This window comes from Primulina eburnea, chromosome 9 (assembly GCF_022965805.1).
Source record: "Primulina eburnea isolate SZY01 chromosome 9, ASM2296580v1, whole genome shotgun sequence".
NCBI lineage: Eukaryota > Viridiplantae > Streptophyta > Magnoliopsida > Lamiales > Gesneriaceae > Primulina > Primulina eburnea.
Genome location: NC_133109.1, coordinates 20,260,169 through 20,332,257, shown reverse-complemented (window position 1 = coordinate 20,332,257; position 72,089 = coordinate 20,260,169). Strand labels below are relative to the sequence as shown.

Here is a 72,089-nt window from a genome sequence, read left to right as displayed (position 1 = left end):
GCAGTGTCATAAACTCGCTGGTTAGGCGAGAGCGTACTTCCTCAGTGAAGTACTTGGAGTAAAAGACCTCCTTGAAACCATTCCAAGGCAGCACCTACAAGTTGACTGCCACTGATGCGCTCTCCCACCACAGTCTGGCGTCCCCTGTCAGAACGAACGTGGCACATCTAACCCTGTCCACATCAGTCAGTTCCATAAAGTCGAATATTACCTCTACGGACTTAATCCATCCCACGGCTACCATCGGGTCAGTGGTACCCGAAAACTCCTTAGGACTCATCCTCCTAAACCTTTCGTACACTGCTTCCGGTTGGGGTCTCGCCCCTGCACCAGCTGCTGTAGCTTGGTTCCCCGCAAACTACGCGAAGAACTGCGTCATGCCTGCAAGCATCTGTGCCTGCATGTTTGGCGGTGGAGGTGGAGGTGGAGGTGGAGGAGCGTCCCTTCTCTCCCCTCGAGGCTCTCTGTCCTCATATCTAGTATCACGGTCGATCACACGTATAGGAGGCATATTGTTCCAATAAATTACCCAACACGTAAACCCAATATGCATGAACATATATCAATATTTTATGATGCACATAAATCAAACTTAAAACATGCACATACTGAAATCATAACTTGATGCTTACTACATAACATAATGCAAAACTTTAAACTTACAGACTTGACGGTGTGACTTCGTGAGCTTCTTGCGACTGGCAGTAGGCGTGACCCTTTACAAGAACATCGCTCTGATACCAACTGTAACGAACCGTACTTTTTTACTACTTAAATTTTGGGGAAAAATTAAGAATTTTCTTGAATACGAAAATAAAATCAATACGGTCGTCACTACATCCTCCATTCACCAATAAAACTTTGCTAAAAGAAAGGTTTGTTCAAATTGTCTAGCAACCAAAACATAAAATCAGAGTATTAATATTTTCATGCTTAAAATCTTAAAATAACGTGAGCGGTCCTCGGGTCTAGCCTTCTGCTCAGTCCAAGCCGGCTCCTTGGTCCCCACCCCTTGTCTCGTCATCAACATACTCACCTGCATCGATCAAGTCTAGTGAGTCTAAAGACTCAACACGTATAAGCTGGAATAACGAGTACTACGTAATAAAATCGCATGCACTTTAAAATAGGACATACATAACTTGAAACTTGAACTAGCATAATAAACTTGGACATACGTACGTACATAACTAGACGTTCCATCAACATAAACTTTCATAAACATACTGCATACTTGAACATACATAACTTCATCATTTTGCGTAGAGACATGTTTCAAAGCAAGTGACCCGTAACATAATAAATGCCTGATCAGACAAACCACAGTACTGGGCTGATAGGGACGTATCCACTGCCACATACATGAGATCCCCGTTCATAATTTAACGGGCTGGTTGGTCCACGTTCATAATTTAACGATTTCCAATCTCGATCTAACCCGTTCATAATTTAACGGGCGGATTGGTCCCCGTTCATAATTTAACGCTTTCCAATCCTAAACATAATTTGGTCACAAGACATTTAGCATACCTCAAAAACTTAAAATATTTTCTTGCACGTCATACATACTTACTTGGCGTTGAGGGATTCGTTGGACTTCGATCGGGGCCGTTGATGCACATACTAACATGAATTCGAATGCTTAACTGATATACTTAGACATAATAATCAAGCTTACTCACGAGCTCATTTAATCCCTTAGGACATTCTACAATTCCCATGACTCGACCTTGTACCCCATTGTACTAAACCAAGACATCGAACTTCCAAGCATAGTATAAGATTTCTCCCAAAATTGTGAAGGACACGGACCCCGTGCCTACATCCGTGTAGGGGTCCGCGTAGACTCTGGAAATACACACCGATAATAAGCAAAGGCATGGACCCCGTGTAACGGTCCGTGTAGGGGTCCGTCTAGTCTATGGAAAAAGACACTTCGGGTGGACAAAGGGCACGGACCCCGTGGCAGGGTCCGTGTGGGGGTCCGGCTCGACACTGGAAGTCGAAACCTGCGTGAAAGCTTGACATAATAGTTCATTCTTCTCAATCAACCCGAATGGCTATGAAACGATACTTCGAGACACCTCCTAAGACACCATAACATCGGCCTAAACTCGTACGAACAGCCAAACAACGACGTTCCCCTACGACACATACAATTTGAGAGAACGCGGCAATTGACACCAATTGGTTCCTATGACTTCTTGTGTATTCTATTGCCTATCAACACCGAACGACATGATAAATAACGACCCAACATCATACCGATCATACCTAGATGCAGCAACAATCACCCGTCGATTCCCAACGAAGCCTGCAACAAATAACTTCAAGAACACAATTTTCGTAAAAATTCACAGTTTGAGCAGTCCCACGAAAAATGCCATAACTCACTCAATTTGCATCCAAAAACCTCGAATATTATATCAAATCGAAGGCATCAAAAAGTTCTACAATTTTGTAGTTGAAAGTTTTCTCAAAATCTCGACTGAAAAATCTCAGTTTCAACCAGAACAGTAAAAACGTAAATTTCAGATCTAAAGAGGGTTTCAAAAGCGATTTAAACATGATTGCTCAAACTTCTACACAACATACACATGGTTTTACGCATAAATAACAACGCACACATAATATGACATGATCGATGCATCAAGAACAGAATATACGTGCCTTTTTGATATCAAACTTTACCGAAACAGCGTTACCGAAGCGGAGATAGAAGCGAGGTTGATCCGGGACGACGGTGGCTCGATTATCTTGCAATAAAATTGCCGAAAACTTGCTGGGGAACAAAGGAAAAAGGGGCGGCTGTTTTGATTGGGGAACCCTAGGTTTTTCTCTCTTTTAAAATCTGAAAATAAGGTGTGTAGGGTGTGTTGTGTGTTTTAGTGTGTGTAAAAACATGTAAGTGTGTGTGAGTGTGTGTAACGTATGTGTGGGTTTTTAATTAGGATAAATTAGTGCTAAATTAACTAATTAAAACACTAATTAAAAGATAATACACACTACTTTAATCAAACTCATCATTTAAAATAATTACACACTAATTTTAAAAGTTCTAAACTCTTAAATTACTAAATACATAAATAAGGTTTTAAAATGCTAAAACTAAATAAATTATTTAAAATGCCTCATCCATAACTTAAAATAAAATACCACTTTTTGAAATTGCCGCAAATCGTCGTCGGGTCTTTTCCTCGATCTCGCCTCGAATAATCGCCTGAAATATGAAACTCGAAAAATATTTTAACGTGCATCACTTAAACATAAATAATTTAAAATAATGCATTCAAATAAACCATGCATGGCTTAAAACTCATTTTAAAATTAATTAAATGATTTACTAATTAAATAAATGCATGGGTTATATGTGTACTGAATTTGGGCACTACATGTACAGTCGTGAATTACATGACATATATTTAGTTGATGAATACATTATGTTATTCACTAAATATAGATGGAATTCAGGAGTCGAAGAAGATATAGCTATGCATCTTTTCTTTGCTAAAATGCCAAGTCCCTGGAGAGATATGTTCATAAGGGAATATGTACCATGGCAACCCAGATACATTGACACGAAGATCCTCTTTTCTCAAAGAAAAATTGGCAGAATGGTGTCATGTGGCAACATTACAAAAGAATTACAAACTCTTAAGGGGAATCAATAAAAGAACTCCCTTGTGTTGTAAGGAAAATGATCTTCAACAATTATTGGAAATAAACCACATAAGCATAAGAGAAAAATTATTAGGACTCATCCTTATACTCGAAGTGGAAGAAGTTCATGGAAACCAAGAACAGTATGGTCTAGAAAGAAAAGCCAGATCTTACAAATCTGGATAAAGAAGTGGACCATCAAGAAGTAGGATATCATCCCAAGCATCGAGTACATCTCAAAGCACATGAAGAACACCTAAGAAGAAAACTTTCAGAAGAACTCATACTCGAGCAAATTAAAGTTTCAAAGATTGTAATTGCTGGACATATGGAGCAAGAGGTCTTATTTCGACCAACTGTCCAGAAAAGGAAAAAAGAGGTATTAAACGCTTCGATACAACCCCAGATATTGAAGAAGCAATTTATTACCAAGATCTAATTCAGGTATACCGATTTGAGGATATTGCCTCAGATGAAAGTATATATGAAGAAGAAGAAGTCTTAAGTCAGGAAGAATTTGATGGAACTTAATCGGAATCTGACTGAAGGTGAGGTGTTTCGACACAAAACACATGAAGATTTGTCTGGATTCTTTAGCCAGACAACAATATCTCATAATATGGTTCAAAGAATCATGATATAAAATCCTAGTCTACAGAGATATCAAGGATTCTCTGCAGGACAGGTAAAAAAATTCTTAGGAAGTCTTTGCCTAAAGAATAGAAAGAATCATCTAATCTATAAAGTTTCCAGAAGAGAAATTGCAATTTCTATGGAACTTACAGGAAATAGAATGGAGATGCAATTAATTCCTTGGGAAGAAATTAAGGAGGAATTACAAAAACTCAAGATAGAAGTAGCAAGAACTATGTCTTGGATTCATATCGGAGCAATCCAAATTATGATAAAAGATACTTTCAAAGAAGGAATTGATTCGCCCATTTATATTGCTATATGCGATAAAAGAATGGGGAACCTTCAAGATTCAGTACTGGGAACTATCTCAGGAAATCTCTGCGCAGGAAATATTATAGGAGTAATTTATCCAAGAATTGCCTACAACTTAGCAGATCAAGATTTTAGTCTAGCCTTGACATTACATCAAAATTTCAAGGAAAAAGACTGATGAAAGAAGGTAATAGACCATATTCTATTACCTATCAAATTTCATATTCTCTATCTAATACACATCATTCAGAAATGTTTATTAGAAATGAGTTCATTGAAATACCCGAGATATTTGGAAAAGTTGTCCAGGCGATTTATCCAGAAAGATTTGAGTTTCCTTTAATACAGGAAACAGATATCCAAATATAAGACAAACCGATTCTACAAAAGAATCAAAATCTTAGATTGGAATCAAGGAGACTAACTTTTCAAGGAGATAGAATTACGAGTTACAGGTAGGGAAAAAAGCCTGTCAAAGAAACCCAACAGGAGCCAAAAAGCTTTTCCACCATAGGAAAGCTTAGATGCCCAGAAGGGTGGAAGGAAGTAAAAATAGTATTCGATATTACGAAACAAAGAAATCAATTTACTTGTAATACCATATACTATTTGGAACAATCTATGATAGGAACTTATCAAGGAATGATCAATATCGGAGAATTGGAAGTTCATATCAAAAGAATTCCAGAAAAAGAATCAGATCGGCTGGTTCTTGGACTAGAGTTTCTAGAGGAACATATTGGAAACATCTAGAGTATGGAATGGAATTTATGGTAGATGATAAGATGTGGAAATTTCAATGACCACAAGTTCATTCTCGATATACATTCCGTAGGAATGTTGTACGAACAATATAAGGCAGAATATTTTGCTGCTTATATTGATTCAAGTGCTGGAATCTGTACAGCAAAAAAAAGGAGTTTTTCCAAATAATTTGGAAGAAGAATTTCCAAAGATTGCTAGAAGAGATTTTTCTAGAAGAATCTTAATCCTATGTAAACGGATTAAGATGACAGAAATCGTAATTGCCGGTGCTAGACAAGCACCTTGGTACAAGGTAAAACACTACCAATTTATTTTCATGATACAGGTGCTGACATTTTGCTAGGAAATAATTTCCTACAAATGTTCAAGTCCTATACTCAAGAAAATGAAACTAGACGATTAATGTTCACAATATCCTGTGATCATAAAATCATAGTCCATAGATTAAGACATGCATTTTATAGAAAATTGCCAATCCAATTTCGCAGCAAGCGTGGTGATGAAGGAAAACTTCTGAACCAAAAATGAAGGATTCTAGAAGGTTTGGAGAAACAATGCTCCAATTAAGAACAGATAAAGAACTTCAACCAGAAGATATAGAATGCCTTAAGATAACTCTACAAAAGAATGAAGTAGAGTTTGAATCTAATGTATCATTGGAAGATGTCAAGAAGAGGATCAAAGAAAATTACAGTGAAGATCCCTAGGCATGGTGGGATAAAAATCAACTCAAAGCTTGCCTTAAAATTAAAGATGGAAAGGAGTATGAATTTGTCCGTTGTAAGCTTATCCCAATGAATATCATTGATCAAAGGGATATGCAGATTATAATCAAGAAACATTTGGACCTTGGTTTAATCAAAGCAGGAATTTCACCATACAGTAGCCCAGGATTCCTGGTAAGAAATCATGGTGAAATAAAAAATAACAACCCGAGACTAGTTATTAATTATCAAGAGATTAATAAGATTCTGGAGTTTGATTGGTATTTTATGCCTAGCAGAGAACATCTAATCAGTTTCATACGCAATGCAAAGATATTCTCAAAGTTCGATTGTAAGTCTGGTTTTTATCAGATTCGAATGGAGGAAGAAAGCAAGAAATTCACAGCTTTCTCCACACCACAAGGACACTATATCTGGGAGATATTACCAATAGGATTGGCTAATTCACCACAGATATTTCAAAGAAAAATGGATAATCTATTTAAAGATTATTTCAAATTAATGTTTGTCTATATTGATGATGTTTTAATTGCATCTAAAAATATGGAAGAACATATTAAGAATTTAGAGATTTTCTCTGATGTTTGTTAAAAAAGAATGACTGGTTCTATCAGAAAAGAAAGCAGTCATTGCCACAAGAAAGATAGAATTCCTCGGAATAGAAATCTATGAGTCTGGAATAATTTTGAAAGATCATATAGTAGAAAAGGTGAAAATTTTCCAAACGAGTTAAAAGAAAAGAAACGACTTCAGAGTTTTCTAGGAGTTGTTAATTTCGCTGATGTTTATAAAAAAACTTAGCAAAACACATGAAGGTGTTTAGTCCATTATTAAAGAAAGATGCAATATTTATATGGACAAAAGAACACACAGAAGGACTTGTCCAGTTAAAGGAGATTTGTAAAAATCTTCCGAAAATGTCTATTCCTCAAGATGAAGATGATCTGGTATTATATACAGATGCAAGTGATCATTGGTGGGCTGCAGTTATTACTAAGCTCAAACCCAACGGAGAACAACCATGCAGATATTGTAGTGGTTTATTCTCAGATGCAGAAGACATAAGATGACTTCTCAACGAGAAGGAATATTATGCAGTAAAAAGGGCTTTTGAAAAATGGCCATTATTTTTACTTGCAAAGAAATTTACTTTGAAGCTTGATAATATACAGGCGAAAGCTTTTCTGAAAAATAAGATTGAATCCAAACCAGAAAAGGCTAGACTTTTTAAAGTTGGCAAGCTTTATGTCAAAATTATATTTTTTAGATTATTATTATTATTAAATCTCATGAAAACATTCTTGCAGATTTTATAACATGAGATGGACATGATTGATATCGATGCTATTATCAAGATGCAGAAGCATTTGAGGGAACACCTTGAAATGCTTCAAACCGAGTTTAACAGGTTAGCACTGAACGCAGAAATTGCGGGAAGGACTTCAACAAGCGGATAAGAGAATTGTCTCTGATCGAATCACATGATGTTTACAGGCATACACTCAGCTATGGTCTGTAACGCAAAGGACTATCCTCCAAGGCATCGAGAAGCCATTGGTTTCCTGAATGGAGAGTTTTCGAGTACAAGACTCTATACCTGGAGCAGGGGATTCAAGTACCCCTAGCACAAGAGTTAAGCCGGGATCATCTTCTGATGAGTCGGCCAAAACAAAAATTGAAACTCTAGATTCTGATCTCGAGTCTTCAATTCAATCCTTTACCTCGGGACTGAAGAGAGAGAGAGATCAACCTTAGACCCAATACTGACAAGGACAAATCTAAGGTTGGTACTAATGAAGCTGCAATTTCCCCATTTCAACTTTACCAACAGATTTGGGAGAAATTAAACAAAAGAACTGGCATCAACCCATCTAGCGTCCGAGTTGATGTGGCTAGAAAATATCCTAGGGTATGGATGAAATCTAATTCATATCCTAAGGAAGTGAAAGCATGGTATGAATTTAAGGCTCTTGCCTCAGTTTATACTACTTCACCCAGCTTCCTGGAAATTTCAGTGCTACCAAAGTGGATACAGGAAGCGGTGCATGAAACCTTGACAAAAAATGATTATTTGTCCAGAGGAGATATTCTGGAGTTGTATTTTTTCAGTGCAGCACCAGAACCAGCAGGGAAAGGTTCACACGAAGCTTTTCATTTCATCAAGCTAAGGAGGCCAGATATGAATGCCCAAAAATTCATCAAGGATCCTCCTCCAAATGGAACACCCCTGGTTTCATCATTTAATGAGTATGACATCTCTACCAGAAGAGCATGGGGAGTTTGGGTCTGTCTAACAGATATGGACAAAGTCAAGTATCCATTTAAATTTTATCAAAATTCTGTAAATGAATCCTTCCTGTTAAATACAATTACAGGAAAAACAACAAGTTTTGTAGAAGAAATATTTAAAAAGAAAAAAAAATCTTCTGTGGAACAGCAAGTTGCCGACAAGTAAAGAGACTCGCCGAAAATTCTGCAATATGGCACGTGTGGGAAGATGGTCGGTAAACATCTGCCCAGAATGTCAAAACCAGAAAGAAACAGAGTTTGGTAAAGGATTCAAGCCGAGATATGATCGAAAATACTTTACTGACACCAGTACAAGTGGAGAATGACCACAAGCACGTTTTCCTCGGGGACACAGAAAGCCTCCCGACAAAGCTAAAGTGGACATGTGACCATCCCACTAACCAAAGAAAGGACCACCATGTGAGTGGAATGCAAGGACCACTAATAATCGGTGGTAAAGGACAAAAGAACATTGGGATCCTATCTTTAAAGATAAAAAAATCCGATAAACAGACAAGAAACTTTAACCCAAAAACATCTATAAAAAGAAGATGAAACGGGTAAAAGAAACATAAAAGAAAAATTCGAAACCTAAAGAAAATGTATTTCACATATCTGAAGGTTTCTAAAAGACGAATCAAGAGAATGAGAAATCAGCTGGAAAATACTAAAGATCTCTACAAACTGTTAAAAGAAGAATAAAACGAGATCTCAGCTGATATAATACAGACGCATATCCACTAGTTATGCCAAGAGATAAAATCAGAAGAGCAAGTCATTGCTAGATTAATGATCTAGAAAGAGACAAATCAAGAATAATGGAGGGACCATTCAACAACTACAGAAAGTGGTCCATATGCAATCTGTAAAGGTTCATCAAGATTTGAAATCCGAATTTCAAATCCAAGAGAGCCTTCTATTAATACGGCAGGAAAAAGGAAGTTGGGATCATCGAACATTTAAAATTTTATCTTTTATTGTACACCCTAAGGTAGGAAACAAATTAGGGTTGTGCCAAGTGTTGCTGAAGGAATCTGTGTTGGTAACCATCTGTTGCAACTGTGTGGCTAGACTGTGAGGAGCAGTCTGTGAAATACGGTGGATACAACCCGGTGGCACTCCGGTCAAAGAGGTAAAAGATTTAATTTATTATACGGAAGCATGATAGGCCTTTTATTAAAAAATTCGATCATTTGAACATGGTATATAGGCTGGAAACATTGCATAGCTATATGTCTTGAGGCTATATGTAGTGTCCAAATTCCGTACACGTAAAACCGATGTACTTATTTAATTGTAAAATCATTATTTAATTTTAAAATGATTTTTAGTGATGCATGATTTATGAATTTGCCTTATTTTAAATTATTTATGCTTATGTGATGCACGTTAAAATATTTCACGAGTTTCATGTTTCAGGCGATTATTCGATGCGGGATTGAGGAAAAGAAACCGATGACGATTTTGTCAATTGTTAAATGTGGTATTTTATTTTTAAGTTAAAGTTGGGGCATATTAATTAATTTAATAAGTTTCAGCATTTTAAAGCTTAAATTATTTATTTAGGAATTTTAGAATTTTAAAACTTTAAAGTTTAGCAAATGTGCATTTTATTTTAAATTAGAGGATTTTAGTAAAGTGAGTATTAGTTTACCACTTTGACTAGCTTGTTAATTGGTTGGACATTTTAAATAGCTTGATTAATTATTTAATCAAGCAATTTTCCCCTAATTACTCACTCACACACGTTACACACACTCCCACACAAAACCGATTAACACACACACACATATTCCAATTTAGTTTTTTTTTTCATTTTTGAGAGCAAAAACTTAAGGTTCTTGAGAGATAGAGCAGCCGCCCCTTTCCCTTCTTTCCTTTTTTCCAGAAAGTTTTTGGTGATTTTTATTGAAAGAAAATCGCCCCACGATCGTCCCGGATCAAGCCTCGCACCATCTCCGCTTTGGTATCACCATATCGTGAGTTTTTTCACATCAAAGGCACGTATATTCTGTTTTTCCTGCGTCGATCTAGTCGTATTATGCGTTGTGATGTTTTTTATGCGTAAAATCCTTGTATGATATGCAAGTTTGAGCGGAAAATTGGTTGGATCAGTTTTGAAATAATTTTTAGATCTGAAATTTCGTTTTTCACTTTATTTTGAATTACTGCGATTTTTCGGTCGATATGTTGGGAAAACCTTCGACATTTGAATCGTAGAACTTTTTGATACCTTCGATTTGACATAAAATTCGAATTATTTGGATAAAAATTGAGTGAGTTAGGATCATTTTTGTGGGACTGCTCAAAGTGCGTTTTTCTAAAAAGTGTTATTGACGTATTCTTGAAGTTTTATTGTTGCAGTCTTCGTTGGGGATCGATGAGTGATTTCTGCTGCGTTTAAGTATTATTAGTATGACATTGGGATAAAGTTTGGTGCTTAGTCTTGTTTCGGTAGGCACTTGGTTGCATTAGAAGTATTAGGAAACATTTTGGTGTCGAATTGTCGTGTTCACAGTTTGAGTGCATTGTTTGGCTTGCATCGTGTATTGGGGAAATTTGTGGGAGTTTGAATCACTACCATAGTGTCCTAGGATGGTTTTCGAGGTGTTGGTTCAATTCGATAAGGTATGGGTTAGAGTTTGCATCAAATTAGTGTATTTGGGGTCGAGTTTGCGCAGGGTTAGCGCCGCAGCTCTCAATGGGCAGCGCCGCAGCACTGCCATGCCCATCGCCTAGGCGCTTGAACGTGACTTTTTAAAATCATTATTTGGGTTCATGTCTCCTATGTTTTGGGAACTGTTCACACATCATATTAGGAATTGTTCCGGGGGTCGATGTCATAGTTTAGTACATTGATTAAACGAGGTCAAGTCCCGAGTGACTGTCATAAGAAATTGTCATTCGGGTGGTGAGCACAACGAATACGTCTAGGCTATGAAATATGAAGTGCATGAATCATGTTAGTATGTGCAGCAGTTGTCTCAAGCGAGATCCAACGAATCCCTCAACACCAAGTAAATATGTTTGACGTTCAAGAGAAAACACTTTTAAGTTTTTGAGGTATGTTAAATGTCTTGTGACCAAATTATGTATGGGATTGGAAAGCGGTAAAGCATGACCAGGGACCAATCTACCCCGTTAAAGCATGAACGGGTTTAGATCAGGATTGGAAAGCGGTAAATCATGACCAGGAACCAATCCACCCGTTAAAGCATGAACGAGGATATCATGTATGTGGCAGTGAATCTTCCCTGTCAACCAAGTACTGTGGTTTAGTCTGATCAGACGTATTTATGTATGGGTCACTTGCTTTGAAACATATATCTACGCAAAATGATGAAGTTTATGTATATACATGTAATATCCAAGCCTGGTGAACGGTACAGTTTAAGATTTCTTATGTTTATTGTTTATAGTATTGTTGGTTATAGATAAGGTGTAGTTTATTGTAGCGTCGTTGCGATTTAATTGATGGTAATTTTTATGTTGAGCCTATTGGTATGAGGCCAATTGGATTGGTTAGATAAGACATAGAGGTGCAACTTTCATGTTGAGAGTGTTGCAAAAATATGAGGAGAAGCGACGTTGCGATTCGATTTTAGTTGCAAAATATTTGTTGGCTTCAGGGGACAGTGCACCCTCACTGGAAGAGACACCGCACCCGCGGTGGTTGGGCAGAGGCGACACCGCACCCGCGGTAGGAAATGCAGCGCACCTGCGGTCTTTGTTCTCGGATTTTGGATGTGATTCAGTACGCGTAGTGCACCCACGGTGCAAAGGTTAGCGCACCTGCGGTGCATGAACAGTGAAGTCGTGTTTTAAAGTTTTAAGTGATATAATACAAGGGTTTGGCTCATTTCTCTCATTCTTTCCTCATTTCTCGATTCTTCAGCTCAAGGGAGACTAGGGTTCTTATTTTCTTTCCTTTGATTCATTGATTCAAGCGTCTTGTGGGATTATTGAAGAGAGAACAAGATCGTTTTGGGTTTAAGGAGCTAAGGTAAGCTTGTGGTGTTAGTTATTTTTTGATTTTGGTGTTGGAGAAATTATGGAATGTTTGATTGTGTTGGCTTTATGGGTTTTATGGTATGGTTATTGGATTATTGAGTTATTGATGGTGCAATACATGGTTTATTGTTGTAGGTTTTGTACCAAGAGATTAGAACCAAGCTTTCTATTGGTTGTAAGTGGAATTCATTCCTTGTGCTCACATGAAAAGTATATGTATTATATTTAAATGGTTTTACTATGTTATTCCCTTCCATTTGATTCATGTTATGTATGGATATACTTTGTTGTATATTAGAGGCTTATATAAGTCTCAATTGTATAAAAGGGAATGCAAGAGAAAAGAGTATTCAAAGTGTTTGTTTAAATGTCCAAGAGAGAGTTCAAATGATTTATTGGATTGATAAATAGATAGTCAGAGATTGCATGCAATTAGTTGATCAACGACCATAGGCTTATATCCCAACAGAGTAATTGATTTATATCGATGGGATATAAGTACTGATGCAGCTAAAATAAATGAGTCGCGTAGAATGCACAAGCGAGATCTGACTGGTTAGTAAACTTGTCCACTTGGCCCGTAAAATAGCTCGCCTGGCTGGTAAACGGATCCACGTAGACAATACACTGTTAATTGCTGGGTGTCACCTGCGTCACGAACACTCGTCAGGAAGCGCCAGGAGGATTCCCGGCATAGGCACTCCGACGCTCAAGTCAGTAAATAATTCAGAGAAAACTCAGAGAACTCAAGAGCTTCAGAGGAAAAATAAGAGCATACCTTGAATAACGAGAGACATCCTCTATTTATAGGAATTTCGAGAGTCCCTAGTGGGCTTGGGCCTTAACAAGCAATTTGGGCTCTAACATTGAATAATTGGACTATCACCAAAAATTAAATATGATATTACCCATCATAAGCCCCCCACTCTCGGACACTTTTGACTAGTTGAAGCGATCGAGAGTAAATTGTGTGCACGAAAATTGGTTTTGAATTTTGCTCTTCGCTCTGTTTTTCTATTTTTTGTATTTCAATAGCATTTTAATTCCCTTGTATATTCTTTACTAGCATTATTCGCAAGAAATATGCACGCTTATCTTCTTCTGTCGTCGCAAGAAATCTCCTTGCAACTAAAAATCTCTCGATTTGAGAAAATCAAGCAGATTTCACGAGATTTCCTCCCCACAATCGTTATCATGTGGCTATATATATATGTATACTGTTAGCTTACAGAAAAAAAAGAAAGAGGAAAGTTGAAAAGGGGTAGCAAACGTACAATTGACTTGACATGAGTAAGCATTTGCACTACTTTTCACTCTATCACTATTGATATCTCTAGTACTTGCTTCCTTTTTTTTTTGTTTTAATTATTATTGTTGTACGAGACTAATAAATGTTACTGTTCTTCATTAATGCTTATGTTTGAATATGATTTGAGTGATTACTCACACCACAATAAGGCACATGCGTTCGCATGCGTCCCAACCCAAGAGCGTGCTGCCCACTGGAGTTCCAGGAGAACCAATGGTGTTTCGCCGTGATGGAAAGAAAACATTTCCCGTTCCAGATGTGTATACCATCAGTGATTTCCGATCGCATCCAAGCTAACAACACCGATCTAGGAACGGGAAGGGAGCGCGGAGTGGTTGTACTTACTGGCATGAACTCGATTCTGTTTCGCACTTCTACAATGTGAGGTGAAGAACTGTTATCCAGTGCCGAGTCGGGGGAGATCGAATATCACGCGGCGGTGGATAAGGCGTCACAACCACCACGTTAGTCTGGAGTTAATGGGCGAAGCGGATATGAACTCGATTCTGAGACGCTGTGCGATATGCTGGCAATTGATCCGGAAAAAAATCCCATGACGGTGGACATAAGTGAGGCGCAGCAGAACCAAGCTTAATGCTGGCTATACCCACACGGCAATGGAGGAGATCCAACAAAAAGAGGAAAACGCTGGTCCGCCCGAGAGGCTAGCCGCGAAGAACCGACCATCGCTGGCGCCGCGAACATGGGGTGACAAAGGGAGCCCGAAAACCTCCACCAAAATCATGGGCGTCCACTTCAATTTTTACCGGGGTCTAGAAATATCCAAGGATGAATTCTGAAATCTGATATGTTGCTGTACGACGGTTGCTGTGATGTTTGATTGATAAATAATCACACATGTGCTCACCGCGGGAAACAAATTTCCAAATTACGAATATAAATGCATATATATAAATTTACAATCATATTTTGGATTTGAGTGCTGGGAATCGGTGTAACGGAGTTTTGATAAACTATTTTACGAAAATATTTCAGCAGGTTCTGTCCCTCGTGGAAAAGAATACTCTCTGTTGATGGCTAACCGTATGCGTAGCCAAATGTCCATAAGCGGCTCTAGCGAGAACGACGATTCTGAGTATTACCTGTCAGAGTCGGATAATTCCCTACCCCCTGGTGGGTCGTGCGGCGGGATTGACCCTGAGACCCGACCCTTGGCCTCACTTGGGCTTTCCAAAATATATAAACCTTTAAAGAGTCCTTTGTTGGAGGATGATCCCGAACCGAGTGAACTTTTGGGTGGTGATTTTGGCGATGCTCTGACTAGTCAAGATGTTGAGAGTTTGCGTGAAGTGCTTAGGATATCCTCGGAGTGTGACCTTAAGGCTCCGGGGCCTCAACATAATTGTCACAGCCCACCACCGGGTTATTTCACCCTTTTTCTTGAATACTTTTCCAACAGTTTGTTGTTTCCTCCACAAACACTATTAGTGAAATTGGTCGATAGTCTCGGTATTAGCTTTAGTCAACTATCCCCGAATGCCCTCACAATCTTTACGGCCTTTTGCCACAAGGTAAAGGAGATTCAAATGCCTCCAAGTGTTGAATTGTTCAACTCACTCTTCTTGGGACGCAGGAGTAAACTGGATTCATTTGTTTACTTTCAACCTCGACCTAAATGTAAATTTCTGTCCCGAATTCCTTCTCCAAGGAGTTTTTGGAAATCCCACTTTTTTTATGTTGAGGACTGCGGGTGGGGAATACCTGTGGTTTGAAGCTCGGGACTGCGGAAGATTGCCATGACAGAAACTCATCATGCGCTCCAACTCCAATGTCGAGACTTAGGTCTTTTTGAAGAGTTTTTTAATATTGGGAGTTTAAATATGGCTGGTACACACACACACACACACACACACACACATATATATATATATATATATATATTTACATACATACAGATTTAATTATCTAATTATTCCTTGTTTGTTGCTTCTTCTTAGCCCCTTTTTGTTTTTTTTTTTTTGCATTATAATTTGTTGTTTTAGATCGTGTTACTTGACATTTTTGACCAACTGTCTAATTTCAGGTAATAAGTTCGACTTGGCATCGATCCGGGCTCGCAAGGCCACTGTAGGGAGGCGTTCCCCGACTGTTGGGAATAGCCGAGCACCTGAAAATCATGCGGCTCTAGAATCTCGTGATACCATCCGACGAGGGTTCCTTCGAAGCCGCTCCGAGCATTCTCGAGGGCCGGAGTCTAATACGCCAAAGAAAATTAACTTTGCGCCATCAAACAGAGCTTTGGAGGCTCCGCCTTCGAATGGAAGTAGAGAGGATAAAAAACGAGGTCAAGAGGTGGCGCAAAAGAAGAATGCTGACGAGATACCAAAAAATATCAAGAGGGTCCGTGGGGACGATCAGGGGACGCCTTCCCAGATTTCGCGTGCTAAGCACATCTTTGTAGATGGGGTCAATCACAAGGAGAAAGCTGACTCTTTCTGGGATTTAGGAGACCCAGAGATTGGGTGGAAGAAGGGACGGAGCATTGTGGGGGACCATGACATGGTCCGTTTGGTGTCGTTGCCTACAGATTCATTTGCGCACTCTCTTGCGTGGAACTCGTGTCAGGTAGTGTGTTGATTATGTTAGCATCTTGCTGATTTTTTCGGCGTGCTAATTGTTTAATCTACTTGTTGCAGGGTTTGTCATTAGCATGTGCTGTGCGAGTTCTGGAGGAAAAATTGCGGAACGAACAAGAGAAGTGGCGAGAAGAGGTTTCTCGGGTGAAGGAGGAGAATTGCCGTCTTTTCGAGGAGAAGAATGAAATCAGTGCGGAACTTCTTCAAGTGCAGAGAAAACTTGCTGACAAAGTAAGAGATCTTGCAATCCTTGAAGAGAAACATTCTACAGAGTTGAAGACTAGTGGCCAGTTTCTTAAGTCTGAGGCAGGCAAGACTTTTCTGAAAAATGTTGAGGAAAAAAGTGTTCGGACTTTCAAAGCGTCTGATGCCTTTCGCGATGACGTTCTTGATCAGGCCATGGCAATTCATGATGATGTGGTGTTGGACTGCCGAGATCATTTGAGGAAGACTGGACGTGTGCCAGAAGAGGTAGTGATGATGATTGAGCCTAGCGTCTTGGAGATAGGTAGAATCTCCATTGATGATATCCCGTTGGGCGATGCCGAGATGATCGAGGCATTGGATCTTCAGGCTGCTGAAGAAGAAACATAGTATTATGCCGCACTTATCGTCATTCTTTATATTTGAGTTTCATTCGTTACTATTGTAGTTACTCTATTTGTTTTTGTTTTTGGTACTTCCATATGTACTGGATAGTTGTTTGGGAATTAACGCTCTTCATTCTATATATTTGCTGGATTTGCTTACGCGGGAGCTTTGTATGTTATGTTAACGCAATGCTTATTTTATATTTGGGAGGGGATCAATCTCCCAATATGTTGTCTCAAGGGGAAGTCCTAAACCCCCATTAAGGGTGGTGAGGTATCCCGGGACTTATGTCGTCGTTGACCTCTTATAGTGTCGTCATGCCGGCTATCCCGCGAGGTTGGCCAGACCTCCTCTTTTTTTTTTGAGAAACCTTTGACGACTACATGGGTATATATGTGACGATCTAAGCATTAGCGCTTGGAGTGTTACAAACAACTAGTAATTGCTACTGAAGGAGAGAAAATTGACAGCTTTATTGAAACTCGCAATGGTGGAATTACATGGAGAAAAATGCAAAAACTTAAACAACAAGATATAAACTTTTATTCTTTTATTCAGCTGCGTCCCTCTATGGGTAAAACTTCCTCAAATTTGCTACATTCCATGGTCGAGGTAGTACTCTCCCTATCTTGGTGTTGGAGGCGATAAGTTCCTATCTTGATGATCTCCACTACTTTGTAAGGTCCTTCCCATTTAGGGTCAAGTTTGCCGACGGGACGCAAGACATCCACTTTCCTCATGACAAGATCGCCTACCTCTTCTCGGGATTTGCTTCTATCCCTCGTTGTGAAACCATGAATCCAAGGAACTTGCCACCCCGTACACCGAAAGAACATTTTTCCAGATTCAGCTTCATGTGATACTTCCGTAGCACTTCAAAACATTCTTCCAGGTCATCCACATGCTTGACTGCCTGAACACTTTTTACAAGCATGTCGTCTATATATACCTCCATGTTTCTCCCAATCATGTTTGCAAACATCTTGTTCACTAACCGTTGATATGTTGCTCTAGCGTTCTTAAGTCCGAAGGGCATCACCTCATAGCAATAGATCCCTCGATCGGTGATGAAACTTGCTTTTTCTTGATCCTCGGGTGCAATCTTATCTGATTGTACCCTTGGTGGGCATCAAGAAAACTGAGTAGTTCGCATCCTGCAGTCGAGTCAACCAACAAATCGATTCGAGGTAATGGGAAAAGATCTTTAGGGCATGCCTTGTTTAAATCAGTGAAATCTATGCAAAGACGCCATTTTCCACCGTTTTTTGGGACCAGAACAACATTTGCCAACCACTCCGGGTATGACACAGGTCTGACGTAGTTGGCTCTTATGAGTTTTTCAACTTCTTCGGCTATACGTTTATTTTTCTCCAGGCCAAAAGACCTCTTTTTTTGCTTAATTGGTTTCATCTGTGGATTCACATTAAGATGATGGAGCGCGTACTCAGGGGGTATCCCAGGTAATGGCCCGTCACCCCAGGCGAATGCATCGGCGTTGCGTTGCAAAAAAGCTATTAAAGTGCTCTCCACCGCTTCTGACAGATCGGATCCGATCTTGAGGGTTCTGTTTAGGTCACCTGGTACTATTTCAATGCGTTTGAGAGCCTCCGCTGCGGTCATTCTTTCTCTGTCCTCTGACTCTTCCTCTACGAGGTGTACTCCATTGTCACTTGAATCTTGCTCAAGCTTTTGTTTCTTCCCTTTTATGGAATCTATCCCGGGGCCTTGCCTCCTCCGAGTTTCCACCGCGTCTTGCAAAATAGAAGCATGACATTCTCTAGCAAGCCTGCTATCTCCAACTGCTTCTCCTGCTCCGTCAGAAGTCGGGAACTTCAATTTCATGTGATAAGTGGACGCAATGGCGCGAAACAAGTTTAGGCTTGGGCGGCCTAGTATTACGTTGTAAGCCGAGGGAGCTTTACTAGAAACTTTACCATTTTCATGCTCCGCCTTGGATAATACCCCAATGAAATGGGTAAAGTAACTTCTCCCATTGCTTCAACTACTTCTCCTGCAAAACCGACGAGAGGTGTTTTCACTGGCGCTAGTTGAACATTACTTAGACCCAGCTTCTGGAATGCCTCATGAAAAATGATGTATGCCGAGCTTCCTGAGTCTACCAATATTCTCTTTACCCAAAAATTAGAAATCGTAGCCGAAATTATTAAGGCATCGTTGTGTTCTCCCCGAGGGGATTCCAAATCCTCACCCCCAAAATCATGTCAACATCTGTCATCGATACCTCGTTTATCGGCTGAATCGCGGCTAAGTGGGAGGAAGTGTGATCTGTTCTGGCGGCGCGCGCGAGATTTTTTCTTGCACGGTTTGAATCTCCGCAAGCGGGCCCTCCAGTTATAACAGATATGATGCCCCCAGTGGGCAGGTTCTCATCTCTATGCTTGGCTTTCTCGCTCATCTCACCTTGTTCCTGTCTTTGCCCACGTGGACGATCGTCGCCTATTGTCTCGCTGCTGACCACGACGCCTATCCACGTAGTCATTTAAATATCCTCGCTTGATCAACTTTTCTATCTCAGCCCAAAGGCTGAAACAATCTTCGGTGGAGTGACCTTTATCTTTGTGGAAACGACAATACTTTTCAGATCTCTGACGCTTAGGATTTTCCTTCATTGGACGCGGGGGTTGCAACAAACCCTGTTGCTCCGCCACTGCCAGTATCTCTGACAAACGTGCCTTCAAAGGAGTATACTGGAGCCGCGGGCTTTGAGCTGCTCGCTTCTCTTCTCTTCTTACCCCTTCCGGTCTCTCTTCTTCCCTTCTTCTTTTCCCCAAGTACCTCGGTTCGATAGCCTCCTCTATTCGTATATACTTTTCGGCTCTCTCCAACAATTCCTCCAATGAGTTAGGGGGTTTCCCAGCTATCGATTCCTTGAATTTCCTGTGGCGGAGGTTCTGCTGCATTATTCCGGCTAACAGGTCATGGTTAACATGGGGAACTTCATGCACAGCCTGCGTAAATCTTTGTATGTATTCACGCAGGCCCTCACCGTCTTTCTGAATTACAGTAAACAAGTAAGCTGCAGTTTTTGGGTATTTCTTATTGATAGAGAATTGGTGGAGGAAACGCTGAGTTAGATTCTCCAAGCTACCAACGGTCCCTGGGAGAAGCTTGTTGAACCAAGCAAGCGCTCGGCCTGCTAGCGTAGTTCGGAAGATTTTGCAGTAAGCGGCATCACTGATATCGTAGAGATCATCTTTCGCATAAAATCTGTCGAGATGCTCTTGTGGGTCACCCGTTCCCTCATACTCTGGCAAATTGGGGATTTTCATTCCTGCTGGCAATGACTCAGCCAATATGGCGGTGGTAAAAGGGCTGCGCCGAGCAGGTAAAATGGCCAGGCGGCTATCTTGTCCGCTCAAAGTGCGCGATCCCTGTGCGTAAGTTGGGAGTGTGATACTTTCTCTATGTGTACGGGGATGATGCGTTCGACCATCTGATTCAGCTTCTTTGCGCGCCTCATCCTTGCTCCCTACCGTATTGCCAGGGTCCTGAGAAGACGAATTGTCTCCAGGAGTTGTCTCACTGGCACCAGTATGTTGGCGGTGCGCTAGTGCCTGGGCAACTGCTTCGGCCGCGGCGCGAGCGGCCGTTTCTTTAACCAAGGCCTCCAACGCTTCGCGGGTGATGAGCATTTCTTGCTGCGGAGGTGGCTGCGGTGGGCGTCCCTCCCTATTAGCCTCGCGTGAAGAATGTGAACGAGTGTGCATCCTCGAGTGACGAAGTAACCTTCCCACAGACGGCAGCCAAGCTGATGCAGCTAAAATAAATGAGTCGCGTAGACTGCACAAGCGAGATCTGACTGGTTAGTAAACTTGTCCACTTGGCCCGTAAAAGAGCTCGCCTGGCTGGTAAACGGATCCACGTAGACAATACACGGTTAATTGCTGGGTGTCACCTGCGTCACGAACACTCGTCAGGAAGCGCTGGGAGGATTCCTGGCGTAGGCACTCCGACGCTCAAGTCAGTAAATAATTCAGAGAAAACTCAGAGAACTCAAGAGCTTCAGAGGAAAAATAAGAGCATACCTTGAATAACGAGAGACATCCTCTATTTATAGGAATTTCGAGAGTCCCTAGTGGGCTTGGGCCTTAACAAGCAATTTGGGCTCTAACATTGAATAATTGGACTATCACCAAAAATTAAATAGGATATTACCCGTCAAGTACATAGACAGAGATACTATTTAGATATCAATCCAACAGAGAAAAGAGAAATATCATTGTTATTGTTATGATATATTATGTTATTCTTGTTTCAAGAGGTAGATGGTATTTAATGATTTCAAAGCCATGTTTTTCAGAGTATGATATGTACAGATTGTTATGTAAGAGTTCCACTTGCTGAGTTTTATACTCATTTCAGTTATTTCATGTGATGCAGATAAGAGTGACGGGCCAGGACGTTGATTGGAGCCGAGGTCATATGTACAAGAGATGGAAGGAAGAAGTTATTTTGTTAGCCCTTTTGGACATGATCAAATGATATTTTGTATTTTGATACCACACTTATTTGATCATCTATATACTTTTGATTATATATTGAAATGTATTTTAATTCCTTCTTTCCTGTAAGAAAATTTTAAATTTCGCTGTTATTTTACGAAATCGGTCAAGGGCGTTACATTTAGTGGTATCAGAGCAACGTTCTTTGGACCAATGCATATGACTTCGTCTACTTTCAACGGTCCGGGTATGTCTTCTTCTACTTCTATTTATTGTTATTGGTTGATATATGTATTATGTGAGCACATTGTAGGATTTAATGCCTCCTAAGAGGAAAGCTTCGGAGGGTGAGGATAGTTCTTCATCGAGAGTTGTCGACGAGTTTGACAAGTTACTGAAAGAGCAAGCCAAGGTCCACAGTGAGTAGATCCAACAGTTGCTCATGTTGCAAGGTTCAGGCCAAGGTAGAGGCCAAGGGAGAGGCCAAGTGGCTCAAGCAGTTGAGACTGATGGGATCTTTACTGCTTTTATGAGAATGGATACGCCTGAGTTTGCAAGAAGCACTGATCCATTGGTGGCTGTAGAGTGGATCAAAGCATTTGAGGCGATATTTGATCATCTCGACTATGAAGACAAAGACAGAGTTGATTGTGCAGTATTCATGTTAGTCAAAGCTGCACGTATTTGGTGGAATGCTACCAAGGTTAGTGTTGATGTTCCGGCATTGAAGTGGCAAGATTTCGCGGATCTTTTCTACGACAAGTATTTCCCAGATGCACTTCGAGCTCGGAAGGTGACTGAATTTTTAGAGCTTCTTCAAGGAGGTATGAATGTTGACGAGTACATTTTGAAGTTCGAGGAGGCCTATCTTTTTGCCCCTTATATTTCCTCCGATGACAAAGACAAGGTGCTCATTTCATTAGAGGACTTCGATCCGAGATCAGGAGAGACATCAATATGTCTAAGGCAATGACATTCAAAGAGATTGTGGCTAAAGCACTGTTAGCCGAGCAAGATGAGAAGGATATTGCTAGAGAGAGGTAGGAGAGGTAGCAGGCTATTGCTCTAAGAGGCCAAAGTTCGAGCCAAAGAGGTAAAGGAAATTTCAAGGGGAAAGGCAAGTTAGAGCCGAGTTCTAAAGCACCGACAGTTCCATCTGATCCAAAGAAGCCGTTGTGTTCCAAGTGCAGTAGGCATCATAGGGGAGAGTGCAGATTTGGCACTCACACTTGCTACCGATGTGGTACTGCAGGCCATATTGCCGAGGAATGTCCGAGAGGATCGAGTAAAGAGAAGGTGCAGGGTCGCATCTTCACCATGACGAAGGAAGGTATAAACCATGATTCTTCTGTGATCTCTAGCACTATTTTAATTTCAGGCAGAGTAGTTATGATATTGATTGATACAGATGCTACTCATTATTTTATGTCTGAACTATTTTTGAGATCTTTGGGTTTAGTTTCTTCTGTTCTTCCCATCCAGTTTAATGTTGTATTACCTTCTGGGGATGTGTTGTGCCCGACGTCTATTGTGTATGTGTGTTCTGTTCAAATTGATGAGCGAGTGGTTTATGTCGATTTGATTGTTATTCCGATGGTTGCGTTTGATAGTATACTTGGCATGGATTGGCTATCAACTTACCGTGCAGTGATTGATTGTGTTGCTAAAACGGTGAAATTTTCAGATGATGGAAATAAGGAGGGTATGCTCGCCAGTGCAGGTACTTCGTTGGTCCTTCCTTCTATTTCATGTCTTGAGGCTAAGAAGTTGTTGTTTAGAGGTTGTGATGGGTTTTTGGCTTCGATTGTTGATATGGATAGAATTGTGAAGTTGAATATTGATGATATTAATGTTGTGAGAGAGTTCCCTGATGTATTTGAGGATGATGTGCCGGGTTTACTGCCGGACAGAGATGTAGAGTTTGTGATTGATCTAGCTCCGGGTACGGTTCCTATTTCCAAGGCTCCGTACAGAATGGCCCCTACAGAGATGAAAGAGTTGAAGACGCAGTTGCAGGATTTATTAGATAAAGGCTTTATTCGACCGAGTTCTTCGCTTTGGGGAGCTCCAGTTCTTTTTGTTAAAAAGAAAGACGGGTCTTTGCCGCTTTGTATTGATTACATAGAGATCAACAAGATGACTATCAAGAATAAATATCTGTTGCCACGGGTAGATGATCTTTTTTACCAACTGCAAGGGGATACAGTGTTTTCGAAGATTGATCTGCGATCTGGCTATTATCAGTTGAAAGTTATGGAGTCTGATGTCCCTAAGACGGCGTTTCGGACCAGGTATGGTCATTATGAATTTCTTGTTATGTCGTTCGGTCTGACTAATGCCCCTTCAGTCTTCATGGATCTTATGAACCGGGTGCTCAAGCCGTATTTGGATAGCTTTGTCATTGTTTTCATCGATGATATATTGATTTATTCCAAGACCAGAGAGCTTCATGCAGAGCACCTCAGAGTTGTTCTTCAGTTGTTGAGAGAGAAGAGGTTGTATGCTAAGTTGAAGAAATGTGAGTTTAGGTTGGAGCAGATTTCTTTCCTAGGCCATGTTGTCTCGAAGGATGGTATAGCTGTTGATCCAGTGAAAATAGAGGCGATACAGAAGTGCCCTATCCCTACCACTGTATCAGAGGTATGCAGTTTTCTTGGTTTGGCGGGTTATTATCGTCGCTTTATTTCAAATTTTTCCAAGATTGCCCTGCCGTTAACCAATCTGACGATGAAGACTGTGAAGTTCGAGTGATCTAATGAATGCCAAAGTGGATTCCAAGAGTTGAAAGATAGGTTGACGACAGCTCCGGTGCTTGCATTGCCCAGTGGTTCAGAGGACTTTGTTGTTTATACCGATGCGTCGAAGAAGGGCCTTGGTGCAGTGCTGATGCAACGTGGAAAGGTTATAGCCTATTCTTCTCGTCAATTGAAAGACTACGAGAAAAATTATCCTACGCATGATCTGGAACTGGCAGCTGTGGTTTTCGCCCTGATAATCTGGAGACACTACTTATACGGCGAAAAGTGTGAAATTTTCACGGACCACAAGAGTTTAAAGTATTTGTTTTCCCAGTAAGAACTCAATATGCGTCAGAGACGGTGGTTAGAGCTTATCAAAGATTATGATGTGATGATTAGTTATCACCCTGGGAAATAGAATGTAGGCATTGAGCCGTACGTCAAGTTCTTCTTTAAGTTCTATGATCCAGAAAGTGTTGTTGTTAGACTTGCAGCGAGAGGAGATAGCTTTGGTAGTTCCGGGAACCATCGCACACTTTTCAGCGTTGATCATTCTGGATACATTGTCGGACAGGATCCGTAGAGAGCATGCCATTGATGCTCAGTAGACAGAGATGAGAGCTAGAGCAGAAGAGAGAGGTAACTCAGAGTTTGGGGTAAATAAAGATGGTTTGATGACATTCAGAGGCCGTATATGCATTCCTACTGGTGATGATATTCGTCGAGACGTTTTGACAGAGGCACATACCGCGCCATACTCGATACATCCAGGTAGTACTAAGATGTATCAGGATCTTCGGAGACTCTATTGGTGGCCAGGTATGAAGAAGGATATTGCCATGTTTATTTCTCAGTGCCTAACTTGTCAGTAGGTCGAACACCAGAGACCTGCTGGGACATAGCAATCATTGCCGATTCCTCATGGAAATGGGAGCATATTACAATGGATTTCGTGGTTGGTCTTCCCAGAACACAGAAGGTTATCTCAATTTGGGTTATTGTTGATCGGTTGACCAAGTCAGCGCATTTTCTCCTAGTCAAGACAACGTATTCCATGAACCTGTATGCCAAAGAGTACATAGCAGAGATTGTTAGACTTCATGGTGTTCCTGTGTCGATCGTGTCTGATCGTGACCCTAGATTTACTTCAGAGTTTTGGAAGAGTTTACACAAAGCCTTGGGTACACGGTTAGCATTCAGTACAACATATCATCCTCAGAGCGACGGTCAATCAGAGAGAGCTATTCAGATTTTGGAGGATATGCTTAGAGCTTGTACTATTGACTATCTTGGTAGCTGGGATTCCAAATTGTCTCTTGTTGAGTTCACGTACAATAATAGCTACCAAGCGACGATTGGCATGGCACCATATGAAGCACTTTATGGCAGAAAATGTAGATCTCCCTTGTATTGGGACGAGATTGATGAGAGGAAGATGTTGGGTCCAGAGTTGGTCCAACAGACAGCTGATGTTGTTGCTGTTATTCAAGAAAGGGATGAAGACAGCAGTCAAGACAGAAGAGTTATGCTGATGTTAGAAGAAGGCCGTTGCAGTTTGAGGTTGGCGATCACGTGTTCTTGAAGATTGCACCTCTTAAAGGTGTGATGCGGTTTGGCAAAAAGGGAAAGCTGAGTCCAAGATTTATTGGCCCATTTGAGATTTTGGACAGAGTTGGTGATCGAGCTTACAGGTTAGCCCTACCGCCAGATCTTGATGGAGTTCATAATGTTTTTCATGTCTCCATGCTCAGGAAGTATATTGCGAATCCTTCCCATGTTCTTCGTCATGAGCCATTGGATTTGACGCTGAATTTGACGTACCAAGAGATTCCAGTCCAGATTCTGGATCGCAAAGTTAAAATGTGGAGAAACAAAGATATCGACATTGTTAAAGTCCTTTGGAGGAATCAATTGGTTGAAGAAGCCACGTGGGAACCAGAGGGTGAGATGAAAGGAAAGTATCCTGAGTTTTTTTCGCAGTGACGTCAATTTTGAGGACGAAATTCCTTTAAGGGGGGGAAATTGTAATATCCAAGCCTAGTGAACGGTACAGTTTAAGATGTCTTATGTTTATGGTTTATAGTATTGTTGGTTATAGATGAGGTGTAGTTTATTGTAGCCTCGTTGCGATTTAATTCATGGTAATTTGTATGTTGAGCCTATTGGTATGAGGCCAATTGGATTGGTTAGATAAGACATAGAGGTGCAACTTTCATGTTGAGAGTTGTTGCAAACATATGAGGAGAAGCGACGTTGTGATTCGATTTTAGTTGCAAAATATTTGTTGGCTTCAGGGGACAGTGCACCCGCACTGGAAGAGACACCGCACCCGCGGTGGTTGGGCAGAGGCGACACCGCACCCGCGGTAGGAAATGCAGCACACCCACGGTCCTTGTTCTCGGATTTTGGATGTGATTCAGTACGCGTAGCGCACCCCCGGTTCAAAGATTAGCGCACCTGCGGTGCGTGAACAGTGCAGTCGTGTTTTGGAGTTTTAAGTGATATAATACAAGGGTTTGGCTCATTTCTCTCATTCTTTCCTCATTTCTAGATTCTTCAGCTCAAGGGAGACTAAGGTTCTTATTTTCTTTCCTTTGATTCATTGATTCAAGCTTCTTGTGGGATTATTGAAGAGAGAACAAGATCGTTTTGGGTTTAAGGAGCTAAGGTAAGCTTGTGGTGTTAGTTATTTTTGGATTTTGGTGTGGGAGAAATTATGGAATGTTTGATTGTGTTGGTTTTATGGGTTTTATGGTATGGTTATTGGATTATTGAGTTATTGATGGTGCAATACATGGTTTATTGTTGTAGGTTTTGTACCAAGAGATTAGAACCAAGCTTTCTATTGGTTGTAAGTGGAATTCATTTCTTGTGCTCACATGAAAAGTATATATTTGTATTTCAATAGGTTTACTATGCTATTCCCTTCCATTTGATTCATGTTATGTATGGATATACTTTGTTGTATATTAGAGGCTTTTATAAGTCTCAATTGTATAAAAAGAATGCAAGAGAAAAGAGTATTCAAAGTGTTTGTTTAAATGTCCAAGAGAGAGTTTAAATGATTTATTGGATTGATAAATAGATAGTCAGATATTGCATGCAATTAGTTGATCAACGACCATAGGCTTATATCCCAACAGAGTAATCGATTTATATCGATGAGATATAAGTACAGAGACAGAGATACTATTTAGATATCAATCCAACAGAGAAAAGATAAATACCATCGTTATTGTTATGTTATACTATGTTATTTATGTTTCAAGAGTTGGATGGTATTTAATGATTTCAAAGCCATGTTTTTCAGAGTATGATATGTACAGATTGTTATGTAAGAGTTCCACTTGCTGAGTTTTATACTCATTTCAGTTATTTAATGTGATGCAGATAAGAGTGACGGGCCAAGACGTTGATTGGAGCCGAGGTCATATATACAAGAGATGGAAAGAAGAAATTATTTTGTTAGCCCTTTTGGACATGATCAAGTTGTTTTGACAAAAAGTAGAGTTTGAAAAAAATGAGTGATTACAAATTTCATCTTCTGAAAATAGGTTTTGTTTTGACAAAATTAGTCTTGGTGTACACGTGTCATGTCGCTTCGTGTTAAAAAAAACCTAAAATTGAAAACTAGAATTTAAGCTAAAAAACAACAAAATAGCTGATAGACAAATACAAGGACAAGAAGCGCAATAATTTTGAAAATATATAGTATATATGTTATAAATTAAAGTACTCGCAATTTTTATTTATTTTTTTGAAATATTGAAGTATTTCACTTTTGGATGTGGATTAGATGAGAGGGCAGTTATTAATGAAGCGTTCTCCACCATCTTAATACCAAAATTTACAAGAACTATCGCCCACATAAAGTATACATGAAACCCGTACACTTGAGAAGGATCACCCTGGTACAGTATATACTAAATGACACGTGGCAAAATGTGGTGGCTGTTGTCTTGTTGACAATGAATCATCTCTGTAATGTGTTGTAGGCATCAAAAAAAAAAAACTCAGACTGCCTCAATAATTTAAATGGCTTTTTACCTCGTCGAGTGTGATACACAAGTATGCAAAATGAGCATCCAAGGCACCACCAATTCGAAATTTACCAATTCGAAATTAGTTGTTGGTGCATACTTGTAAAATTCTTTCCATAATGTGTCGATGAACACTTGAGCAGTGACAGTCTAATCCTATGTTCACTAATCCATATATATTTGGAGAAAAATGTCACAAAAATGAGGAATTTTAAGTTATACCAATAAAAATTGCCAACATTTCTCTCTTCGAAAAACAATGAAACCTTCAAAATACCGCTGATATATATTTCAAGCAGATTTCAACTTAGAGGATGAAGACGCCAGATGAGAAAGTGTTTTGTGCCCCACAAACATCAAGAACATCCCCAGAATTCCAAGTGCCTTCAGGGTTGTGAATAGATCCAACTGCAAAAAAATTGTGAATTCATTATCAAGTTAAAAATGCTTGATAGATAGATTGATTGATTGAAAAAAGAAAAAACAGGCTGAACAAATTATTGCAAGTTAAAATGGTTATTGTATAAAATACCAAAACATGCGGCCAAAAATACATAAAAGAGGAAAATAATAGAGGCAAAACCTTGAACCAGAAGAATGCATAGAGTGATAGAACAGCTGCAATGCCCAAATGGAAGAAAATAGCAAATGTTGCAGGAATAGTTGACCTGGGGAAATTCTTCATGTTGGCACGCAGGTAGAAGAGCTGCGGAGATGTAAACGCAAGAATATTAGTCACAAAACAATGGAACACAAAAAATAGTAAGAACTAAAAAATGCAAATAGGAAGTGGAAATATAAAATTGGAAGTTACCCCAGCCAAGAAACCCAAAAATGGCAAGAGAACAAGACCCAAGAAAACAAGAGAAAGCTCTCTAGGAGGACGCTTCTCTGGAGCCCTAAAAATGTGAGTTATTTCAGCCTTGGGCCTGAATTTAGAGTATGGGTCAACAGACTGCGGAGGAGGGCGAGCTGCCTTTTCAGATGCATCTGGAAGATCTAATTCAATAATGCCCAGAGGTTGCAAGAATGAGTTCTCCTGAAATAGATAAGAAAAGGAACTTAGCTCGACCATGTAATGGCATATATAAGAACTATGGGTTGGAGGGAATATCAGTGGTGCAAAACTTTCACTTCACGCAACATTTACCATGACAGAGTCACCAACTGTAATTTGAATGTCATATTTTCCAGACAAATAGTAAAACTTCTCGACCAGTCCCAAAAAATCCTTCAAGAAAGAAAACAAAGATATGGACAAGTAAGCCATTTGTAAAAATGGTTAGAAATTTAATGTGCAAGCATTAATTCATGGTTCCTCAAAAGTCAATTTGAAGCTTCTGTGACTTATTTCACTCTAAATTGCATCTAAATTTTTTGAAGCCCACATGTAAATGGTGTCACATTACTAGAGAAGGTTAGGATGTACTTACTAAAACAATCTCGAACTTTTTCCCGGAGTTGCTCACCACGAAGATATGCTCAACTCCACTCTCATGTCTTAGTGAGAGGAATGCCTGCTTAAAACATGATAATCAAAACATAAAAAACTAAAAACAGTTTAAGGAACTATAGATTAGAACACCAACCTGGTGAGGCTTGAAAGCATGTCCAGAAGGAGACGTCAAAGTAAAAGACAACCGCAGTTTCTGGAGATGGTTTGCATATAAAGAAATAGAACTCCCTCCGGATAAATCAACCCTGAATCACAAAATATACAACAAACTAAGCTGCTCTTAACTGCTTGCATAATGAACATCCTGATTCGAGTAGTCATTTATTTGGGACCTCCCAAGGAGCAGGAATTCCGAAATTTGAATTATTATTATTAAAACTTCGAAAACTGTAAGCCAAGAACCATGATATAAAATAAATATAAGATTGACCAAATTCAAGAATTGTGATGAAGGAAAAGAAGATAACTGCCAAGAGAAGACCTGTGTGAGCGTTATGTACAATTGAAAAATAAGAAAACATGGTACAACATTGACCACCAGAAGAACAAAGTATGCAGAACAGAAGAGAGAGAACCACAAAACAAGAAGTATACAGCAGAAGAAATAATCAGCCAAATCAGAAAAAAGGATATAACAAAATGAATGGTTTCAAAGGATGTACTTTTTGTGCATTTCAACACTCCCAAGATCACTGTCAAGCACCGCAATCTCTTCATTCTCAACTTGAACTACTCCAGTTAAATGTATAGGAACTTTCGTTCGCCCACCAGTTACATATGTTTTCTTATATTCTGGATCATCAAGTACAATCTACTAATTGAAAACAAAGAAGATCAGCGAAAAGAGGATTACTTTAAAGAATAAAGAGAATATCAAGAGGATGAGCAACATGGTAAAAAAGTAAGTACCTCAAAAGAAAAAACATAGTTCCCGATATCGATATTTGCTGGCAATGTTTCCAACACATGCATTCCACTGTCAGGGTCAAACTTGAGCTTCTGCATCATGGGAATCCAAGTGCTTCAATTTTTCAGGTGCATCGGTCAATTGGAATTTGTAGTTTTTCAAATGTCGTCAAAACAATACTGTGACTGAATAAGCAATACTAAGTAAAAGGAGAACCTGATGAACGACAGAAGCATCTTTTGAACCTGAAACAAAAATTTGCCTGAGATAGACCATCAGTGGTGGAGCAACAGATCCCAAAACAGTGTTGACCCGCACCTACAAAACATGAAGTGTCAAAGTAACAGAATAGACTTGCATAGAACAAATTTCTGAGGTAGTCCAAAGGCAATTTAAGTCGAAGACTTTCAGCAAACATTTTATGAGTAATTATTCTGTTGAGTAATAGACTATGGTCATATGATTGGAAGGAACAAAATTTTGCTTTGAAGTTTTACACAAGTGCCAATTTTTACATAAGCATTACACAAGTGCCAATTTTACATATTTTTACATTCACAAATGAAGTAAAATAAACAACTCATAAGGAGAAATTTTATCAAACTGCAAAGAACCTCAAAAAATTATTAAAAAATAAATCAAAAGAGCAGAGGAGATATTAGAAATATACACCTTAAGCTGTTCTGCCCTTGTTACTGAAAGCACACTTGAGGGAAGTGATAAAATCAAAGGAATAGATCCCCTGAAGAAAAGTGATAAATTTATGATGGTCAATGGTTAACTTTTGTGTTGATATACAAGTGGCTTCCTAGCAAATCCAAACCAATTATATAATATGTGATGATATCCGAATACATCAATCAATAGAAAAGAACTGTGTAATATAAATCAGGATCTAACTTGAAATTTCCAAATCAAAACGAGAATAGCATGAATGCATGATATAGGGGCATTATATGGATACTGTTATGGACCCAAACACATTGGGCCCAGATACATTGGGCCCAGTGACTACTGGAGTAGCAAAACCAATAGCTGAAGGGATAAACAAAGCCAAGCCCAGGATTGTAAATGTTTACGTAAGAAGAGGGAAGGGAGAAGCACGTGTGGAAGAAGTATAAATAAAAGGGGGGAGGTAGGCTAGAGAATCATTCCGTTATATAGAGTGTTGAGTCACTAACTAATTGTTAGTGTGAGAGAAAGTGTCTGTAACCTCTTGTCAGTTAATTTCCCGGTGCAATACAAATTCTATTTTCTGTTCAAGTGATCGGGATTGTTACCTGAGTTCCTAACATTTGGTCCGACCTGCCGGATCCGAGAGAACGACGGGAAGCAATGGCCAGCACACGATCAGAAGCTAAGATGGAAAGCATGGAGAAGGCGTTGATGGGGGTGCAAGACAACATGTCGCAAGTGCAAGGAAGGCTGGATAAGATAGACCAGGCGGTGGAAGGCTTGCTAAGTTTGAAAGGAATAATGGAGCAAATGATCAAGTTACGAGCGGGAGCTACGGTACGGAGCAATGAAGGGGGAGGACAGTTAGGGGAGGGAAGCGCAGTGCACGGTATGGAGGAGAGGGTAGCGCACCAGGGGGAAGAAGCAACAGAGGAGGTGAGAATGGCACTGAAAAAAATTGAACTACCTATGTTTGAAGGGGAAGATCCGTTGGGATGGCTAGGAAAGATGGAGCAATATTTCGAAGTCCATGAATCTCCAACCGAATGCAGGCTCAAGTTAGCTTACATCTGTATGCAAGGTACTACGGTCCACTGGTTCCGATGGATGAAAGTAAGGATCCCAAACTTAAGTTGGGATAGGTTAGCGGAAGAATTGATCAAACGATACAGTGGTTTCGATGCCAATCCGTTTGAGCTCATAGCTTCGCTGAATCAAGAACAGCTATCGGTGGACGCTTATATAGAGCGTTTTGAAATGTTGATTGCGCAGCTGGGCGAGGTACAAGAGGACCAGGGGCTAGGTTATTTTATGAGTGGGTTGAGGGAGGAGATACGACGGAGAATGATTGTTCATGCGCCCAGAACGGTGGATCACGCGATGATGTTAGCGAGAGGCCTGGAGCGAGAATTGTATGGGACGGCGGTGGATCGGGGAAGAAGTAAAGTCGGGCTGGGCTTGGGGTATACACATAAGCCGGTATCTAACATGGGCTGGGCCACTCAGGCTCCTGCCCATGAAAGAGATCGGAGCAAGAGTTACCCACAACCCAATAACAATACGCGGACATGGAGTCCAGGAGAGCAAAGAACACGAAATCCAATTACACCGCAATCGTATAGCGGTGGGCCTCGGAATCATTCAGGCGGTGGTCGTGGAGGGATGTCGAGACCACCTGATCAAAAAATTCGGGACGACAGAGTAGTATCCCATCAAGAGTTTTTACACAGACGTGAGAAGGGACTGTGCTTTAAGTGTGGCGATCCCTATCACCCAATGCACCGATGCGCCAATAAAAGCTTGAGAGTGACGATTCTAGCAGAAGAGGAAGGGGAGGAGAGCGAATGGGAGCAAGTCGAGTTAGAGGAAAAAAATGAGGAGGCAAGACGGGAAGCAGAGGAGACAGGGGAAAATAACGTGGAATTCAACACCCTGGAATTACCACTGTACTCGGTCAACGGCATAAACCACCCACAAACCTTAAAAATGAGAGCGAAGGTAGCTGGGAAAGAAGTAGTGGCGATGGTGGACAGTGGTGCGAGCCACAATTTCGTTTCAAAAGAAGTAATAACCGAATTAGGACTCGAAGTTGACAGTAGCGTGTTCTTCGGGGTGTGTCTTGGAGATGGATGTCGGGTGTCATCACAAGGGGTGTGTCGAAGGTTGAAGGTGGATCTGGGGCAATGCCAAATACAGATTGAAGGGTATCTGTTTGAGTTAGGAGGTATTGATCTTATCTTGGGAGTCGATTGGCTTCGTACCTTGGGAGATGTTCTGCTGAATTGGAATAGGATGGAGATGCGATTCAGTTGGTGTGAGCAGACTGTTATCTTAAAAGGGGATCCCTCCCTTAGCAGATCACTGGTATCTTTTAAAAGCATAGCCAAAGTAAGTGAGGTGGAATTTTATGGGGCCGTATTATTAAAGTGGAAGGGAGGAGAGGAGTGGGGAGCAGAAGATGGGGGGGGGAGGAGAAGCAATGAACAACATGTTGGCAAAATATGAAAAAGTATTCCGGGAACCTTGCGGTTTACCTCCTAATCGGAGCCAAAATCATGTTATAAGTATAAAAGAGGGTTGTGGACCGATATCCGTAAGGCCTTATCGATATGCTCACAGGCAGAAAGATGAAATTGAAAAGATGGTGAGTGAAATGCTCATCTCGGGGGTTATACAAACCAGCAATAGCCCCTATTCAAGTCCAGTAATACTGGTTAAAAAAAAAGATGGGAGTTGGCGATTTTGTGTGGACTACCGGGCTTTAAACGATATTACAATTGCTGACAAGTACCCTATTCCTGTGGTGGAAGAATTGTTTGATGAGCTGCATGGAGCTACTCATTTCTCCAAGCTGGACCTCAAATCTGGGTACCACCAGATTCGAGTTCGAGCTGCCGATGTCCATAAAACAGCGTTTCGAACGCACGAGGGCCACTACGAGTTCCTGGTTATGCCCTTTGGGCTTAAAAATGCACCAGCAACCTTTCAAGCTACCATGAATGAGGTATTCCGCCCTTATTTGCGTAAATTTGTATTAGTTTTCTTTGATGATGTTTTAATTTACAGTAAGAGTTGGAAGGATCATGTTAAACATGTAGAAGTGGTGCTGACATTATTACAGCAACACAAATTCGTCTTGAATCAAAAAAAATGTCAGTTTGGGCTAGAACAGGTTGAGTACTTGGGACATATCATCACTGCACAAGGCGTAGCAATGGACAGAAACAAAATTGAAAGTGTGGTGCATTGGCCACAACCACAGAACACGAAGGGAGTAAGGGCATTTCTGGGGTTGACGGGATATTACCGAAAGTTTATTAAAGACTATGGTAAGATCGCGAGACCCCTCACTGAGCAACTGAAAAAGAATCAATTTGGGTGGGAGGAGAAAGCCCAAGGAGCTTTCGAAAGACTTAAGCAAGCTATGGTTACTGCTCCTGTGCTGAGAATGCCAGACTTTTCTAAAGAATTTGTGATAGAATGCGACGCTTCTGGAATGGGCATTGGGGCAGTGTTGAACCAAGAGGGTCAACCAATTGCTTTTTACAGTAAGGCGTTGGCAGATAGGGCACTATCTAAATCAACATATGAGAGGGAATTAATGGCATTAGTTCTAGCAGTCCAACATTGGCGACACTATCTACTGGGACGCAAGTTTGTCGTGATAACCGATCATAAGCCCTTGAAAAATCTGTTGCAACAACGAATAACTACACCGGACCAGCAATATTGGTTGGCTAAGTTGATGGGGTATGAGTTCGAAATAAAACACCGAGCAGGGGCAGAAAATGGGGCAGCTGATGCACTGTCCAGAAGGGAGAGCACGGGAGAAATGAAGGCTTTCACAAAAACAGAATGGGTGGGGGTGGAAGCACTCCAAGAGGCAGTAAGAAATGACCCCGAGCTTAAAAACATCATTGAAAAGGTGAGGAGGGACCCAGAAGGCAGCAAGCATTATTCTCTCATTAATGGAAGCTTGCTCTTTAAAGGCAGAATAGTCGTGCCTTCGAAATCATCATGGGTCTCCACATTGCTGATTGAATTTCATGATACCCCTTTCGGGGGACACTCCGGAGCTTTACGAATGTATAAGAGAATTGCAAGCAATTTCTTTTGGCCAAAGATGAAGAAGGATATCTACAAATTTGTGTCAGAATGTGGAGTCTGTCAAAGACAAAAATATGAAGCAATGACACCTGCAGGGTTGCTGCAACCATTACCGATTCCAGAAGCTATATGGGAAGAGTTGGCAATGGATTTCATTACAGGGCTGCCAAAATCACATGGGCATGAAGTGATATTAGTGGTGATTGACCGATTATCCAAGTATGGACACTTCTTACTACTGAAAAGGCCATACACGGCCAAGTTAGTAGCAGAAACTTTCACAAAGAATGTGGTCAAATTACATGGCATCCCTAAGACGATTGTCAGCGACAGAGATGCGGTGTTTATGAGCTTATTCTGGTCGGAGCTATTTCGGTTACAAGGGACCCAACTCAAGATGAGCACGGCCTATCACCCGGAGACAGATGGACAAAGTGAAGCCTTGAATAAATGTGTGGAAACATATCTGCGATGTTTCTGCTCCGAACAACCCAAGAGTTGGTCACAATGGCTACATTGGGCTGAATATTGGTACAACACCTCTTACCAAACGGCTGCTGGAATGACCCCTTTTGAGGTGGTGTATGGAAGAAAACCCCTTACTGTAACTAAATTTCTACCAGGAGAAACAAAGGTGTCTGCTGTATCACAGGCTTTGGTGGACAGGGATGAGCTCTTAAGGCAGCTCAAATATAATTTGGAACGAGCCCAACAGAGAATGACCAAATTTGCCAACAAGAAACGTAGAGAAGTTCAATTCCAAGAAGGCGATGTGGTGTATTTGAAGCTACGACCACACCGCCAAAATTCGGTATCTACAAGGGTGTTTCAGAAACTGGCAGCAAGATACTATGGTCCGTATCAAGTGTTGAAGAGGGTGGGACAAGTGGCTTATCGCTTAAAGTTACCCGAAGGGTCTAAGATACATCCTGTTTTTCATGTGTCATGCTTAAAAAAGGCTGTGGGTAAAGGTCCAAATGATGTTAAATTGCCCAGTGAAGTGGACGCGGACTTATTTATATCCTTCGAACCTCAAGGGATTTTGAATGAAAGAAATAAGCGAGTACAAGGGAAGATAGCCCAACAATTGCTGGTCCAGTGGAAGGGAAGACCGATAGAGGAAGCTACATGGGAAGACAAGGAAAGCTTTTCAACACAGTTCCCTGATTTTCGCCTTGAGGACAAGGCGAATTTTGATGAGGCAAGGCATGTTATGGACCCAAACACATTGGGCCCAGATACATTGGGCCCAGTGACTACTGGAGTAGCAAAACCAATAGCTGAAGGGATAAACAAAGCCAAGCCCAGGATTGTAAATGTTTACGTAAGAAGAGGGAAGGGAGAAGCACGTGTGGAAGAAGTATAAATAAAAGGGGGGAGGTAGGCTAGAGAATCATTCCGTTATATAGAGTGTTGAGTCACTAACTAATTGTTAGTGTGAGAGAAAGTGTCTGTAACCTCTTGTCAGTTAATTTCCCGGTGCAATACAAATTCTATTTTCTGTTCAAGTGATCGGGATTGTTACCTGAGTTCCTAACAGATACATATAAGAATTAATACAGCACAATAGTCACTACAAAGAAGCTGAAAATTACTTGCCTAATTTTTTCCAAACAAGCCAAGGCATCAATTTGGTGATACAATTCTTTCGCACTGCCAGGAACACCAATGCCAAGGAAAAATTTTGCCAAACCCAAAATTTTCTCCCCTGGAAGCTGCAATCATCACACCACTGATTTTATATGGTTACCACCTTATTAATAAAATAAAGAATAGCGGATAAAAAACATGAAATTAATAAAGCAGTATCATAGCTCCTGAACAGCACACATTTAAACTTTCAGAGGTGGCTCCAGCAAGAGCTGAGGCCCCATGGACCACAGAAGAGGAGGCTGAAAGAGGGCCCTGATCTCCATGTGAGCCAAGAAGCTTGTCATCAAAGTAACAAGCCCCATCATCTAAAAAGAGTAAATTTACTCAGAAGTCAGTGACAAAAATAGCATGATTGAATCACTGGCTAAGCATTCAGAAATAACCTGAGAAAAATGGCCACGTTGCTCATTATTTGTTGGTTTCTAAAAACAAATCGGGTAAAAAAAATAGTTTTTTCAGTCAAGAACCTACCATTCTTATCCATATTAAAGTCAATCATATGTAACCAAACACAAATTATAATTATCATCCGTATCTTATTAATTTACAAAAAACTGTTCAAATCATTTGCTGGTCTCGATAACATCCGATGAACAACGCAGTTCAGAACATAACATCTCAGAATGTCAAGAAACCTTAATACTCCTAATTCAAAAAACAACAAAAATAAAGGAGCATTAACAGATTGAAGCTTGAAAGAAAGATGCAGTGAGAGAAACCATTTTTATATCATACTTGATACACTCTTGATCTCAGCCTCTCAGTCTTGCGATATGCATCATGGGATGATGATCAAACATCAAGTAATTACTAATGCCATTAAGTTTTACTGTTCAAAAATGCATGTACATCGATCTCACATTACTACGATGAAGCTTAGATTAAGAACTACTCTCATACAAGCATAGGTAACAAAGAAAACATCGTGTTATTTGGTCCACAGAGAGAGAGAATCTAAATGCATTTCAGCCATGAATGAGAATCAAACTCAAAATTTTTATGTAGCACAATTTGCCTATTGTCACACAATCTCATCATCTCATGGCCCATGTAGAGAAGAAGACAGCTATCCCAAGTCAAATTTCAGCCAATGTCGTAAGACAGTGGTTTCTTCTTTGTCATCACAGTTGGTTTGAAAGAATCTCACAAACTCGTCATCTATGCATGCCAAAGATTAGTTCAAATGCTAACGCTAAACATGATAAAATTTAAGGATATTTACCAGTAAAATTACAAGTGAATGTAGGTAAAGAAACAGTAATTAATCACAACAGCAACACATACCGTATCTTTCGATGCTATCAAAAAGCTTCACTATATCATTTTTCAAATTAGCAACCTGGAAACAAAGCAGGCATAGATCAGGATGCCAGAAACAACTAAATGTACTCCCCTTCAAAAGTTTTTGGATAGAGGAACCTATAAGGAACAATGAATGAGAAGAGACTCACGATAAAGTGTATAGTATTAAGTCACGATGGTTGGCTTAGCCCAAATACATGGTGCTTTAGGCAATGAAATAGTCCACGGACACAGTTTCAGATATAATTGCATAAAATATAAAATTAAAAGTATGAGCCAGAAGCATTTGAGTGAACATGAATAATAGATCACCCAAATATTAATCAGTGACAGGAAAAAATCCAATGGGTGGAAAAGAAAAGGCCTGATGAATTAAGAACCTTTGATATTAATTCATATTGATTACATAGGTAACTTTAATATTGCTTAAATTTTTTGAACAATATGTGCAGTACCCAAAAGCCAGTACACGGAGACTGCATGCATAATTTAATGAGTTTAATTTAAATGATTATTAAATGGATTGAATGGCGCATTCAGCATTTTTAATTTAGTTTAAATATTTATATGTTTATTTTCCCTTGATTTAATTGTATTTCTCGAGTTTAAGATTTTCAGACGAATATTCGATATTTGACCCGAGATAGGAGATCAGAGACGATTAAGGTGCAAAAATTAAATGTTGTATTTTTATTTTAAGCCAAGAAATTATTTATTTTAAATGATTTATGAATTTTTGCATTTTAAAGTCAAATTTAAATTATTAGATGAATTAAAATATTTTTAAGCATGATATTAGCAAATTTCCATAAATAGGATATTTTATTCTTTGGCATGATGTTTAATATTTTATTAAATTATTTTAAGACTTAATAAATTATTTAGTTAGTATTTAATTAATTGGCAAAGTTTTTAAAAAAAAAATTAAAAAAATAAAACAGACGCACACACACTCGCGAGATGGGTCTGGTCTTGGTCGTTTATGGGCTAGTCGGATAGGAAAGTCGCTTGAGACAAAAGAGACAGCACGCGAGCTTCGGGTGTCACAGCCGGTTGCTCCACGACGTCCACGTGCGACCTGATTTGGTAAGGACCATATCCGTGGCTTGGTTAGGGTATAAAGTCATGGTCTAGGATTTGGTTAAGGGCTGGTTCGAGCCGTGGTAAGTTTGGAGCCATATAAAACCCGAAGGTGTCAAAAAGGGGCCGAATAGAACCCAGAGTTGCTTGTCTTGTTTCGGGATGGTTTGGGGCTGTTCTAGAGGTGATTCTAAAGGTTGCTGATCAAGGTTGAGTCGAGTCCCGAGTCGTGGAGGCAAGTCGCAAATCGTTTTATTTATTTCGGAAGTCATGCGGGTAAGATGTAAGTTTATGAGATGTTTTGAATTGTAAATTAAAAGTAGTGGCAGCGGGTCTGGGGGTCGATCCAAACGAGGTCCACGACGTTAGTAAATAAATATAACGTGCAAAAATATTATTTTTTGGGTACGTAAGTTGTCTTGTTGCCAAATTATGCATCTACGGATATGGAAACCGGAGAACGTGTCCGGGTACCTTTCCAACTTACCTTATTATTATCTTATTATTGGTAGTGTATATCCAGTCCAATGGCTGTGGTGATCCTTGCTGGCTAAGCATTGTGGTGTTAGTTTGATCACACGAATTATGTTATGGTATCACAGTTCAATGAGCAAAACTCTACGCAAAATGTTTAAGTTTATGTTATGTCAAGTGAAACATGTTCTATGAAAATATTTATGCAGAAAAGTCACGTCATATTCATTTATGCCTATGTAATTTACGTATCAAATATGTTTAAATTGCATGAATTTTTATTATTTAACATTCGTTATTCACGGTTTATGCATGCTGAGTCTTTAGTCTCACTAGACTTGATTGAGGCAGATTACGTTGTTGAGGAGACTGGAGGTGATGACCAGTGAGCAGGCTAGGACCATAGGCAGTGCACGCCCCGATTGCCTTGCAGTTTATGAGCTTTATGCATGTTAAAACTGATTTATACTTTATTTATTTTATTGCATTCTGGTTGGGAAACAAATTATTTCTTTGTGTGTTTTTAATATTTTATGGATATCGACGTGGATCATTTTTATGACTCAAAATATTCAGAATTTGAGTTATTTATATTTTTTAAAGTTTCGAATTTTAGATTTATTTGTTTGGAATTTTCGAAAATGATGTGTAGGTTTTTATTGAAATTTCTTTGGGTGTTTTTAAATATTTTATGGATGTCGACGTGGATAATTTTTATGCCTAAAAATATTCAGAGTTTGAATTATATATATTTTTTTAAAGTTTTGAATTTTAGATTTATTTGTTTGAAATTTTCGACAATGATGTGTAGGTTTTTATTGAATTTAAAATTTAAGAGTTATGAATTTAATTAGATAGAAAAATTTAATTTTCCGTATATTTTAAGTAGTAAGCGAGGGTCGTTACAATATGTTTTAAGACAAATGAGACAGACAAACATAAGGCTCACCAGAGAACGATCAATCTCAGAAGATGCTAAAGAAATAACTCCAGCCAGGGTTTCAAGTGCTATCCCTAAATAAGGAAACGGGATAGAAAGACAATGAGAAGATGGTAAAACAACAGAAAGTAGAGACGATTCAAAGCTGTAAACCCAAAACGATGAACAAGGTGGTAACAAAATTATGATTAGCAAACAGAGGAAATTTACGATCAATGATGGTCATAAAAAGAAAACCCCAATATTATGTTATAGTGCCAGTAAAGACCGAAATTCTGTTATGTAAGTAATTACCAGCAGCCTCAGTGCTAGATTCAGGATTGTTGGAACTATATCTCCATCTTCCATCACTCTGGCTGAGATCCTGCCAAGAATCCAATATCGTTTAGGCCTTGAGACAATATAACATATAGACACTTCTGTAAGGGAAACCATATCAAACTGAATGGTGAACTACAAATCCACTATTCACCTTCAAAGAACGGAAAATTTTATCAGCATCTCTAAGATGAACATCGCTGTTGAAAGTTTGATCCTGCATATCAATAGCAAACATGCAAAGATTGTTAGAGTAGATGCCCTGCAAGCCAACGGTTGGCTAGGGAATTTATTGACTCAAGTGAAATAAACAATCTTTATTTTAATATAATTTAACCTTTTATGGTCTTGTTATACTTTATCTGTATACCCATGCAAACAGCATAAATAAAGTCCTTGATTATGCTTTAATACAAATGAATCGTAATTCGATGTTGAAACTCATTTGTAAACACTGCATATTCTAAATTCGTTCCTAGTCGATTCAGCCGCCTAAAACAGGGATAAAGGCCGCTTGAGCTCGAGACTAGCATCTGTGATGTTGTGTACTGCGTTTCTTGGTAAGGGCATAGTGATGTCCAAACATGCAGATGGGTAGTCATATGATGATTATACCGAACAACCCTCCCTCGGAGTTTCCAAGTGGTTATCATTCATCGAGAGGATAAGTCCGTGATTATGATTGTACACCATTAGTCCTTACGACCCGGGACAACACTGAGGCTCTATATGCTAGGGCTGTGCTTTGACTCGTTTACCGGCTCCAGGAGAGTCATCAGGTGGCGAGGTTGGGTACAGTTGCGACACATATAGGAGCCAGTGCATTGTAGTCGGGGATTCACCGCTCACCTACGGGTGTGGATATCCTGTGTGATCTGATGAAATAATAGTGCACGGAATCTCTGGCCAGAGTATGAGATGTACGTTAGAGAAGGAGTTCTCAAATAGTACACGCGATGCCACTATTATAGTTATCACATAGTTATCGAATTAATATGCAACCCTCGATGAACCAATGGTTGCAGATTCGATCGGGATATATGATATTAAGGGACCGTACTGTACGCTAATCATAATCGACTGGTTCTTGCAGGCACTATCAGTGATACCTAGGGGATCATGGGGCGATGCTACTAGACGCTCTTACCATGATCCGATGGGTGCAATCAGAAATGAGTTCTGACATTCTTGATCACGGTGTTGATGAAAAGAATGGGGCTAACTAGGGTAAGCCCGAATAAAGGATTATGTCCTGAATCACAAAGAGTTGTGAACCCACGGCTAGCTGTATCCCTGAACCATTGAGGGTCACACAAGTACTGGATTGTTTGTTCCCGTTGAGATAATAAATTCAAAAGTTGAATTTATATTATATAGTAAATTCAAGGAGTTGAATTTATGATAATTAAATTTTGAGGGAATAAATTCAAGGAGTTGAATTTATAAAATTTGAGAATTTAATTTATTAAACTCAAATGTTGGGTTTATTAAATATTAAATTTTGGAGGTGATGAAAATTCAAGGAGTTGAATTTATAATTTAAATAATAAATTCAAATGTTGAATTTATAAATATATTTAATTTATTAAGCTCAAATGTTGAGTTAATTAATTAATAAATTAAATATGGTGGGCAATATGTTTAATGGACTTGTAGGGGTACAAGTCCAACATAATAAATAATTAAAGTTTTGATGAGCTTTGATTAAATTAATTAAACTAGTTGGACTAGCCCAATTAATTAAATCAAGCCCATTAATGTTAATTATGTAATTAAGATATTATTTAATTATAAATAATACATGGAAAAGCCTAAACCTAGCCCACCACTATGAAAACTTACGTGAGCCTCCAAAAGAAAGGTTTTTTCTCGGCCACTTGGTTTTGAGAAAGAAAAATTGTGCCGTCTCTAAATTAATTTCTCTCCTACGCAAAAATCTTCCATATTTTCTAGTGCAAATTGGAAGAGGAACACACTATTCAGTCGTGGACCTAATTAGAGCGAAAGAAAGGAGTCTCTTGAAGAAAGTTCGTAGGGATTCATCAAGAGCCAGATCTGTTATACCGGATCGGTTGGTGTCCAGTGATTAATTCACCAAAGATATAACTTTTCTAAACATCCTATGTTTATTTATGATAAAATCATACGAGCGTCCAAATATATTTTGATTGTCAAAATAAAATAAAATTTTAAAACTTCCGCTGCGTTTGAGCATGTAGAAAACCGAGATCCAACAGTGGTATCAGAGCCAGGTTTTCTAAATCGTATGGTTTTGATATATTGAATAATTTATTTCTAACCACACAAGAAAATTTTTCAGAAAATTTAGCACCACGAAAATTTATTTTTCCAGATTTTCGAAAAAAAAAAAAAATTAATCTGCCCGGAACTGTTCCGGGCAGTCCGTGCGCGCAGGGCCGCGCACGGCAGCGCGCAGCGTGCGCGCAGGCGTGGGACGCCTGCGCGCACAGCGCTAGCGCAGGCGCCGGATGCCTGCACGCTCCGCGCTAGCGCAGGCGTCGCGTGGCGTCGGCGCGCCTGTGCGCGTTCTGCGCGCACAGGGCCGCTGCCGCTGCCCGAAACGTTCGGGCAGCGGGCGGGCAGTGGGCGGGCGGCTGCCCGGGAGCGTCTCGGGAAGCGCGCTGAATAATGGGCTTGAATTGTTTGGGCCTGGGGTGCGATTTTCTGATTTTTCAAATTTTTGGGTAAAATTGATATTTTTGAAAATTGGTTCAATTTTTATTTTGGAAAATTGTTTTTTAGAAAATTAATAATTTTCTTGTGAAATAAATAATTAGAATATGATTTTAATTATTTATGGTAAAATTGAGTTTTTTACAAGAAATCAATTATGATTGATTTAATTGGAAATTAAATAAAGGGGTTTATTTAATTTATTAAATTCTTTAATAATTGTGGTGGTTTGTGATAAATTATTAGATATATGATTTATCAATTAATTAAATTGTTTAATTAAATTGATGTTAATATTTGATATTAAATGCATGAAGGATGATCGAGAGCCTTGACCAATGTGTTAGGTGTATGTTAGGATATTTTACTGTTTTTTTATTCATTTTTATAATATTTGATATTATTAAAGTGGGCCTGGTTTATGGCCCGTTCCCACCCCCATGAGATATATCCCTTATGTGCCATGGCTATTCAAATGTAATAATTAGAAATAGTGGGAGATCAAGACTGGAAGATGGTGGGCCCGATGATCAAGACGAAGACATGTAAAATATTGGAAGCTTTTGTAATAAGTTGCATTTGCATCCCTGCATTCACCTAGGTTTGGACCTGGATCCATGTATGGCTCACATGGATCTAATAGTGTTGGCGATCGATCATCCTTATTTATTGTTGAATGTCATATTATGATATATGCGATATATAGTAGTATGCATGTATGTATATTATTAGATAATATAGTTGCATGAATCCGGCAAACATACAAACTCGTGGCACGCGATTTTTAAATTAAAATGATGAGACAATTTTAAAATTAAAATCTCTCATTTTGAATATGATTCAAAATTTATATCAAACCGAAAAAGTAAAAATTAAAAGAGTTTAATTTTTTCTTGCCTTCCATCAACCGTGGTTGCATGTTGATCGCTACCCGTGGACAGTGTCTGGCTCATATTATTGGGGAGGCCTGTACGCCGGAAAGCTGTGACTTCCACCGGACATATGATGTGAATTGAGTGGAACTCTCATGACTTCGGCTCATATTATTGGGGGAACTCATGGCGACCGTCTACTACAATTCAATATTGATGGGTCGGTTTTGACACGCGAAAATAAACGGCGTCATATTATTGGGTCCTTATTAAACGTGAGGCAAAACACGCGGAGGTTGCATAGGGATGCAATTGGATTCTATCTTTTAGAAATTATAATTGGCTGATATTATTCGGGATTATTATTGGCTAATTGGACTCTTCGTGCCCACTAAGGAAATACGATTTCCCTTTTTCATCAGAGGGTGGTGGAAATGTCAAAATAGTGGGAAGGAGATTTATAAAATAAAATCCATATTTTATAGCTTAAAATTATTTTAAAATAATCAGCAACAATTATTCTGTTTCCATATCAGTACATTTTCGATTTCGTCACGTAAGACATTTCTATTATTAACAAGCTAACCGAATCTAATTTTCAAGACTGGTTGGGAAAATCGTTCTGAATTCGGAGAAAATGGCATACGCACTAATGTCAGTCCTGCTGAACTGACAAAGCATGCAAGATGGTAGAACCATAGTATACAAGCTAAAGTGTAACATGCTCGCTTCTTTGTCAAATGAACTGTAGAGACAGTTTGAGGAAGTGTTGAATGCTGCTGACATTCGAATGCACGTGCAAGAGTTGCATGGCGCATGAAACTATGCACACCACTTTCAAGGAGCTCATGACTACACGCATGCAAGACAGGGCTTTGGCCCATGAGCATGGTGTACGTATGACTGGGCTTATTAAGAATGTGATGGGCCTGGAATATGTGATTCCTAACGAGTTACTAGGTAAATGAATTTGTTGTCTTTCTCTTCCTCATTTGACGGGGTTATGGTGAACTTCAATTGAATAAGATAGATGATAGTCTTGAAGAGCTAGTCAATACGGTTATAACTTATGAGATCACCATAAAACAGGGAATTGTTGTTTTTCTAATGGGCCTCTCGTCAGACGAAAAATAGCCCACAAGGTAAGGGAAAGAAATGTTCCACCCCTCACAAGAAAAACAATCCCAATAAGAGGCAAACTCTGAAAGATACTTAAAAGGACTACAAAGCCCGATAAATTAGAACATATTTATTTCACTGCAAGAAGTTCGGACATAAGAAATTTATGTGCCAGAAATGTTCTGGAAATGATAAGTGAATGTCCAAGAAAACATGATTTCAACAAAAACCAAAAGAAAGTTAGATGATCCAAATCCCACACAAATATGGCACGCTAGACTAGGTCATATTTCCCAAAGAAGGATGCACAAGCTAGTGGGAGAAAGCATGTTTGACTTGTCAGACATAAATTCTCTACCTGCTTGTATGTCCTGTCTAAAAGGAAAATTGACCAATACTCCATTCAATGGAAACGTGGAACGTGCGCATGGTCTATTGGATTTGATCCACACAGACAATTTTGGCCCGCTAAGTGTTAGCACAAAATATGGGCAATCCTACTTCATTACCTTTACTGATGATCATTCGAGGTATGGGTATGTTTATGAAACTCAAATCTGAAGCATTTGAAAAGTTCAAAGAATTCAGATCTGAAGTAGAAAACCAGCTAGAAAGAAGTATTAAGGCATTTCGATCTGATCGAAGTGGAGAATACTTGAGTGCTGAATTTTTGGGTTATCTAAAAGAGAATGTGATTCTCACAGTGCACTCCACCAGCAACACCACAATTGAATGGTGTTTCTGAACGTCATAAGCAAACCTTGTTTGACATAGTTCGATCAATGATGAGATTCGCTGAATTGCCTACATCGTTTTAGGGCTTTGCGCTTGAAACTGCGGCAATGTTGTTGAATAATGCCTATACTAGATCAGTGGATAAAACACCATATGAGATATGGATGGGAAAAACTCCCAAATATTCTTACGAGAGAATATGAGGATGTCCTGCTTACGTGAAGCAGACAGTGGGAGACAAATTGGATAGTAGATCCACTTTGTGCTACTTTGTAGGATATCCAAAGAATTCTATTGGATATTATTTCTATCATCCCAGTGAAGCAAAAGTGTTTGTTTCAAGAAATGTCACCTTTTTGGAAAGGGAATTTCTATTAGATAGAAAAGGCAAGATGATAGAACTTGAAGAAATTCAAGATACTCCCTCAGAAGTTGAACCCATTTCCCAAGAACCAGTAGTTGAAGTACAAGCTCCTAGAAGGTCTGATAGGGTTATTAGACCGCCTGCAAGATATACGCTTCTTCATGAACAAAGTCACGATGAGCATTGTGTTGGATGTGATCCAATGAATTTCAAAGAAGCAATATCTGATACTGATTCAACCAAATGGCTTGAAGTCATGCAGTCAGAAATGGACTCTATGTATTCAAACCAAGTCTGGACATTGGTGGATCAACCTGAGGGAATCGTTCCCATAGGGTGCAAATGGATCTACAAAAGAAAGCTTGGAACGAATGGGAAGGTAGTGACCTTCAAAGCAAGGCTGGTTGAAAAAGATTATACTCAAAGGCAAGGAGTTGACTATGAGAAAACTTTTTCACTAGTTGCTATGTTTAAGTTCATTAGAATACTACTAGCCATACCAGCATAGTATGACTATGAGATATGGCAAATGGATGTAAAGACTGCATTCCTCAATGGAGACATCAAAGAAGAAATTTATATGTCTCAACCTGAGGGATACACATCAGTAGGAAGTGAGCATAAGGTATGCAAACTTCAGAGATCAATATATGGTCTCAAGCATGAATCAAGGAGTTGGAACCTCGGATTTGATAGCACTATCAAAGAGTTTGGTTTTGCTAAGAATCCAGAGGAACCATGTGTGTACAAGAAAGTTAGTGGGAGTGTAGTGACATTCCTAGTATTTTATGTTGATGATATCCTGCTCATTAGGAATGATGTAGGATTACTGCAATCAACTAAAGTATGGTTAGCAAGTAAATTCTCCATGAAAGACATGGGTGAACCATCCTATGTATTGAGAATACAAATCTATAGAGATAGATCAAAAGGATGTTGGAGCTCACCCAAGCGATTTATATCGATATCATTCTAAATAGATTCTCTATGGAAGAGTCCAAGAGAGGATACTTACCAATGTGTCATGGTACTACTCTATCTAAAGCTATGTGTCCCAAAACTGATGAAGAGATAGAGATGATGACACGTATTCTATATGCGTCAGCTATTGGTAGTATCATGCATGGTATGATATCGACACGTCCTGATGTTGCTTACGCTTTGAGTGTTACAAGCAGATATCAGGCGAACCCTTGTCCAATAAATTGGAAGGCTGTGAAAGATATTCTTAAGTACTTGAGAAGGACTGAGAACTTGTTCATGGTCTAAAGGGGTGGAGAATTAAAATTGGAAGGCTACACTGATTCTAGCTTCCAATGTGACGTAGATGATTCGAAATCGACCTCTGGTTTTGTATTCATGCTATATGGTGCGGCTGTCTCTTGGAAAGGTTCCAAGCAAGACATCGTTGCGGGATCCACCACTGAAGCTGAATACATTGTTGCATCTGATGCAGCCAAAAAGGTAGTTTGGATGAGGAATTTTGTCCAAGAGTTGGGCGTTATTCCTAATAGAGTTGATTCAGTCCCATCGTACTGTGACAACACTGGTGCCATTGCGCAAGCAAAGGAACCAAGGTCTCATCAGCGATCCAAATATGTACTGAGGAAGTTCCACATCATACGGGAGATAGTGGGAAGAGGAGACATATCAGTTGAAAGAGTCCCCTCTGCAGATAATGTTGTTGATCCACTTACATAGCCCTTGCCAGGACCATTGTTTGAAAAGCATCGCGAAGCAATGGGATTAAGGGTAGTTGGCTCTAGGGCAAGTGGGAGATTGTTAGAGTAGATGTCCTGCAAGCCAACGGTTGGCTAGGGAATTTATTGACTCAAGTGAAATAAACAATCTTTATTTTAATATAATTTAACCTTTTATGGTCTTGTTATACTTTATCTGTATACCCATGCAAACAGCATAGATAAAGTCCTTGATTATGCTTTAATACAAATGAATCGTAATTCGATGTTGAAACTAATTTGTAAACACTGCATATTCTAAATTCGTTCCTAGTCGATTCAGCCGCCTAAAACAGGGATAAAGGCCGCTTGAACTCGAGACTAGCATATGTGATGTTGTGTACTGCGTTTCTTGGTAAGGGCATAGTGATGTCCAAACATGCAGATGGGTAGTCATATGATGATTATACCGAACAACCCTCTCTCGGACTTTCCAAGTGGTTATCATTCATCGAGAGGATAAGTCCGTGATTATGATTGTACACCATTAGTCCTTACGACCCGGGACAACACTGAGGCTCTATATGCTAGGGCTGTGCTTTGACTCGTTTACCGGCTCCAGGAGAGTCATCAGGTGGCGAGGTTGGGTACAGTTGCGACACATATAGGAGCCAGTGCATTGTAGTCGGGGATTCACCGCTCACCTACGGGTGTGGATATCCTGTGCAGTGTTCTAAATGGCGGTCGAGGCGGCCGCCTAGGCGGTAGGCGGCCTTCGACCGCACCGCCTATGCATGAGGCGGGTGTCAAGGCGGGTAGAGGGGTGTCAAGGCGGGTAGAGGGGTGTCGAGGCGGGTCGAGGCGGCGAGTAGGCAAGTCGAGGCGGTCGAGGCGACGAACAGGCGGTCGAGGCGGGCGAGGCGGCGAGCAGGCGGGCGAGGCAGTAGTCAACAATTTTAAAGACCTAGTCAACAATTTTTAAAACTTAGTCAACAATTTTAAAAACAAGTCAAAGTCAACTAATTTTAAATATTAAAACCATAACACACCTCTCTTTCTTTATTTTATTTTATGTTTTCACTTCAACTCTCAACTCTCAACACCACATCACTTGTTCTAATGATGGATAATTGATTGAAACTTTGAAAATTTAAACTTAGTTTTTTGGTAAAAGAAATTATATTACTTCGTTGGCATAATAACATTAATATCATGATGAATCTTTATTAATTACACATTATCTAGATACTATATTTTGTGTTTAAACATTATTTAATTGCACATTTTACATAAAAATGATTATATTGCATGATTATCTATAAAAAATTACTTAAAAAAATTGAACCGCCTAGGCACCGCCTAGGCGGCCGAGGCGGTAGGCGGTCACCGACCGCCCCGCCACCGCCTCCCGCCATTTACAACCTTGATCCTGTGTGATCTGATGAAATAATAGTGCACGGAATCTCTGGCCAGAGTATGAGATGTAAGTTAGAGAAGGAGTTCTCAAATAGTAAACGCGATGCCACTATTATAGTTATCACATAGTTATCGAATTAATATGCAACCCTCGATGAACCAATGGTTGCAGATTCGATCGGGATATATGAGATGAAGGGACCGTACTGTACGCTAATCATAATCGACTGGTTCTTGCAGGCACTATCAGTGATACCTAGGGGATCATGGGGCGATGCTACTAGACGCTCTTACCATGATCCGATGGGTGCTATCAGAAATGAGTTCTGACATTCTTGATCAAGGTGTTGATGAAAAGAATTGGGCTAACTAGGGTAAGCCCGAATAAAGGATTATGTCCTGAATCACAAAGAGTTGTGAACCCACGGCTAGCTGTATCCCTGAACCATTGAGGGTCACACAAGTACTGGATTGTTTGTTCCCGTTGAGATAATAAATTCAAAAGTTGAATTTATATTATATAGTAAATTCAAGGAGTTGAATTTATGATAATTAAATTTTGAGGGAATAAATTCAAGGAGTTGAATTTATAAAATTTGAGAATTTAATTTATTAAACTCAAATGTTGGGTTTATTAAATATTAAATTTTGGAGGTGATGAAAATTCAAGGAGTTGAATTTATAATTTAAATAATAAATTCAAATGTTGAATTTAAAATATATTTAATTTATTAAGCTCAAATGTTGAGTTAATTAATTAATAAATTAAATATGGTGGGCAATATGTTTAATGGACTTGTAGGGGTACAAGTCCAACATAATAAATAATTAAAGTTTTGATGAGCTTTGATTAAATTAATTAAACTAGTTGGACTAGCCCAATTAATTAAATCAAGCCCATTAATGTTAATTATGTAATTAAGATATTATTTAATTATAAATAATACATGGAAAAGCCTAAACCTAGCCCACCACTATGAAAACTTACGTGAGCCTCCAAAAGAAAGGTTTTTTCTCGGCCACTTGGTTTTGAGAAAGAAAAATAGTGCCGTCTCTCAATTAATTTCTCTCCTACGCAAAAATCTTCCATATTTTCTAGTGCAAATTGGAAGACGAACACACTATTCAGTCGTGGACCTAATTAGAGCGAAAGAAAGGAGTCTCTTGAAGAAAGTTCGTAGGGATTCATCAAGAGCCAGATCTGTTATACCGGATCGGTTGATGTCCAGTGATTAATTCACCAAAGGTATAACTTTTCTAAACATCCTATGTTTATTTATGATAAAATCATACGAGCGTCCAAATATATTTTGATTGTCAAAATAAAATAAAATTTTAAAACTTCCGCTGCGTTTGGGCGTGTAGAAAACCGAGATCCAACAAAGATGAACCTCAGCGCAGATCAGGGATACAAAGAATCTTAAACACTGGTAGAAAAGATTGACGGAGAACCAAATTAATCTCTATCATACCCCTGAGAAGCACAGCAGATTAGTTAAAATAAATTGACAACATGTGGAGAAATTATAATAATAGATTTATGGTACAAGTATGTTTCTGGTTTTCTTTCTCCTTAATGAATCAACAATTATCATTAAAGTGGTAATATGATTGTAATACAGAAGGCTTAAATTATTCAGACTTCATAAACGATATTCATTACCTTTACAAGCAGTAAACTTCCTATGGAGTAGTAGAAATCAATAAGTGATCTGGCACCATTTAAATTATCCTTAAATCTATATGAAATTTCCTGCAAAAATAGTAAAAGACACGTGTTAGACATTAGATGAGTACCACATCTCAACAAAAACAAAATGATAGGACAAGATTTACAATACCGCAAACGTCTCGTCATTGAGCTCACATTTCAATATGCCATTAACTCTTAAGGCATTGAACAGATCCTCTGAAGCTGAAGAAGTTGAACGAAGGGTTTCAGCTACAGATGCACAAGCAGAAGCCCTTACATCAGCCTTCTTATCAATTCCAAGAACCTCAAATGTTCTTAATGCCTCATACATCACTTTCAGGCTAACAAATGTGTAAGTGAGATTAGCATCTATCAAACAGCAGTTCATGACTAGCCTTACAAAAGAATCTTAAAAGCTATGAAAAATTCTCTCAAGAAAAATGATAAAGAAGGGAGAAAACACTACAAACAATTAAATAGCATTAAAGGATACTAGATACCAAGCATAATTTCAGAAAGTTGATTTTTTTTTCAACTTGATGGGTGACATTTTTCTGCGCTACCCCCACGTAAAACCCTATATCAGTTTATCGGAAACCAAAATAAACATTCACAAACCCCATTATTTGTTCAGATCAAGAAAAAATAATCCCGCAAAAGCTCAAGAAAACGATTGAAATTGCAAAAGCTCATAAAAAAATACAATACGCCCTATAAAAATTAAAAAATCAAAAAAGATATGTTTTTTAAACTACCTTCCAAAAGATCCGTCGGATGGGTACAACAGCTCCAGTGCAGCAGATCGATGGGAATCGGACACCGAGTTGAACACTGCCGATTCACACATGGAAATCAATAACAACAATGCTAAAACCAGAAACCCTAAATTTCCTGCCATTTTTAAGGCCGAGTTTTGTTAATTGCGGAGAGAATTTTCGAGCCTCTGCTCAGTGACTGAAATCCAAGGAGGTTTATGGTCAATGGAACTATGGAAGGAGATTTATCCGAATTTCCAAATATGACCCAGGCAATAGACCAACCCGGCCCAATTACAATTGGGCTCTAGATATTCGCAGCCCCTACTGGGCTGGCCCATGATAATAATTACTAGAAATATATTTCTAACGTATTAATCGTTTCAAATTTTTCGTTATACTAAAATTTGGCTAAAAAATTACTTGAGATACTCTTGCCACCAATATTCTTTCTAATCAAAAGCTAAGTTTGTTATATTTTTTGAATTTCCTAAAACACACTCTATCATTAGACAAAAATTTGTGTGAGACGGTATCACGGATCGTATTTGTGAGACGGATTTCTTATTTGGGTCATCCATGAAAAAGTATTACTTTTTATGCTAAGAGTACTACTTTTTATTGTGAATATAGGTAGGATTGACCCGTCTCACAGATTAAGATCCGTGAGACGGTGTCACATGAAACTCACTCCTATCATTATTAAGTATTCTCTTCCCAAGCACAACACTCACACTTATCCTCTCAATATTAGGGGTGATCAAATTTTGTTATCAACCGCCTGAATTGAATTATACAGTTGTTTCTTCATTTTTCAAAAAACTACGATTAAAAATAATAATCATAAATACTACGTTATATTTTGTCAAGAATCGCTCCGAACCGTCACGTCTAAACCGATTGATATAGTATTTGATGTAAACAACATACTCATAGAGAATTGTTCACTTTCTCACAACTCTCATTGAAAATTCTCAATCCTACAAAAGAAATCTGATCATCTTCTTAAAAATTCTTCAAATTATTTTTAAGCGAGAGAAATCATGAAAAACGAAGCAACACCTAGCGTCAAAGAAATAATTTTGGAATGTTTAATGATATATATATATATATATATCATATATATTTATATATATTGAATCATGTAAGCTTTTGTTTATTAAGTTTATTACTTGAATAGTAATTATAGTGATGTTTTAAAATCAGATTTGAATATTTGATTTTCATTTTTGCTCATTCACCAAATAACCTAAATCGTTCAAAAGTGTAAATCTAATTTCTATATGTACACCAACTATTTTTTAAAAGTCTAATCGACCACATATGGCATTTCGGTTTAATTTTTTAAAGAAAAACTCAAAGTCATACCTCATACTTAAAATAAATGAACTAAACTAAATTGATACTGACTCAAGCTAAAATTATTAAGTTACAATAACAAATAAACTAAACAAACAAGACTAGCGTTGAAAAAGAATCACTTGTGCTGATCAACTTCCTCGACATCAGAAGAGTCAGATAAAACTTTTATAGATAAATGAAGCTGACCAACTCAGTTGTTCTGCTATGCATCTTACAACTGCACGCCTGGAATCAAGATGTCAACATTTAATATGTGAGAAGAAAAGATTAGTTGTTTTTTTGATTTGACGACACTCTCTTAAGACAATAAAAGTTATCTCTGAGTGGTCTGCAAAGACGAAATAAAGATATATTGGTTATCATTTTCACCTATTTTTCAAAGAACTTTAATTAACTATTGCTATATTTGGAAACACGATAAGGACATGTGGTGTTTTCTTCTAGATTGCCGGCTACCAGTACATCTATGGGTATGGTATATATTTTTATGAAACGTTTCTAACTCGTTGTTTCTTTAAAATATACTAGAATTTCTTTTATAGCTCTCGGCCGAACCTATATATATATATATATATATGTATATATATATATATATATACATATATATATATATGCTTTTGCACCATTAAAATAACTCACCATCTATTTTACCCAAAACTAAGTAAACTAGCATTTTTCAAAAATAGCATAAACATCATAACTCCTCTCAAAAACCACTCTGACTCCAAAAGTAATAACAATATTTAAAGTACAATAAAATGAATAACTGTGCGGAAAAACTAGCAAAGTCCTCGGGTTAGTGCACCATCCGTCCAGCCAGTTTAGTCATCCAACTATCTTGTCTCAACAGTAAAATCCTCACTCACATCATTCACACATAGTAAGTCTATTGACTCAGCAAGTCTTAACCATACTGACAAGTAATACGTATACATCACAAGCAACGGTGAAAATACTTTTAATAAAAATAGCTTTTTCATGACATGCATAAACTTAAACCGTTTCTTTCATCATATACTTTTCATTTCATCATATACATGTTAGAGTAGGTGCCCGGCAAGCCAACTTGTGGCTCCGGTTTTATTGACTTTGATGTAAAACAATCTTTATTTTAATAATATTTTATGATTTTATTTGATTATGGCATTATATTTTATCTGTATACACATGCAAGCTGCATAGATAAAGTCCTTGAATATAAAATAGGTACCATGAGGTTTGCGTCCCAACGTAAGATCATGAAACTTATTAGGAAATGTACCATATATTCTATACAGGTTTCTAGTCGATTCAGCCGCCTAAAACAAAGATAAAAGTCGCTCGAGCTCGAGACTAGCATATGTGGAGTAAACACCATGTTTCATTAGTAAGGACATAGAGATGTTCAGTCACACATATGTGATCATATGATGATGCACTGAACAACCCTCCATCGGACTGTCCAAGTTCTCAATTATCGAGTGAAATAGTCTGAAGTTATGGTTGTACACCATTAGTCCTTTGACCCGGGAAAATGTAAAGACTATACGTACTAGCATGCACTTTGATCCGTTTACCGACTCCATCGAGGGTCATCAGGTGGCGAGGTTGGGTGTAGTTTCGAAATACGTAGGAGCAAATATATTGTAGTCGGGAATTCACCATTTACCTATGGGTAAAGATATCCTGTTGTCTGATGAGTCAATAGTGGAAGGAATCTCTGGGCGGAGTAAGACATGTGCAGTTTTGAAAGGTTTTTCCTCAGTTGCACATACCATGACTGTAATGCCCGAGAATTATATCATGTTAATCAGTAATTGTTGACTTATGATTGGACATGATTATAGACAGAAAGAATCAGACCGGGAAAGACGAGAAAGTACACGAAATATGTGCGAGGACAGTACCCCTCGTGCATATGCGCGACACTGATGTGCGCATATGTTAGACAGGCAGAGGACCTCGCGCATATGCGCGGTACAGGGCGCGCATATGCTCGAGAAGGTGTGTTAACAAATGCTAAGTCTAGAGAACCTCGCGCATATGCGCGGAAGAAGTACGCGCATATGCGCGAGCTGCCGAGAAGGAATATGCGGAGACCAGTAGGTCTCGCGCATATGCACCAATGATAGTCGCGCATATGCGCGAGACGTGCTGAACGAAAAATAAGCCATGTGTCTTTGCCATGCATTTATAAGTGTACACCTCTTCAATTCCTTACCATTTTTCAGTTGAAGGACGAGACTCCATGAAGAAAACCTCCTCAAGCTTCAAGATATATTAGAAATTTGGTTGTACAACATCTATCCATCCGAATTGTGATCCAAGCTTAGATTCTTGCTCCTTGCATCATAAGCTTCTAAAGGATGTAAGTTTTATTGTGTGTTCACTTGGTTTGAAAATATCATATTGGGAAATTAGATTTTGAGCTATATGATGTGTTCATGATATGAAGAAATAAGTAGAATCGAAACCGGATCGAAGAAATGTTATCATATGCAATTGTTACGAATTTTCACCATATATGTTAATGGGATTATACAGATTTTGTAACTGGTGTATGATATTTGTTGATGATGATGAGTTGTGACATTGAATCGATTGATGATTGAGTTTCCGAGATATCAAGACTACGTCGTTATGCCGTCGAAATGTATCGAGATCTAGTATTGAACTTTACACACCTTACGTTGAGTTGAAGGTTGATATAGTGCATCTTATACATGTATTTCAGATTCGTATTGAAGGTTTCGAAGATTGATATTGAGTTCATCCAACCGAACACCGAGAAAAGAAAGGTATAAATCAATGTTGAACCGGGAGTTACGACTCAAGTCAGATTGGACTGGAGTTTCCCTAAACCACATACTAGACTGTTTATGTTTTGATATGTTTATACTTTGTCTATTGAGTTATAGAAATGCACTTGAGATAGAAGAGTCATTGGCAGAGTGCCAAGTTACTAGATGTTCGGTGGTATCGAGGTACGTGGGAGAAGATCGACTCCTATTGTAGATGTTCGATACAGAGAGGGCCGAAGTCTGGGAATAAGACGTAGCGCCACCCCGAATGGGAGAGTAGGTGGGAGATTTTTACGTCTTATTCACACCGGGATCCCTAGACTTAGACACAAGTCGAGTCAAAGAGTTTTATCTATATTCACTAATGTGTCATAAATTACGATTCATGTTATTTGATACATGGTTTATGCTTTTGTATATGATCTTATGCATTGCACATATACATGTTTTATACTGAGATTTATTCTCACCGGAGTTTCCGTGTAGTATCCCGATGCCTAATTTGAGTTAATTATTGGATTAATTATATTTCGGTGGGATCGGAAGGACCGAACAGGGTTCGGATCGTCCGATCAGGGTTCGGATCGTCCGAGACAGGTGGCTGGACACGTGGAAGACATGCAGGGTTCGGATCGTCCGATCAGGGTTCGGATCGTCCGAGACAGGTGGCTGGACACGTGGAGGACATGCAGGGTTCGGATCGTCCGATCAGGGTTCGGAAGGTCCGAAGTGTACCGGATCGGATCTTCCGAAGTGGATCGGATCTACCGATCGTTGTCTATAAATAGAGGCGCGAGGCTTCACTTTTTACTCGCCAATTCCGAGTGTTCCAGAGCGTTTTAGTCGTTTCTGATGGGTTTCTAATCTTTTCCCGAGGTTCAGGCACTAGCGGGGAGCTACTGGTTTTGTAGCGGAGCTGTGCTCTAGTTGGGAGCTAGCGGCATCAGTGGGCTGACTACGGACGCAGGCTTGATTCTAGGGCTGATTGCTAGGATCTACTGGTTTGAGGTACGAAAGTACTATCCGAGATAGCAGGATTGAGTATACTTTACTATGTGTTGCATGTTTATATGTTGCATTATTATCTGTCATATGATGCATGGTTTATTATGCGGCATTTGCATAATCATGTTGGGCCTGATTATCTTTGAGATAGCCTGTTGAGAGGGTGCTCAGCCCTCGTTTGTTGTGGATGGTTGGACCCCGTTGGCCGACGGTGGTCAGGTCACCGGTATATCCACAGGTTTATTTTGGTATGGGAGCCACCTCCTGGTGCGACGGCGCAGAGTGCTACATACCTTGACGTCATTTACCTGAGCAGTATTTCGTTATACCCAGATCCTGGTATCCAGTACATTTTGCATACATGCATGTCATAGTCTTGTATACTCATGCTTTCGGTGCTGAGCGTTTTATGCTCACGTCCTCGGTTTATCTCTGTTTTGGACACCCTATTCGATGGGGCAGGTCTCAGGTTGGACGGTCCAGGAGGGAGTGGACAGGGAGCTGGCAGAGGTTGACTTGTAGTTGTTGGTATTTGTTCTTGGAATTTAGTTCGATCTGGTTGTTTAAGTATTTTGTACTTACTGATTCGATTGGGTTGTATTACTGTTTTTCCGCTGTTTACCTGATTCAGTTTTAAATGTTAAATTTTGCATGCTTAAGATCTGATTAGTAGGTGATTCTGGAACGGGTCACTACATTTATGGTATCAGAGCATGCATTAAGATTTTGGGATTTGGAACTGTTCTTTTGGGTTTAATCTCTGGTAACTTTTGTAGCTAGAGATGTCTGGTTTTGACGACGATGCTAGTAGTCATGGCAGTATTGGACGCTGGGGAGACCGCGACGATCGGGAGCGTCGCCGAGAGCATCGAGAACGTCGTCAACACCGTCGTGATGAGCCACGGAGTTTTAGTATGCATCGGTTCTTGCAAATGGGGCCGAAACCTCTTTCGGGCGGTGAGACTCCGGATGTTGCGGAGAACTGGCTTGAGAGGATGGAGAGCTGCTTCAAGACTTTTCAGTGCTCGGCGGAGCAGCAGATTGATACCCTTGATTTCATGCTGGAGGGTGGTGCGCGTAAGTGGTGGAGGTCTACCTCTGCACCGATAGTTCAGCGACAGGGTCGAGTTCTTTGGGCCGATTTCCGAGCCGCTTTCATGCTGCTTTACTTTCCGCCAGCTCTTCTGCAGACCAAGGCGATTGAGTTGATCAATCTGAAGCAGGGAAGTTTGTCTGTTGATGAGTATCAGCAGAAGTTCTTTGAGTTGCTTCCGTATGTTCCACATGTCAGTGACAATGCTAGGGCCAAGTATAACCATTTTCTTCAGGGCCTCAATCAGGAGATTTATGATCGGGTTGTTGTCTGTGATGATCCGACATCGTATGAGGGCCTTGTGAACCGTTGTCGCCAGGCTGAGGGCAGTTTGCTGAGAGGTCGAGCCATGCAGTCTGCTCGTCCTAATAGTTCTTTGGGTCCCCGCGCCCAAGCATTTAAGAAGGCTGGATCTACTTCTTCTTCCTCTGGATCTGGAGGAGTTCACCATTTTGGGAAGAAGAAGGGCCCGTGTCAGCATTGCGGGAAGGATCATCCGACGGAGCGTTGTCGCAAGGTTGCGGGTGCTTGTTACAAGTGCGGTGAGATGGGCCACATGAAGAGAGATTGTCCACAGACGGGCGGAGGATCAGGATCTGGTTCTCAGGCTTCAGTTCATCAGAGACCACAGCAGGGACAGTCTACTCAGGGTTCTAACCTCCGACCGCGTACTCAAGGGCAGGTCTTTGCTCTTAACCAGGATCAGGCTGCTGAGGAGAACGAGAGAGTTATCGCAGGTGTTTTTTTATTATGTGGATTACCTGCTTACGTTCTCATTGATACTGGTGCATCACATTCATTCATATCTGCGAGATTTGCTAAGCGTCATGCGTTACCTTTCACTTCTTTGGACGTTGTGGTATCTGTTTCCACACCGATGGGTCATTCGGTGCTAGCTAAACGTCTAGTTTTGGGTTGTCCTCTAGAGTTTGAGGGTAATGTTTTAACTGCTAATTTGATGATTCTTGCGATGGAGGATTTTGATTGCATTCTGGGAATAGATGTTCTGACTGTGTTTAGAGCTACTGTGGACTGTTATCAGAAGTTTGTGCAGTTTCGTCCAGTTGAGGGCGACAGTTGGTTTTTCTATGGAGAGGGAGCGCGACCCCCGATGCCTGTGGTTTTTGCTCTGAAAGCCTGTCGTGCTTTAGAGTCGGGCGGGGAAGGCTACCTCATCTATGCTATTGATTCGTCCGCAGATAGTGTCGGTATCAGTGACATTCCAGTGGTTTGCGATTTTCCGGATGTTTTTCCCGAGGAGATTCCTGGTTTTCCTCCCGTTCGGGAAGTGGATTTCGGCATTGATTTAGTGCCAGGCACGACACCAATCTCTAGAGCTCCTTATCGTTTAGCTCCATCGGAGATGCAAGAATTGAAACAGCAGTTGCAGGATCTTCTTGACAAGGGGTATATTCGACCCAGTGTGTCCCCGTGGGGAGCACCAGTTCTTTTTGTCAAAAAGAAGGATGGTTCTATGCGGCTCTGCATAGATTATCGGCAGTTGAATCGTGCTACGATAAAGAATAAGTATCCGTTGCCACGGATTGATGATTTATTTGATCAACTGCAAGGTACCTCTGTGTATTCCAAGATTGATTTAAGGTCTGGTTATCATCAGCTTCGGGTTCATCAGGGAGATATATCGAAGACTACATTCAGGACCCGGTATGGGCATTATGAGTTTCTGGTTATGCCTTTTGGGGTGACGAATGCACCAGCAGTTTTAATGGATCTGATGAATCGGGTATTTCGGGATTTCTTGGATAAGTTTGTTGTGGTGTTTATAGATGATATCTTAATCTATTCGCATGATCAGCAAGAACACGTACAACACTTAAGGATTATTTTACAGACACTTCGCGAGAATCAGCTTTATGCGAAGTTGAGTAAATGTGAGTTTTGGATTGACAGGGTTGTATTCCTTGGTCATGTCATTTCTAGCAAGGGAGTTTCAGTTGACCCGAGCAAGGTGGAAGCGGTATTGAACTGGTCGCGTCCGACGACAGTAGCCGAGATCCGCAGTTTTCTGGGATTGGCTGGGTATTATCGCCGTTTCATTGTCAACTTCTCTCAGATTGCTAAGCCACTCACTCAGCTCACTCGGAAAGATGTTTCATTTGAGTGGACATCAGAGTGCGAAGAGAGTTTCTTGGAACTTCGCAGACGTTTGACATCTGCGCCTGTTTTGGCTTTACCGTCTGGATCTGGTGGTTTCAGTGTTTACACCGATGCCTCTTTACAGGGACTAGGGTGTGTTCTGATGCAGAATGAGCATGTGATTGCTTATGCGTCGAGACAGTTGAAGCCTCATGAGGAAAACTATCCTGTTCATGATCTGGAATTAGCAGCGATCGTTTTTGCTTTGAAAATCTGGCGCCATTATCTGTATGGTGAGCGATTTGAGATTTTCACTGATCATAAGAGTTTGAAGTATCTGTTCACTCAGGCTGAGTTGAACATGCGTCAGCGTCGTTGGATGGATCTACTCAAGGATTATGATTGTGAGATCAAGTATCATCCAGGATCTGCGAATCTCACGGCCGATGCTCTTAGTCGCAAGGTGAGATTGTCTGCTCTTCAGACTTGTGCTGTATCTGGGATTATTCAGGATTTTTGTTCGATGGGATTCAATTGTAAGCATCGGAAGGGAACAGAGAGTATCCGTGTAGCTACTATTTTGTCTGAGCCAGTTTTGTATTCTCGGATTAGAGATGCTCAGATGTCTGATTCTAAGGTTCAGAAATTAGCTCGGTTGGCTGATGGAGATAATACTTCTGGATTCCACTATCAGTCCGAGGGTCTTTTGTGCTTATCTGGTCGTGTTGTTGTACCGGAAGATGACACTTTGAGGGAGGAGATTTTGTCCCAGGCTCATCGTAGCAAGTTGAGTGTTCATCCGGGGAGCAACAAGATGTATAAGGATTTGAGGACTCGATTTTGGTGGAAAGGTATGAAACGTAATGTTTATCAGTATGTCTCCAAGTGCCTAGTCTGTCAGCAGGTGAAGGCTGAGTATCGACGACCTGGAGGTTTGTTGCAGAATCTTCCTATTCCGGAGTGGAAGTGGGAGCATATCACGATGGACTTCGTGACTCACTTGCCTATGTCTGTGGGGAATAGAGATGCTATCTGGGTGGTAGTGGATCGGCTTACTAAGTCTGCCCATTTTCTTCCGTATAACAGAGATTTCACTTTCGATCGGATGGCACGGTTGTACATTCAGGAGATTGTACGGTTTCATGGTGTGCCCGTGAGTATCGTTAGTGACAGAGATCCTCGATTTACATCTAGATTTTGGGGCAGCTTCCAGCAAGCTTTGGGCACTACCTTGAGATTGAGTACTGCATATCACCCAGAGACTGACGGTCAGTCAGAGAGGACTATTCGTACTCTTGAGGATATGTTGAGATCTTGTGTGATGGATTTCGGGCCAGCTTGGCAGGATCATCTGCCACTGATAGAGTTTGCATACAACAACAGTTTTCATAGGAGTATTGGTATGTCTCCGTTTGAAGCATTGTATGGTCGACGTTGTCGTACTCCTCTGTTCTGGGAGGAAGTCGGAGAACGACAGGTCGAGGGTCCAGAATTGATTCAGCAGGCCATGGACAAAGTTCTTGTGATCAAACAGCGGATTAAGACTGCTCAGGATCGACAAGCGAGTTATGCGAACACCAAGCGCAGACCTCTTCATTTTGATGCAGGCGAGAAAGTGTTTCTCAAGGTATCACCTTTTCGGAGGATTATGAGATTTGGACTCAAGGGTAAGCTATCTCCGAGATTCATTGGTCCTTTTGAGATCTTAGAATGTGTGGGAGATTTGGCCTACAGATTAGCTTTGCCACCGTATCTGTCTAGTGTTCACAATGTGTTTCATGTGTCCTTGTTGAGACGATACGTAGCGGATGAGTCTCATGTTTTGCATCCGACAGAAGTTCAGCTGAATCCGGATTTGTCTTTTGTGGAAAGACCGGTTTCGATCTTAGACCGGAAGGATAAGGTACTGCGGAATAAGACTATTCCTCTTGTCTTAGTGCAGTGGCAGTGCCGAGGTACTGAAGAAGCTACTTGGGAACTAGAGAGTCGCATGCGGTCAGAGCATCCAGAGTTGTTCTAGTTGTAGTATTTTCAGTTATGATTGTAATTTCAGTTGTACTTTCAGTTGTAATTCATTCTTAAGTTGAATGTATTGTTGTTCAGAATTGTCATTCTTCAGACACGATTTCGCGGACGAAATCCTTTTTAGGGGGGAGAATGTAGTATCCCGATGCCTAATTTGAGTTAATTATTGGATTAATTATATTTCGGTGGGATCGGAAGGACCGAACAGGGTTCGGATCGTCCGATCAGGGTTCGGATCGTCCGAGACAGGTGGCTGGACACGTGGAAGACATGCAGGGTTCGGATCGTCCGATCAGGGTTCGGATCGTCCGAGACAGGTGGCTGGACACGTGGAGGACATGCAGGGTTCGGATCGTCCGATCAGGGTTCGGAAGGTCCGAAGTGTACCGGATCGGATCTTCCGAAGTGGATCGGATCTACCGATCGTTGTCTATAAATAGAGGCGCGAGGCTTCACTTTTTACTCGCCAATTCCGAGTGTTCCAGAGCGTTTTAGTCGTTTCTGATGGGTTTCTAGTCTTTTCCCGAGGTTCAGGCACTAGCGGGGAGCTACTGGTTTTGTAGCGGAGCTGTGCTCTAGTTGGGAGCTAGCGGCATCAGTGGGCTGACTACGGACGCAGGCTTGATTCTAGGGCTGATTGCTAGGATCTACTGGTTTGAGGTACGAAAGTACTATCCGAGATAGCAGGATTGAGTATACTTTACTATGTGTTGCATGTTTATATGTTGCATTATTATCTGTCATATGATGCATGGTTTATTATGCGGCATTTGCATAATCATGTTGGGCCTGATTATCTTTGAGATAGCCTGTTGAGAGGGTGCTCAGCCCTCGTTTGTTGTGGATGGTTGGACCCCGTTGGCCGACGGTGGTCAGGTCACCGGTATATCCACAGGTTTATTTTGGTATGGGAGCCACCTCCTGGTGCGACGGCGCAGAGTGCTACATACCTTGACGTCATTTACCTGAGCAGTATTTCGTTATACCCAGATCCTGGTATCCAGTACATTTTGCATACATGCATGTCATAGTCTTGTATACTCATGCTTTCGGTGCTGAGCGTTTTATGCTCACGTCCTCGGTTTATCTCTGTTTTGGACACCCTATTCGATGGGGCAGGTCTCAGGTTGGACGGTCCAGGAGGGAGTGCACAGGGAGCTGGCAGAGGTTGACTTGTAGTTGTTGGTATTTGTTCTTGGAATTTAGTTCGATCTGGTTGTTTAAGTATTTTGTACTTTCAGATTCGATTGGGTTGTATTACTGTTTTTCCGCTGTTTACCTAATTCAGTTTTAAATGTTAAATTTTGCATGCTTAAGATCTGATTAGTAGGCGATTCTGGAACGGGTCACTACATTCCGGCTGTTGTCATGTTTGTATGTGTGCATGGCAACAAGTGGGACAGAATCAGTACCGAGAAGAGCTTGAACGAGTGATGATTAGCGTGGTGATCCAGGCTTAGACATGAATATGGTGGTTTATTCCTAGTCTGGTAGTGAAGAACAATAAACACTAGTGATGTGCTTGTAAATGGAATAAATTGTACGTTGATCATGTGTTGTAGACTTTACATTTGATCTTGTATAATAAAGAAGCTTAACTTGTTGTATGCTGGTATACATTTGGCTAGTAATGCTCCGATATAATAAATTTTTTTAACAAAATAGCATACACAATTGATCCAATTAGTCCCAATAACTAAAGAAGATGAGTTAGCACCCGGGTCCCCACAATGACACTAGTACTCAAAGATAAATCACATCGCTATCGAATTCATATGCAACTCTCGATATACCAACAGTTGCAGATTCGATATGGAGATATGTGTTGAAGGGACCGTACGCTAAAGGCCCGTGTTTCGTATTTTAAAATTTGCGGAAAATTTTAAAAATTTCTTTTAAAAGTAAATCAATTGCCTCATTCATAAAATAAACTGAATAAAAGTTTTAATGTTTAATGTAACAGCGGAATAAAAGTTCAAATATCAAAATAGCAGCGGAAGTAAATATTTGTTTCAAAATAACAACTTAAAATAATTCAACTCGTAACGCCCCAGATTCGACGACTGTCCTCACTGTATCAACACGGGTCTTTCCAGCGTGCTTATGTCCTCACTCACACTCACCCTGGGAAACTTCCCAGGAGGTCACTCATCCCAAAATTGCCCCAAGTCAAGTACGCTTCACTTTGGAGTTCTTATGTGATGAGTTACCGAAAAGAAGATGCACCTTCTTGATATGAGTAGTACATATCAAATCTTTTAAGCCATCTTCAACTGTACAGTCCATTACATTGAACAGTCTCGGAATCCATCTCATTCCAGTGTGGGATCGGTTCATTCATGTTCCCTCCATCTAGAAGCTTGCCAGGATCCGCTCTTTGTCAGTGCAACTTTATGGCACCGGCTATCACCCACCGCCCTCTTCAGCCCCCGGTCTTACATGCCAACATCTTTTAGTACGGTGTGGTTTGGGGACGAACCAAGCGGAAGCTGGTGGGCATGTGAGACCAGGGGCTGAAAAGGGCAGGGGGTGATCGCCGGTGCCATGAGGTTGCACGGACAATGAGCGGCTCCTGGCAGGCTTCTAGGTGGAGGGAACATGAATGAACCAATCCCACACCGGAATGAGAGGGATTCCGAGACTGTTCAATGTAATGGACTGTACAGTTGAAGAGGGCTTAAAAGATTTTATATGTACTACTCATATCAAGAAGGTTCATCTTCTTTTTGATAGCTCATCACATAAGAACTCCAAAGTTAAGCGTGATTAACTTGGGGCAATTTTGGGATGGGTGACCTCCTGGGAAGTTTCCCAGGGTGCATGTGAGTGAGGACATAAGCACACTGGAAAGACCCGTCTTGATACAGTGAGGACAGTCGTCGAATCTGGGGCATTACAGTACTGTACGCTAATCATGACTAAAGGTTCTTGTAGGCACTAGCAGTGATACCTAGGGGATCATGGGGCGATGCTACTAGACGCTTTTACCGTGGTCGGATGGGTGGAATAAAAAATGAGTTCTGAAATTCTTGATCAAGGTGTTGATGAAAAGAATGAGACTAACTAGGGTTAGCTCGAATAAGAATAAATGTTATTTTGAATCACATGGAGATGTGAACCCACAGCTAGCTGTATCCCTAAACCATTGAGGGTCACACAAGTATCGGATTCTGTGTTCCCATTGAGATAGTCAAATTTCAAGGAGTTGAAATTTGGCGACTATAGTTTGATGGAGATTAAACAGAAAGCTTATAAAGGAGTTTATAAGCTGATTCTATATGATGGAAGAAATGGAAGTTAGACTGATTGTTAAATAAGGAATGAGAGTGGAACTGCCTGTTTTGTGAAGGAGTCACTAAAACTGGAAGCTGCCAAATACGGTAAGTTCTAAATTTGGTAAATGAAAATTTTGATCTTCGAAATTTGATCAAAATTTTCGATTTTCATTATATGAACAAGATTTGTATCCTTAGATAATCGGCGCTCTCGGATCGTCGATCGGGGTTATCATGAGTTCGAAATCATTTTTTTTTGTCAATTTGGAATTTACTAATTAAATGATTGTGCTAGTAGTGATGACTACTAACATGCACAAATTATCATATATGTTCTAGACGAGTCTAGAACTAAATTAATCAACGAGTTAATTTATAAATTAAATAATTGTTATTTAATTTATTTAATATACATATACATGTATATATTTTATATGGTGATATAAAATAAGTGTATATAATAATATTATATAATATATTATTAAAGGTTAATAAATACAATATATATTAATTATATGGGAGTTCAAATATAATGAAATTATTAGAGTCCTTGTGGGAGAGGAACTCCTAATTAGATTAGGAGTCTTACTCTATATATACACGACTAGGACTCATAATTAAACACCCTTGTTTTTGAACACAAAAGAAAAACAAAATCTCTCCTCCCTAGAAAAACCTCTCGGCCACCACAAAGATAAGAAAAACAAATTGTTGGCTTTTTGGTTTTTTATTGCCGCGCCTCCATCGTTGCACCATCTCCGGATTTTAGAATTTTGGAGATTATAGTCTCAACGCACGAATTGTTTGGAACCACTAGTGCAATCCAAACAAGGAATTCAGTTTCTGATCGTGGACCCAATTAGACGATTAAAGGAGAAGAGCCATTCATAGGGATTTACAAAAAGGATTATCTCCGCGTAAAAATCGGAATAGTTTGGAGTCCAAGCGTTAAGAACGCAAAGGTATAATTCTAAACAACCTATGAATGTTTTTTAAACACACGATTCCCAAGAACAAATTTTTAAACTTCCGTTGCATCTTGGGTGAGAGAACACGATGTCCCAACAATACATATACATATACATTTTTTTGGATGAAATTCATTCATTAATTGTGACAATCTTTTGGTCGATTGATCAATCTCAGCTGTAACCATGGTACTAGGCGACGGGGCAACATTAACCACTTTTCCGTTCTGTGCGTTGGCCTATAGTTGGGGGGACACCAGCAACCACTTTTCTGTTACTGGGCCTTGGCCTATGGAAATTCGGTATTGGGTTCCCATTGGAATTAGTCCCATAAACGGGTTCCACTGGGGCTTAGTCTCTCACGAATCCCCATTTCCTTACCGTCACAATTAAGTCACTTCATTCAATACAATTTCAATGTTTTCATCATTTTATAAAAATACATGCGTAGATATCATTTTCGTTTAAACCAAGCATGCAACACATCTTTTAGCACTTAACATTTTCCAGAAAAAAATTCCGTAACATTTCAAAATAAACATTTTAAATTTTATTACATCATTCATGACACTACCAGGGCTCCTAATAATTTTTAGGTGTAAAATGACTGTTTTGCCCCCGAAACCCTAGTTTTTCTATTTTACCTCTAGACCTCAAAACTTTCACCCAAATCCATCCAAACTTACCATAACATCTTGAAACACACTCATAAACATTTCTCAGACGTAAACTTAAACCCCTTGACTAAATTCATTATTTTTTTAAAACTTGAACAGAAGTCACAGTTTTAACCCGAATCTTAATCAAACTTTCATCATAGCTTAATAACACCTAACGAACCTCTTTACAACCCAATTCAAGCCATTTAGAACCATTACCAACCACCTATAACCCTAATGAAATTTCTGAACTTTTTAACTGAACCCTTGCCCTATCCATGAGTTCCTTCGATCCTATCCCCTAATCGACTAGACCAGACCTTGTGTTGGAACATTTCATGTTCACAATCTTGATTTTGATGTTAACAAAACTTGTTATTATGTTTCTAACATATTTACTCAAGTGTGAAGTTGCAAACACAAGAAGTAAGTTGAAACTGAATTCTGCACAAACTGAATTTCTGGCAAACTTCGGTGTTTTGATGATATCTCTTAACTGGATGATGCAAATGACATTCCGTCAATTGGAATGATCAGAAAACTCAATTTGGAACAAGTCGTATTTCACGTCAGTTGGGAAAAATCGGATGTTATCATGGTCTAACGGATCGCTCAATTACCGAACTGATCACACGAGCAATCAGTTGTGTTTGAGCAGCTGCCGTATTTTGGTCATATCTCTCAGCTCGGTTATCGAAACGAAGCGATTCAGTATGCGTTGGAAAGATAAGACAAAGATCTACAAATCATTCTGAGAAGTCAAAGTCTGAATCGAAGCTTACGATGCTGATAAATGACGATGAAGCTACTGGTTTTGCACAAACTGAAATCAGCTAGGCTAATTTCAGCACACCAGCTGAAACTGAACCAACTGAACCAGCTGCTGACCTGCTGACCAACCAACTGAACTGAACCAGCAGTTGACCAACTGAGCTGAACCAGTTGCTGACCAGTTGAACTGAACGACCAGTTGAGTTGACCAGTCGGGAAAATGCCCAGCAAGCTGAATTTGACCGTTGCAATCTCCGAAACAGTACAGAAATGTTTCAAACAGTCATATTCTTGTGTCTAACGTATATATCAGTGTTGAAGCCTATAAATACAACATATTGAAGATCAAACAAGAGCTTTGGAAGTGGATTCAAAGCATGGGCACTTAGCATGAAGAAATCAGCTAGTTGAGAGCACAAGCCCTTGTGTGAAGATACATTTGAGATGTCCACTGTAACTGATATATTCCTCACACACGATCACTCACACATATACAGAGAGTTGAAGTTCAAAGATTAGTTGAGTGAGTCTTGCACAAAAACAATAAACTTGTGTATGTAGTCTTTGCATATGAGACATTAAACAATATGCTGATTGTGAGGTGCTGACTACAATCTTGAGTGCTAGGAGTTATAGTTGGGTGCTGCCCTTCCGGAATGGGTTTGTACAAGTAGTTGTATAAATCTGTAACGTACCGTACTTTTCATACTCAAAATTTGCGGAAAAATTAAAAATTTTCTAAAACATAAAGTAACATTCGAAGTTGCCATAAAAATATCTCAACCAAGTCCCCCATAAGACGTGGTTGTTCAAAATAACTACAATAAAATTTATTCACAAAACGTTTACTCAAAATGTTTCCCTCAAAGCTTGATATCAGAGTAAATTAACATTTGCATAAAACATAAACATTACGGTCCTCGGGTTAGCCTCCCGCTCAGTCCAGGCTTGTCCCTTGGTCACCACCTCCTGTCTCCTCATCAACATACTTACCTGCATCGATCAATTCTAGTGAGTCTAAATACTCAACACGTATAAACTGAGAAATAGCGAGTACTACATAGTAAAATCGCATGCACTTTAAAATAAGACATACATAACTTGAAGCTTGAACTTGCATAATAAACTTAGACATACGTATGTACATAACTAGACGTGCCATCAACATAAACTTTCATAAACATACTGCATACTTGAACATATATAACTTAATCATTTTGCGTAGAGGCATGTTTCAAAGCAAGTGAACCATAACATAATAAATGCCTGATCAGACAAACCACAGTACTGGGCTGACAGGGACGTATCCACTGCCACATACATGAGATCCCCGTTCATAATTTAATGGGCTGGTTGGTCCCCGTTCATAATTTAACGCTTTCCAACCTCGATCTAACCCGTTCATAATTTAACGGGCGGATTGTTCCCCGTTCATAATTTAACGCTTTCCAATCCTAACATAATTTGGTCACAAGACATTTAGCATACCTCCAAAAACTTAAAATATTTTCTTTATACGTCAAATATACTTACTTGGCATTGCGGGATTCGTTGGATTTCACTTGGGGCCGCTGCTGCACATGCTAAATGAATTTCAACACTTAACTCGCATAACTTAGACGTAGGTACTCGAGCTCATCATCGAAGTGCATAAACAGCTTATGTCATTCTAATTCACTTGGGACTCGACCTCGTTTAATCATACTACCCATGGCATCAAACCCCGAAACAAACTCTACAGTGTCGTGTGAGCATTTCCCAACCATAAAATACATACACTTACTATTAAAACTTGTAAAGAAGCAAGAAAAAAATGCTTGGACCGAAGGGGGTGGCGCTCGGGCGGTAAAACTTTACCGCTCGGGCGCCAGGGTCCGCGCTCGGGCGGTAACAAATTTCCGCTCGAGCGCCGAGTGTACTGGGAAGAACCCTCGGACAGAAAGAATGGCGCTCGGGCGGTGAGAAATTACCGCTCGGGCGCCGAGTGTACTGAACTTCGCGACTCTGAAACTTAAACTCTCCCTTTTTGATTACACAGACCGTGACAACACCTCGAGGCTCATCCTAGGACACTAAGGTACTGACTCGACTCCCCAAAACATTACAGCGACGACGTACACCAAGCAAGCAATCAAATTCGTAAACTCAAATTTTGACACCAATTGATTCCTACGATTTCTAATGCGACCAATGACCATGACGCGAAACGAAACATCGAACTCACCCCAAACTCATACTCAAATATACCTAACACAGCCGCGATCACCCGTTGATCCCCAGCGAAGCCTGCAACAATAAAACTTCAAGAACACAATTTACGTAAAAGTCGCAGTTTGAGCAGTCCCACGACGAAAATTTATATCAAACCGAAGGCATCAAAAATTTCTACAATTTTTTAGTTGAAAGTTTTCTCAAAATCCCGACCGAAAAATCGCAGTTTTCAACAGAACAATAAGTTACGAGATTTCAGATCTAAAAAGTATTTCAAAACGCATTCAAACCATTTTCCGCTCAAACGACGAATGTCACACATGAATTTTTACACATAAAAATAACACAACACCTAATATGACATGATCGATGCAGAAAGAACAGAATATACGTGTCTTATGATATCAAACATTACCGAAACGACGTCACCGAAGCGGAGATAGAAGCGAGGTTGATCCGGGACAAGCGTGAGGCAATTTTCTTTGAAAAAAACACAACAAAACTTTGCTGGAATTTCAGAGAGGAAGGGGCGGCTGCTACAAAGACAAGAACCCTAGCAATCTTCTTCTCTCAAAGTTTTAAAAGCTGAAACGTGATTGTGTGTAGTGTGCGTGAGTTTGGTGTGTGTAAAAACGTGTGTGTGCGTGTGTAGGTGTAGGTAATTAGGGTGAAATTTGCTAAACAAATAATCTGCAACTTAATTAAAACCTTAACCCTCCACTAACTTTAATTAAAATCCTCCAATTTACTTTAACAAAACCCATAGATTGAAATAAACGCACACTAGTGCTAATTTTAAAAGTTTTGAACTCTTAAAATTACTAAATAAATGATTTCGGCTTAAAAAATACTAAAACTCAATAATTTAGTTAAAATTCCCCATCCTCAACTTAAAATAAAATCTCATCTTTTAAATTTTGCCAATATCGTCCCCGGTCTCTACTCCTCGATCCCGCTTTGAATAAACACCTGAAACATGAAACTTGAAAAACATTTTAATGTACATAACATAAACATGAATAATATAAAATAATGTATTTTCATAAATTATGCATGGCTAAAACTTATTTAAAATTAATTAAAAGATTTACTAATTAAATAAATGCATGGGTTATACGTGTACTGAATTTGGGCAATACAGCTCCTCCCCCACTTATTAAAATTTCGTCCTCGAAATTAAATCTGACCGAACAACTCCGGGTAGCGAAGTCTCATATCTGCTTCAGACTCCCATGTGGCCTCTTCCACTGATTGGTTTAGCCACCGGACTTTGACTAGCTTAGTCACTTTGTTCCGGAGCCTACGCTCTTGTCTGTCTAGGATTTGGGCTGGTTTCTCCTCATAAGACAGGTCTGGAGCCAGCTGCAACGGCTCATAACTCAGAATGTGCGAAGGATTAGCCAAATATTTCCTCAGCATCGAGACATGGAACACATTGTGCACCCCGGCCAGATTCGGCGGAAGGGCA

The 72,089-nt window shown here is 39.8% G+C and overlaps 1 protein-coding gene across 1 annotated transcript; it reads right to left on the bottom strand.

Moving 5' to 3' along the window:
• Positions 1-28,279: 28,279 nt before the first annotated feature.
• On the bottom strand, positions 28,280-52,611 carry LOC140841332 (dolichyl-diphosphooligosaccharide--protein glycosyltransferase subunit 2-like). Its single transcript, XM_073208655.1, has 19 exons — positions 52,376-52,611; positions 51,769-51,961; positions 51,591-51,680; positions 41,203-41,265; positions 41,025-41,094; positions 40,740-40,804; positions 38,219-38,273; positions 37,112-37,239; positions 36,881-36,996; positions 31,172-31,241; positions 30,716-30,817; positions 30,502-30,591; positions 30,255-30,403; positions 29,726-29,837; positions 29,570-29,653; positions 29,287-29,367; positions 28,951-29,175; positions 28,720-28,842; positions 28,280-28,544 (listed from the first exon to the last, which is right to left on the bottom strand). Exons 1-19 carry the CDS (start codon positions 52,516-52,518, stop codon positions 28,428-28,430), a joined length of 2,076 nt encoding a protein of 691 aa, XP_073064756.1. The 5' UTR covers positions 52,519-52,611; the 3' UTR covers positions 28,280-28,427.
• Positions 52,612-72,089: the final 19,478 nt, after the last annotated feature.

Coding starts and splice junctions, on each gene's coding strand:
- LOC140841332 (XM_073208655.1), bottom strand. CDS start 52,518: ATGGCAGGAAATTTAGGGTTTCTGGTTTTAGCATTGTTGTTATTGATT. Junction 29,838..30,254: donor AGTGTTGAAATGCACAAAAA/GTACATCCTTTG, acceptor TTTGTGATTCAG/GGTTGATTTATCCGGAGGGA. Junction 29,654..29,725: donor ATGCTTTCAAGCCTCACCAG/GTTGGTGTTCTA, acceptor TGTTTTAAGCAG/GCATTCCTCTCACTAAGACA.